The 72089-nt window shown below is 39.7% G+C and overlaps 2 protein-coding genes and 2 long non-coding RNA genes across 9 annotated transcripts; 1 reads left to right on the forward strand and 3 right to left on the reverse strand.

Annotated features, from left to right (window-relative positions):
- Positions 1 to 2575: 2575 nt before the first annotated feature.
- On the reverse strand, positions 2576 to 10851 carry LOC121890504. Of its 3 annotated transcripts, XR_006093819.1 has the most exons (4): positions 10316 to 10851; positions 9960 to 9984; positions 8603 to 8693; positions 7139 to 8143 (listed from the first exon to the last, which is right to left on the reverse strand). It is a non-coding gene; the product is annotated as an uncharacterized LOC121890504 (long non-coding RNA). The 3 variants fall into 3 exon arrangements; XR_006093820.1 differs by lacking the exons at positions 7139 to 8143; positions 8603 to 8693 and adding an exon at positions 2576 to 3209; XR_006093818.1 differs by having other exon boundaries at positions 7139 to 8693.
- Positions 10852 to 15424: 4573 nt separating this feature from the next.
- LOC121891065 (homeodomain-interacting protein kinase 1-like) lies at positions 15425 to 17067 on the forward strand. 2 transcript variants are annotated; one of them, XM_042403796.1, is made up of 4 exons: positions 15425 to 15669; positions 15957 to 16033; positions 16244 to 16422; positions 16610 to 17067. In XM_042403796.1, the coding sequence occupies exons 2-4, from the start codon at positions 15998 to 16000 to the stop codon at positions 16962 to 16964; spliced, it is 570 nt and encodes a 189-aa protein (XP_042259730.1). In that variant the 5' UTR covers positions 15425 to 15669; positions 15957 to 15997; the 3' UTR covers positions 16965 to 17067. The 2 variants fall into 2 exon arrangements, with proteins under 2 accessions (XP_042259730.1, XP_042259729.1); XM_042403795.1 differs by having other exon boundaries at positions 15425 to 16033.
- A 9177-nt stretch (positions 17068 to 26244) lies between these two features.
- LOC121891062 lies at positions 26245 to 30182 on the reverse strand. 2 transcript variants are annotated; one of them, XR_006094024.1, is made up of 6 exons: positions 30083 to 30182; positions 29434 to 29573; positions 29305 to 29348; positions 27906 to 29028; positions 27110 to 27172; positions 26245 to 26902 (listed from the first exon to the last, which is right to left on the reverse strand). It is a non-coding gene; the product is annotated as an uncharacterized LOC121891062 (long non-coding RNA). The 2 variants fall into 2 exon arrangements; XR_006094023.1 differs by having other exon boundaries at positions 27110 to 29028.
- A 1126-nt stretch (positions 30183 to 31308) lies between these two features.
- Positions 31309 to 38906, reverse strand: LOC121891061 (homeodomain-interacting protein kinase 1-like). 2 transcript variants are annotated; one of them, XR_006094022.1, is made up of 10 exons: positions 37410 to 38906; positions 37046 to 37228; positions 36656 to 36834; positions 36345 to 36468; positions 36036 to 36143; positions 35837 to 35905; positions 35575 to 35721; positions 31912 to 32141; positions 31672 to 31755; positions 31309 to 31354 (listed from the first exon to the last, which is right to left on the reverse strand). XR_006094022.1 is itself a non-coding variant. In XM_042403794.1 (8 exons), the coding sequence occupies exons 1-8, from the start codon at positions 37632 to 37634 to the stop codon at positions 35154 to 35156; spliced, it is 1350 nt and encodes a 449-aa protein (XP_042259728.1). In that variant the 5' UTR covers positions 37635 to 38906; the 3' UTR covers positions 32281 to 35153. The 2 variants fall into 2 exon arrangements, 1 of the variants encoding a protein (XP_042259728.1); XM_042403794.1 differs by lacking the exons at positions 31309 to 31354; positions 31672 to 31755; positions 31912 to 32141 and adding an exon at positions 32281 to 35466 and having other exon boundaries at positions 35573 to 35721.
- Positions 38907 to 72089: the final 33183 nt, after the last annotated feature.

A 72089-nucleotide genomic window follows, 5' to 3' on the forward strand; every position in this document is an offset into this window, starting at 1 on the left:
ATTCTATTCTCCATTGTACCTGGACTCTCAAGAATGAGGTTCAGTAGTGGACGCAAAGGAATCCTTTGGAATGTGTCCTGCACTGCCACCTTTTACAATCCCTGTCTGTGAGTCCCTTTGCTGGTTGTATGAGACAGCAGGGAGAGGCTGCTTCAGGAGTCTTACTTTGCCTAATACTTTGTAAGAATAACGTGGTCTTACTTTGAAGACCACCGAGTATGTCAAAGACCAGACTAGATGTTTGCTGCACTACAAAGTTGATCATAGATAAGGTCATAGATGATTTTGCCATTAGCTTTGCTGAAAATAATGCTAACTGCTAGCATTAACTTTCTCCTCATGGTGCTGACTGTCAGAAGTCTACGGTCAGTCAATGTCCCTGACAATTATGTTGGCTGGATGGATTTTTCTGGATCAGCCTCTACATGGTGCTGGAGTAGGTGGCACTTAAATCATCTGCTGTTATAAAATGTCAAGTGAGATCCAGCTTGGCCACACTGAAATAAACTAGAGGAACTATTAACATTATGCATTCTCCTGAGATGAGAAAACAAAGAGCAAGCATCTGTCCCAACAATTTTTTTGCACTTAAAGCAGATGTATGTCATCTTAAAAATAAATCTTGTTCACTCACAACAAGGAGCTGTTTCAAGTGCTTTTTCACCTTCAGTGTTGTTTGCAGCTGTAATTTTGCCAGACGAGTATCTTCAAGTATATTTATACTGTGTCTGTTAGAGTTAGTCAGCCCTAAAAGCGTTTGGTTGGCTCTGTTTAACCTGCATGAGTTTCTGAAGGCTCGTGTAATGTGTTTTTATAAATTAATGACGAGTGAAAACAAGTTCAAAGTGGCCTCTGATGTCTGTACTTTAGAAATAGATTGCAGGCTGATCTGTCAAGCAGTCAAGAATTACTCCTGTCATAGACGATGAGGAGCTCAAAACCACAAAAAGACTGTAAAAATCATCTCATTTCAATGCTTCCAACATCCTGACAGGAGAGAGTATGAGGACTGTGACTGATAGACAAGCTAAAATACATGTCAAACTATTTACGTTCTGCTTTAATGATGTTATTTCACTTTCAAGATAGAAAATGCTTCAAGGATGAGGACTTTATTCTTCTTGGATAAACAGTATCTTAGGGGAACTTTCCCAACAGGTCTAGTGTGAAAGTGTGTTGTATCTTCAAATAGTCTTTCTCAGAAAACAAGTGTTGGATATTCAGGATCGTCTTACACTCAGGCAAATAACGGTCATGTAAATTCAGAGTGATGAGAAAAACCCAACCCCTTTCACGGTGTAATAAAATCATATGGTCAACAATGAATACTAGCATTGAACCTTAGTGAACTGTTATCAGCCAGTCATTTTCTGATCAGTTTAATTGCGGGTGTGTTAACTGGTGCAATGCCCCACTGCGCACCATTAATGCAGTTTTTCCATGAGACCGGTTGAGCCAGTTTTAATCATGGCGTGCTGCGCCAAGCCTTGAACACATGTTTACACTGGACAGGTTTTATAGAGCCTCTTATCATCACAATAATACTTACATTCCAGATATCTCAAAAATACTTCTGTTTAATTCAAAGTAATAGCAGGCTAATATTACAACAATAAATTAACGTTGCGCCTAGTGGTTCCCATAGTACTCAGCTGTACAGAGGGTGAGCAGCAGTGGCATAAACAAAGAACTTGAGTAATACCGCAACTACACACACATCATGTTATATTCATTCATCATCCTATCAGTTCAGTATCTTGCTTAAATTTACAGGGCGTAAAGCCAAGCCTGGTAGAGAAGATGGCTGTGATGTCCACAAAACTAAAGCAGATGGAACAATGGCAGAAGGAGTAAGGTGAGAGATGAATGATAATGTGACAATGAGCTAGATACACTGAACAGCATATGTGAGGAGCTCTCTGTCCTCAAAAGTGCTGCTCTGAGCAGGCGAGTGGTCTATGGCTCGAGACACACTCATTCTTGGCACAAAGATTGCAGTGCGCTGCTGGATTGACACTGCCTCACCTTCAACGATGCCTCTCCTCCCACTGTGGCACGCAGCGAGTCACCAAGATACCAAACCTGTGCAGTTCAGGAAATAACCTCAGGAGAATACCAGTTCACCAGCAATCCTGCACTTTGTGCCCTATACCAGCATGAAATTAGGGCCCACTGTATCTTTGGAAAGTATTAAAAGATATTTCATTTGATTTCACAGATTTTTGTGTTTTGAGTAGGGTTTAGGCAGACGAGTATCTGGTACGGATAGTGTACTTTTTACATGTGAAAGTATCATCCGAGTAAAATGTGTCAATATCTGTTCTCATGATAGGCCAGGCAGCCACACACTGAGCTCCTCCCCTACACAGAGCCTACACAAAGTTCACTGCTGCTGCGCCACACAACACAATCTTGTTCAAAGAGATTAACAGCTTGCGACTCTCACTGCTTCTACATCGGTTACTCATGCATTTGACTTCATATTTCTGTAGCGACCAGCCGTCAGAATTTCATCACCGCCCACCTGTCGAGAGTTCATTCATTTTTCTCACAGTTAATACCCACAATCTTCCAATAATCCCATCACAACCCCCTAAAAAAACCTGCACAGTGTGAAACCAACCTCTGGGGAAATCTATTAGTGTGTTTCAGAGCTGCCAGTATTTCTGGTTATTGGAGGAGAGATACGCCAGCTTTACCGTTGGCATCAGATCGTGTTGTAAAATCTGCATCATCGTAGCCAACTTGTGGTAAAACATAAGCCTTGTCTCTGGAGTCTGTGTCAGGAGGAGATATAATCCAGTGGATTCAACTCATATCCATTTCAGGCTTAAAATACCAACTTCTGGTTAGACTCCGCCCCCTTTTGGTTTAAGTCCCGCCCATTCTGATTACAGAAATGGATACAGGTAATTTAGTTGGTTGAACAGATACAGATAATAGTGCACTCATTCATACCTAGTTTTGACTTTGTCAGTATGGATTGTGTATAGAAATTTCCAAAAGAGTTAATTCAATCAGTTTTAAATAAAATGTATAACGCATCATAGTGTGTTAAATGTGAAGGAGTGCGAATACCTTTTGAAGCCACTGTGATTGCGGGGGATGGTTCAGTTGTGGTACTGAGCTTTGTGGGTGTGAAGCGGGTGGGGGACCTGTGCAGGACTCTGATATCACATTCCCAAGGAACTCAGAGGTTCCTAGAACAGCTGGAGAAAATAGTAAAAGGATATTTTTTGCTCAAAACTTTTACACCTCTGATTCTAGCCATGCTCGATTCACAAATATTGAAATTTAGTACTTACTCAGTGGTTTTATCATGAATAAACTTACATAGAATTCCAGTGGGAGAGATTAGTGTGAGTGTGTATGTGTTTGATTTCTCCTATAAATGAGGTGTGTGTTCCTCTGTGTGGGGTGTTACTATATGAATCATGGGCTCACTCTCTATCTCACACACACACACACACACACACACACACACACACACACACACACACACACACACACACTCACAGTCATTCTCAGTCATGCTAAGAAATATTACTTCACTGACTGTCATTTAGCAATGTGTAAAACACATTTACTCTAGAAATGAAAAATAATTTTCCTCCCCCGAGAGCTGTAAGTGGAGAGCTATTATCATTTTTCCCCTGCAAGAGAAACCCATTACCATTATAAAATAGAACCTCAGCCTGGGTGCTGGAATTGCCATGCAATGAGATCATAGGCTGTGTCTGGTTTACTCAACCTCAATTCAGGAAGTTAATTCCCCACTCTGTAGCCTTTAATAATAATCTGCTGTATTGTGCATTTGAAGGAAAAACGCTCCAAAATAAGCTGACACTGACTTTGTAAAGTTGAAGCAGAGAAGCAAATGTAATGTGAAGATGTTAAACAGCCATTCGTTTCTAAAGGATATCTGGTAATACATATTAGCATGGGATCTGTTATAATTCCACTACAAATACACACACTGAATGGACAATGTATGGCCACTAAATAATCTGAAAAGGCTTTACATCAGATGTTGGAACCTGACTGCAAGGATTTGCTCCCATTCAGACACAAGAGCAGTAAGGTCCAGTCACACTACTGGCATTTAAAATGGTAAAATTTTGCTGCAGAATCAATTTATTCCACTGGAATTTTTCCATTGTACACATAACAATACACATATTGTGTGTGTAAATAACCTTTTCTCTTCAAGACTAGCAAGACTAGCTTGTATGTGTCTCCTTGGAGTGGAAAGGTCAGTTAAGCCAAATTCAGTGGTCCCTCCTCTAACTATGATGAACCAGACAAGACTCTGAGGTGTACTTAGTTCATTTAAAGTTCCGGCTCATTGTCATCGGAGGTGTGGGACTCTGATGGAGACAGGTCCTCCACTTTTTATGATCTTATGATCTGGTGCATTACGTGGCAAATTCAATTAATTCTAATGGAATTGTCACAATAAGTTTCGAGTTGAACTTGACCCACAAATTTGCATCATTAAGTAATAGCCATCTTGACAGTGCTGACCTTTGAAGAGCTACAGTACATTAGCTGTGTGTCACCATCCACTTTTATCTAACCTCATCTACCGGAGTAAAAACTGTTCCACAGAAGAGCAATGGTTTGTAGACAGTTATTAGACAGGAGTCCATGGTGCATATACATCTTTTGAAAAAAACATCTTAAGATATTGTTCCGTTAGCAACTGAGCTGAGCTTAGCTCAGATAGCTTTATTTACCCTCAATAAGTTTTTATTGAGAGAAATGGTGTGCTAAACTAAACAAAATCAGGCAGAACAGAAGACAGAAAATAGATAGAAGCTGGGGGAGCTATTGTCACTCACTAGTCAAACTGGCCCATGTAGCAAGTTAGCGGTAGCTTGTCAGCTACAGCAGTTCACCAGCTGGCCTTGTGAATAGCCACTATGTCACCAAGTTTCCAGATATTTTGCTTAGACAACTGGTCACTCTGTGGTGTGACCTCTGCTTTGTAGTGTATGCAAAATGTTGCTAAATTTTGTCTCTAAGGTTTTCCTAAGGTGTTGCATGCTTATCATTTGCTTCCCTTGATGCTCTTTGTCTTTTCTTGGTGCTTTTACTCTTCAACTTTTGCTGTTAAATCCTTGATACAAGATGCAGAATTGCATCACTGTTATTGTGACACAGGGGCCAGACAACCCAATGTGTGGTCTGCCTACTGTTTTTGCAGTGGATGCATTTGTAGTCACCAACCAAAATGAAAACATGTTAGCAAAGCCTCTAGAGAAGCAGCAAATGCAAAGATTAAAGCATGTTGACATCCCAATAAATGTTAATTCTGTAAACCATATTCCCATCAACCAGTAGGTGCAAGTAGTTGTTCCCACCATGAGACTTGTGCCATGTTTGTGCATATGGTTGAGTGCGTGTGTGTGTGTGTTAAGCCCAGCTGTTTCCTCTGAGGATGTGAACTTTTCTCCCAAGTGGGAATCCTTTCTTTGTTATGTGTCTCAAAGCAGTGTGTGTAAATCCTGCAGTGAAGGAGAGAAAGTGACACATTCTGCTGCTGCTAAAAGATTTACATTCACAACACGTAATCTCCTCACAGCCGTGACTTCAGCATTGCATGGGCACATTTCCCGCTACTTCTCAACTTCTCTTTGATGTACAGGATAGGCAAAAGTCACTGTGTATATGTGCGTGCGTGTGTGTGTGCTTGTGATAAGCAGCCAGGGTCAGAGAGGCTGTGTTTTCTCGCCCCTGGTCTTGTACCTAAATGACTGTCTCATTCTGCCCATTCTGAGTTTCTATTAAACAACTTTACTGCACTATTTTAATGTTTACTGGACACAATAACTGACTCCTTTAAATTTGACTTTTCTATGATGAACTGCAGGAAGCAAAGTTGCATTAAAAAGCAACAGTAAATAACAAAGAGCATGCATACATACATACAACAGAAATTCACAATAATAGAAAATAGAGGAAGAAAACATCCTAATATGCATAAAACAGGAGTTAAATGTTTTACTCTGTGGTGAAAGTTTCTAAATATACTCTAAAAATATGAGCAAAATATGATTAAACTCAACCATATCTGCAGGCTCAATTTAGGTTCAATACGATTTTGAGCTTGTGAAATGGTGTTCTAAAATAATCTCAAAGCCTGTTAATCTGTGAAAAACTCTGAAGAGAAAAGCAGAAAAGATTTATAGATGTGGGGAAAATGACTGAACAAAATGTGCAACAAATCAACAATAAGTCAAAATATCTGCTTTTGTGATTATAGAAAACTGAAGCCAGAAAACTGTATGAGAAACTTCCCACACTGTAACCTATGTCCCTACACATATGCATAGACACACATATGCCCACATGTAAGTTGAAAGTACACATTTTGACTCTGTTTTTACAGCTGAAAGCAGGGTCAAATAAATAAATGCTTATTTTAAGTTATAGTAAACCTAAAAATAAAATACATCCTTAATACAGCAAATGTTAGGTGGTAGTTCAAAATGGTCTGAATTCAGCAATATCAATTATCTTTGGAATAATGTCAGAAATGCAATACATTTGTGTTAAAGCAGGAAAGCAGCACCAGGGAGGACCCTGGAAAGAGCAGTAATCGGTGATAAATTAATTTGGGAATCTCTCCACCTCAGCAAATAACACAAAAAGACCTCTCATACAAAAATAATATGTAGAAGGATATAACTAAAACATATGGTAGAGATTGGCTGGACCCCAATGCCATCGACAGCATGTAGACTTTATTTCTGAATATATTCTAGACAGTTTAAGTGTTGTCCATTGAACCTACTAGTGTATATGGTTTTAAAGCCTCCCATACAGTGGACAGGGACAGCAGACAGAAACTGATTTGTGTGCTGTCCTGGATAGATATAATATAGTTAGGCATGGTAGCAGGGGAGGCCCCACTCATTTCCTTAAACTAAATTCAATCAAATGAGCAAATGTACTAAACTTACCTGACATTACTTTGTTATTTAAAGTATATTCAAATTAGTGTGACCTATTGTTTCCAAAAAATTTTGCAAATGGTAAATCTGGTAAACCTTTTCCTGTTATCATTGTAAACTGAGATGGCCTGCCCTGGGACAGACAGCTTGGCAGGCATGTGTAGCACAGTAACTAACTTTAAGCTTAACAACGGGACACTTACAGTATACATAAGCAAACTACTTTAATATCCCCAAATTGACTTAACCAACCAAAACTGTCATATCCATCTGGGGTGGCTGGTCTTGGTTTTGAACTAGCTCTGCAGTAGGATGTGCTGTCTGTGACGATGATGGCTGGATGTGGCAGAGGACCTGCTTGTCAGAGAATATAAGCAGTGAGATGGGTCATCTAGACCCCGAGGTGCTATTTTCACCTGCTCACTGTTAAAAGGGGGTGACACTCATTCTCCTGGGCGGTGCACCACAGAGATGACAGTCTGCTAAAGCAGGCTAATATGAGTCAGCTCACTGATGTCTGACTGCTGAATCAGCCTCACAGAGAATGGAACTGAGGGTTTTCTAGGGAAAATAATTTGTCAAGTTCTTGAGGATTACATTTGAACTCTGTAGAGGACAAATGAAGAGACAAAAGTGCCACAGATTTGTAAGAATTGGATGACATACAGATTAGTGGGACTGATTACTTAGCTGTGTGACAGTGCACATGACAGACATGAAAATGAAATACTTGAATCATTGTACAATAGAAGATATTCCCCAATGAGCGATACTGAGAATAGAGAGAGCTTTCATTGAACTTCAGAGAAGCCAGTTTTGACAAAGGACAGCATGAGAGGAAGAAGTCTTTGTTAATTCTCTTTAGTCAGAGATATGATGCCTGTACAAAAGAGTTAGCCACACAAACCAGATTAAAGCTCATTAGTTCATGACAGTCTTACTTGCTCCTGTAATCTTGAAGCCCTGTTTTATGCCAGGGTCAGACTACATATTTTTGTTTTTCACAGTGGTCACAATGTCAGATTAGGCAATCGTAGTGCCATAAATTCTTGCCATGTCTTGGTCAGGAGACTGGCAACACTACAAGTATGACCCCGACCAATCATCGTTCATGATCTTGCGCAAGTTCATAGGTCTTTCGGGAGTAGCTACAGAAGCACTTTGTGTGATTCTGGCGGTCTTGTGTACTGAAAAGAAAGAGAAAAGAAAGAAAAAATTATTGTATACCCGTTCCAGGGTGTCACAAAGAGGACAGTACGGGCTGTCTATCCTTCAAAGGAATGTGTTAACATGTCAAGAACATTACATAAATGTAGCTAGCTACCAGGTTCGCTGTATGTAAACAGAAGGTCTCGTGGTGGAAAAAATGATTGGATTTTGGGATTTGTATACTCTGGTAAATGAAAATACAAAGATATGTTTTAATATCAGGTGGTTTCACAATCACTATAACTGAAGTGCTCTCTGGTGCACATTTATAAATACCAACACAAACAGTAAAAGCTGTCTGAGAACAGCAGCACATCTCTGCCTCCTCCACAGGCGCCCGATGTTCACAATCGGGCGTGATGCTGGAAATTTTTCGGCAATGACAAAATTGTGTCAAAATTGGGCTGATGCGCTGATGATGATGCGCTGTTGCTCACTTCACCCCCCTCTTCCACGAGGTGTGCTGACGCAAGTACAGCTTCACACTACCATGGCGACCATTGAGCGTGAACCCTGGGAGAAACATGTCTGCCAGAGAAAACATAGTGGTGCAATGTAGAGGAGAACTGCTTGATCACTCAATAAACATACAAAGAGAGCATTGTCAGGTTATGAAATAATGTAACCAAATAATACAATCAGAAGTACAATGCATCATATTTCTGAGAGATAGAGAACACATACCACCTAGCGAAGTTGACCCACAGCTAGTTCTTAAATACCCCTGTACAGAATCTGAAATATCTATAGCTAACCTTACAGGTTAGTGAACAACCCTCAGATAGAACAAGGGTCAAGAGTTCAACTAGTCTGGGAATAGTATTTCCTCACAACCATATATGCCAGAATGAAAGCACATAGGTGTGGACCAAATCATGCTAAATTAAAGAACAAGCAACACTATCCTCTAAAGGCTCATCAAATCAACACATTAAAGAGACATAGAAATCTACTGACTCAGACAACAAAGAAAAACAATCAACTGTCTCATTTTACACAGCAAGGAACTAAGTTTAAAATAGAAACAGGTATTTGTTTCTATTAAGAACTCCATTTGTAACATGTATAACATATACAAGAAATACATCAAATGATAACCACTATATAAATCTCTCACACAACAACCATATATGTTTGAACCAGAGTCAGCCCCTGTGCAAGAAGAGGCTCCCAAACAGGATTAAGGACACAACAGGATGTTTCTGAATGGGTATTAACTTTATGTCACTTAGACATTAGTTTTTGTATGTGGGTATGTTGGCTAAAGTCTGGCTGGCTGTGGTGGCTGTTTGTGCCATGGACAACCCACTGCTAGTGACTTATTTTATAATGTGTGTGTATGCACTGGTTCTAGGTATAAAACAACAGCATGCAGGGCCTCATTTTCATTTTTTCACAGTCCTCTAAACATGCTGTCAATAATTAATGTTTGTTTATCAAAAGCTAGGTTTCTGGCATGTAAATAAATTCAAGTAGGGTAAATGCCATTAAATTATTCCCATTACACCAGTAAAGCTCAAGCTCAAACATTGTAGGTAAGAGCCAGCAATGTTTTCTCAACAACAGTACCTGCCAATTGGCTAAGAGGGTGTAGGATTGTCTGCCAACTCCTCATAACTTGTAGTAATGTATGTTTACCAGTTATTACAGCCTTTAAATACTATATACTTATGAACATTAACAATGTCCTCTTTAGTAACAAAACATTCAAATAAACTACTCCTGCAACGTTGTCACTTTTTTAATCTTTTTCCTGGCACAAGTGTATTTGTGGGAATTGTGCAGAATGCCTACCTGAGAAGCAGCCCAAGAACGTCTGCTGCAGGGAGATATCATAGGTAGTATGAATGCTTGATGAATGAAATTGTAATAATGCAGTCATTATCTTTTCTATATTGCATGTCACTTACCCTTTCATATTTACTAGGTTACATGAAGACTGTGACACAGACTCATACACTATAGTTCTTCAATAAATACTTCCAGCATTTAAACATTAAACTGTGCATATCATTTTTACAGAAATCTAATGGCCTTCTTCCATATGGTAGAATTACCCATGCTGAATAGTGAACTGCTGCAATTATATCAGAGTCTTCAAAATGTTTTTTGTGCATTCGTACTTGTCTGTAAAGAGTAGAAAAGCCCACCTCATTCCACTTCGCATCACAAGTCCGCTGGGCTAAAAGGCTTTGGATGTTTGCAGGTTAGGAGCTAGGTGATTTTACTTTGATCCTCCACTGCTTCTTCGTGTTCTTCAGCAAATTGAATAAAAATATTTTACCATTACTCTAAGTGAAATGCCAAGTTATGAACAAAACACATGTTTTTAAGACTGTCAAACATAGAAGTAAGCTTTTGTAGAATAGACTACACCTAACAAGATTTTAATTACCTTGTAGCAAACTTTTAAAGACATGTTATTAGCAATATTAGGGAATCATAGGGAAAATGCAAATAAAAGGAATGTAAAGGAAATAGCATGTGCTGTAAAAATGTTGATGAGCAATGAACAGACTCCAGCGATGTCATTGTTTCCTCCTAATCGTCAACATTTTGTAAAATATGTCTGCAAAAGCATATATATTGGTTCATTGATCTATGGTTCACTTGAGACCACGTGGATAAGCCAGAAGGTGATTGGAACAATGTTGTGTGGATAGATGAGACCAAGATCGAACTTTTTGGCTTGAATGAGAAGCGTTCTGTTTGGCGACGAGCAAACACTGCATTCCAGCATAAGAACCTTAACCAATCTGTGAAACATGGTGGTGGTAGTATCATGGTTGCCTCTGAACCAGGACAGTTTGCAATCATTGATGGATCTATGAGTTCTGAGTCGTACCAGCACATTCTACAGGAAAATGTCAAGGTATCTGTTTGTGAACTGAAGCTCAACAGAAAATAGGTCATGCAGTAAGACAACGACACTAAACACACAAGTCGTTCTATCAAAGAATGGTTAAAGCAGAAGAAAGTTAATGATTTGGAAAGCCCTGACCTTAATCCTAAAGAAATGCTGTGGAAGGACCTGAAGCATGTAGTTCATGCAAAGAAGCCCACCAACATCTCTGAGTTGAGACTGTTCTGTGAGGAGGAATGGGCTAAAGTTCCTCCAAGCTGATAAACAGTTACCGTAAACGTTTGGTTGAAGTTATTGCTGCAAAGAGGGGGTCACACCAGTTATTGAAAGCAAGGGTTCACATACTTTTGCCTCTCACAAATATGTGCAATTGGATAATTTTCCTAAATAAATAAATGAAAAAAAAAGAAAGAAATGAAACATTTTTTGTCTCATTTCTTTAATTTGGTTCACTTTATCTAGTTTTATGACATGTAAATATCTGATTATGTTTTAGGTTATATTTATGCAGAAATACAGAAAATTCTAAAGGGTTCACAAACTTTGAAGCAGCACTGTAAATCCTGACTACACTGTGGAAAATTATCACAATCTGAATCTGGAATGTCGTATAGTTACATGGAGCTGAACTGACACAGAGTTAAGTGTGGCTGTGTTTGATTTAGTGACCAGGGCATTCAAAACCTTACTTGGGCATAGCTGTGAGTGTGTTTCATGGAGAGGACAGGGTGTAGTTGTTGAGACAGAATTAGGAAAATGCAAGATTTTTAAGGGAAAAATGTAATTAACTACTTTAACTACATGACCCAAAGTAGTTAACTACCGAAAATTTACTAAATTTGAATTAAGTTAAACTACCCTCCAACTATTGCAAAGTTTTGTTAAACTTGTAATTGAACTACATGTGGTTAATTACTTCCCAACATGAGTAGACCAGTTCTTCTAGCATGGCGTTTTTTATGTTTTTTAGTTGAATGATACTGAGATTGGGGTTCTCGCTTTAGGGCAGACAGCATTGAAGTAAGAATGAGATGCAGCCACTCATCTCAGCTCAACCCAACCTATTTTCTTTAGTCAATGCGTCCTTGAGACTGAACAGCAGCACATACCTCTATTGGTGGGAGGATAGGAAATGCAGACTGGCTTCCCTTTTCCTGTTGTCTGACAATTTTCAACATCTGTTAAATTTGTTGTGGATTAAGTGTTCTCTACAATCCCTTGTCGTAGGTGCAAAAAGGCAAAGAGAATGTGGTCAAAGGAGGAGGTGAATGCAGTGGAAGAGTCTCTCATGAGATTCATCTCAAAACCTGGAAAACAAGACTGTGAGAGGTGCATCGCTGCTTCCCCTCAAGCCCTAGCTGAGAAGGACTGGAGAGCTGCAAATTCTATGTTCACAATAGAATAATTCCAGATTGGAGGCTGTAGATATGGATCAAGTTTACAAAAGGTATTTGCAATCCAGTTGTTTTCAGTGAGACCTAGTGGCATTTAGCCCCCCTTCCTTCACTGTTCAAATGTTTGGACTACTGACACAGATGACCTCAGTAGACAACAGTAGATTTGCTTTAATACATTTTTCCTTTCATCAGTATTTGAACTGAAAGTGGACATTTCCTGGACAGAGGCTATATTCTAAAGTCAAGCTCTTTTTGCTTTGTATTCCTCAGAGGCAGAAATCTAATTGATGCTTATGAACATTTGGTTTACAAATGCCTTGAATACATGATATTAAATGTGGTGTCATGTATGGTCGTTTTTTGCTGCTCTTTTTGTGCTCTTTGTTCAAAGCATATTAAGCAATAAATGTTTCATTCATTTGTTTGAATGTTCACTTGCCTAAAAGTCATGGTGGTTTGATTATACACCTCAAAAGAATTAAGGGTCAAAAGATTTATAATTTCACTAATTTGATATGATTCTCATGAGTCTATTAAAGTATTAAAGACATTTCCCCCCAAAAAAGGTTTCATCTATCCTCTTTGGATCTCATTTTAATCTAATTCATTTTTAATCTTAACCTCAAATTCAACACGCCATTTTTTGTAGGTGTGATTTGCTCCAAATTAATTACTTCCTGCCCTGCTTGAATGACCCATGCTAAAAAATATAATTTATTTATTTCTTTTTTTAAAAACTCACTGGCAGTAGATTAACTCGGCAGTGTTCCTCATACGCTGATTCGTGCTGACTATCTTTTTAATGGAGTGGATAGGTGTTTTGGGTCCAGTAAATGTCCCTCTTGTCCGAGTGCTTCCTTTTTAGGTGTAACCTTAAGTTGCATCTGTTAAGTGTAAGTCCATAATGATACACTTAACACATGCAGTGCTGGCTGGGATGTTTGTGTGGCAGCAGCCCTGAGGGGAGCATGAGGTGGAGGTGAAGGCACAGCAACGTCTTGAGCATGACGCAAAGAAGCAGCCACGGCAGGAGCACAAGGTGGAGGTGCACCCACAGCAGAAACAAGAGGCATGGGCGCAGCCACAGCAGAAGCATGAGGTGGAAGTGGAGGTGCAGCCACAGAGGGACCAGATATCCCTTTGCATGACTTCAGGTGACCCATGAATTGCAGTTTGTGGAGTGAAAATGTGACACCTCTCTGCACTGATGACTGCATTTGCAGATGAGATAACCTGTGAGACAGTATTTTCACAATCAGAGCTACTGACAACCTCACACACAATCCACAAACAGAAGCACATACTTGATGGGGAGGAGAAAAGGGAGACAATGTAAGTTTTATCTCAGTAATATAATGTTATCTACAGTATGTTCAGACCATATCTTGATGGCGAACTGCCACCTTTAAATGGTTCTGCAGCATAGTTTCCGTTATCCGGTAATTACCGTACTTTGACCAGGAAAATCTGTTAAAGTGCGACAAATTTACATCTCTGTGGTCATAACACTGTGTCGGAGCTCCTGAGAGAGGCGGCTGACTGCCTAGATAAACTGGAAAGATGTAAGTGTGAGACATAATCGGAAAGTACACCGTAGTTTAGATTATTGTTTGTCATCTGCCCAAACTAACTTAAAGCCTTATAACATTCAATTTACAGCATCTTCAACTTCAGAACAACAAGGTTTGACATTGGGGCAAAGGAGCATGTGTAAATGAACTTAGTTCTATTTGAGCTATACATTTTTGAAATTTTGTTTTCTAACCGCTGTAAGTGTTTGCACATGTACAGCTTAATTTAAACATGACTTAAAACCGACTATGCCGGTGTTGTGCCGAGTTCAACCTAATTTATTTCAACCTGTCATCCAAGAATTGCATGTGTGACATATAGGATATTTATGTGTATCTGCCCACTCAATTGTGACATTATTTTATGCATATGTTATTGATTTTGTATCTTTACAGATACCATACAGATCAGTGGAGGCTGGTCCATAGAGGCAGAGGAGGTTGCTCCTCCTCTATTTTTTGAGAGGCAAGAGGAAGATCAAAATATAAAAAAGAATATTTGGTTGAGATAAACCATTACCAAATCCCTGTATTATATATAAAATATTTTTTCTCTCTTCTTTGGAAAAAATCCATTATTGACATTCTGGTTAAAATGCTTCAACAGCGACACCTGCAGGGCAGGAGGAGAAAGAGCAGTGTGTGTGAAGTGGTGGTGGGGGGTAGTGGGGGAGAGTGGGGGACAGAGGAGGACGGGTGTCTGCTGTCCTCCTCAGGGCGAGATCTCTTGTATCAATGTAATGTACGTCATTTTTTTTATGCTAATCTATGATTGGCCAAGACGCATAAAATGACGCTCCAAGGGAGGCTGTCCTCCCTAACCAATCAACAACCAGAATGCGATATTGACATCGCGTTGGTCCAATGATAGTTTCAATCACCTGTTGATGTTGTGTGATTAGTGAATGAGTGTGCAGGAGGTCTGGCTGCTTGTTGTGACAATTTCTTCAGTTTTTGAATCTATATTGAGTAATAAGCTTAAAGTAAGTAGAATAACAAGTGTTAACATGTCAGCTTTGTAGACTATATTTTATATGTGGTGCATATAGATAAGAGTAAGTCATGTATTTGATACATGCATTAATACTTTTTGTGAACCTACACTTTTAGATCTGTGAATGGTTTTAGTGTTCAGTCTTTCTAGTATTCAACACTGATCTGTACCTGTATCAGATTATAAGCTTTGTGCTACTTTATATATTTCTGTATACTAATACTATAAATCTAAATTTCACTTTGTTGGTAAAATGACACATTGTGAACCACTCCACAACAAGTTTTTTGTTTGGAAACAATATGTATATGCTAAATGTATTTAAAGAAGCAGCCTTTTCACCACTCAGGGATTTTTTGTTTTGAAAGCAAATTGTTTAATTGGCATATAAAATTGCCCCCCACCCCTCCAAATTCATCAGGTGGGGGACAGTGATATAGTATGATGCGATTTGTTGTAAGATTCCATGTTGGTTTTCTGTTCTTTTACTTTCCCCCCATATCAATTTCAGCTTTTTGCCATAGAGACATCAAGTTCATCTAATTACAGTGAAACCCACTTCAAGAAATACAAGATATAAATACAAGAGGGCAGCTTTGGACATGTATTCAAATGCGTCCACACGGAAACTGAACAGATTGTTGCCATTAAAGAAAAGTGTTGGGCTTTGGACAATGAGGTAGGACTCTAGTTGATTTTGATTTTTACAGATTTTGCCAGAGAAGATATTTAGTCTTAGTAAAACTCTGGTAACAGCATTCTTAATGAAATGCAGTTATTTAATTGCTTCAATATCAATGTATCATTTACATTTTTGTATGAGTTGGACTAACAATGCCAAACTTGTTTTGTATCTCCAGGCATGTATCCTAAAAAAATTGATGGAAAAAAAGCTTGACAAATGTAATATTGTCAAGTTCTATGATGGATTGTTGGGGAACCAATGTCTTGTCTTTGAGAACTTAGATATCACCCTGGGGGGGTTCCTCTCAGAAATAAAGACTGCCATGCGTCTCCAAGATGTCAGAACAATCATCCAACAGGTACGCCATTAGCTGGACAACAAAAGTCAACACTCAGTCTGTGGTCAATCCTCCATTGTAGTTATGTTGTTTTTTATTGGCTTTGTCTCCATTTTTAGTATTGAAAGCACTTCATAATTAAATAATAAATAAATCATTTTGGGTTCAGAATTTTATGTTGCAAAACCTTTTGAAATAATAGGCTCACATCTTGTCATTTATTATTTGCAGATGGCCGTAGCATTTGATGCCCTGAAGAGCATCGGAGTGATCCACACTGATGTTCGCACCAATAACATCATGCTGGTGGATCGTGTCAGACCATTCCGGGTGAAGCTGATTGGTTTTGACATGGCTATTCCCAGCCACAAAGCCGAGAAGAGCAGGGTTGATCATGGCAGTTTCTACAGGTGAGGTCTAGCTCTGTATGTGCATGTGTGTGTGTTACCTGTCCATACCTGTATGAGCTGTTGGGTGATTATCTGCTGTGATAACTTTGTACTAATGCTGTTATTACGTTATGTGCTACATTGTGCTTTAATCATTAAAATATGACAATGTTCCTCATTTTTTTCAATGCTTTTACTCCACATTCAGAGCTCCAGAAATTATGTTGGGATTACCATTTTCTGAGGCCATTAACATGTGGTCGCTGGGCTGTGTGATGGCAGAAACACCCAGCAAGAACCAGGAAGCTGAACCTGAAAGCAACGAGGTAGCCGAACCCAACTTGAACCAGGAAGCTGAACCTGGAACCAATGAGGTAGACGAACCCAGCATGGAGGGAGATGAAAATGGATTCTGGGGTAATGTACGCCGCACAGTGCCAACAGGTGTCATCATGGTTCAGCCTCTACCTCCTGCATTCAGTCTTCCACTGGTGGAGCTGGTATCCTGTTTGCGAGAGGCACAGGCTGAACCTGGAACCAACGAGGCAGAGGAGGGATACTAGAGTGCTATATGCCGCATAGCGCCATCAGGCGTCCTTATGGTTCAGCCATGTTGTGCTCGTGCTCCTGTTCTTACTCCAGCTCTGGCTCCAGCTATGGGTCCTGCTCCTGCTCTGGCTCCGGCTCCGGCTCCCGCCCCCGCCCACGCACTGGCTCCCGCCCCCGCTCCAGCTCCCGCCCCCGCCCCCGCTCCCGCTCTGGCACACTCCCGCTTTCGCTCCCGCCCCCGCTCCTGCTCTGGCTCCTGCTCCGGCTCTAGCACTCACTCCCACTCCCGTCCCCACCCCTGCTCCTGCTCCGGCTCCTGCCACTGTTCTGGATACCAATCTGGATAGAACAGATGACAGTGAGCCCAAGAAGAAGAAGAACGCTTCAAGCGTTTCTGCTCCTGGTGGAAGAGGACATTTTGCTCATGCTGCTGTGTGAGTGCCGGTGAGGACTGAAGCTCTCTGTGAAGGCTTTATAGCAAAAACAACTAAGAACTTGTTTTTGCTAGAAAGCTTTTGTAGTTCTTTATATGGGCAGCATGGTGGTTCAGTGGCTAGCACTGTGGCCTCACAGCACAAGATCACAGTGGTCTTTTCTGTGTGGAGTTTGTATGTTCTCCCCATGTCTGCGTGGGTTTTCCACAGGGTGCTTTGGTTTCCTCCCACAGTCCAAAGACATGCATTCTAGGTTCATTGGAGACTCGAAATTCTCACTAGATCTGACATCATCTGAAATCTGGATTCAATCAAGGTTACAATTTTTGCCACAGAATATAAAATACTAAATACTGTCAAAAGTTAAACATTGTTTGAAAATACAAGAGTCCAGGAAAAATAGTCAAAAAATTTCTTCACACATTTAGCATATTAAATAATCTCACATCTTAGCATCTGATATCTTCCTTTTTCTGGGCAAAATACAAGAAAAAATAAATCTACAATAATAATTTGTCCAACTTCTTATGTGTTTCTATAGGAATCTGAACTGCATTATGTTTGAAATAAATCAAATTCGGATATCAATTTTTATTTTGTTTTTTTTCTTGGAGCTGCCTTATAGTGTTGCAATATATATATCACTAACTTCCTGGAAACCTCACTGTAGAGTAAATATGAGTAAACAAGTGTCACAGATCACAAATGAAGTATTTCATGGGCCATGATCTACCAAAACTATTTTAGAGTCAACTTAGCTTGGTTTATGCCAAATTATTTAGTGAGGGTTAATTGAACACAGTAGCTTGCAACGACTAACCATAATTTACAATGAAGTTGCCAGTTATCAAACCTATGAAACCCTTTATGTGCTTTACCAATTATTGATGCTTTCAAAACATCCCTGACTCCACCAAGTAAAATAGGGTCGGAGAAGCTGATGGAGGAAATGAAAGAAAGAAAAGTTAGGAGAGGAGCAGAGACGGGACACCTGTTTTTTTTTCCAAACTTTGACAGTGTGGGATCGGCCATCTGTTGACAGCTCAAGTCACCATAGTGGAAGCTAAGGTTACAAGGGTGTGAGGAGGAAGAGGGCCAAACGGCTGGTGTGGGAAGTCAGTGGCTAAAGTGCATGTGTGTGAATGAGTGTAGGTATGGTATGTATCTTACAGTAGCCGACCATGGGGTCTTGCACTGGGCCTTCAGTGGTCTCACACACACACACACACACACACACACACACACACACACACACACCTCTTTTATACAGAGAACCCGCATAAAAACCATTACCGAATCTCTGTATTATATATAAAATATTTTTTCTCTCTTCTTTGGGAAAAATCCATTATTGACATTCTGGTTAAAATGCTTCAACAGCGACACCTGCAGGGCAGGAGGAGAAAGAGCAGTGTGTGTGAAGTGGTGGTGGGGAGCAGTGGGGAGGAGTGGGGGACAGAGGAGGACGGAAACAACCAGGAGAGTTAGCTTGTTTGTCATTGTTGCTAATGATATCAGACGAGTTAACCAGCAGCCATAAAGTTCTGTTAACTAACAAACAAGATGACCAACAGCCATAATTGGACGTTATGACATGAATACTTCATCTCCATGATAGAAAGAAGAAGACGTCAGATAACGTGAGTCAGATACAGCTTCTCTCTCTCTGTCTCTTTGGTCTTTGGTTAAATGTCTCTGTGGCCGTTTTGTGAATTTATCTCCTTAACAAGAATGCAGCAGAGATCATATAATGTGCCGTAGGTAGTTTGCTTGTTGAAGTTACAGTGAGCTGTCTGGACTCACTCATTCATTTAAAATTGATCCAGTTTTTAATTGAGTGGTTGTTCAGTCACCTGTTGATGTTGTGTGATTAGTGAATGAGTGTGCAGGAGGTCTGGCTGCATGTTGTGACAATTTCTTCAGTTTTTTTTAAGCTGAATCTATATTGAGTAATAAGCTTAAAGTAAGTAGAATAACAAGTGTTAACATGTCAGCTTTGTAGACTATATTTTATATGTGGTGCATATAGATAAAAGTAATTCATGTATTTGATACATGCATTAATACTTTTTGTGAACCTACACTTTTAGATCTGTGAATGATTTTAGTGTTCAGTCTTTCTAGTATTCAACACTGATCTGTACCTGTATCAGATTATAAGCTTTGTGCTACTTTATATATTTCTGTATACTAAGAAAATATATAGGAAACACGTGTAACTCATGTGATATGCAGTCTGTTTTTGATGAGAACATAAATCTGTTGTCACAATAGAACAATACTATAAATCTAAATTTCACTTTGTTGGTAAAATGACACATTGTGAACCACTCCACAACAAAACTTTTTTGTTTGGAAACAATATGTATATGCTAAATGTATTTAAAGAAGCAGCCTTTTCACCACTCAGGGATTTTTTGTTTTTGAAAGCAAATTGTTTTATTGGCATATAAAATTGCCCCCCACCCCTCCAAATTCATCGGGTGGGGGACAGTGATATAGTATGATGCGATTTGTTGTAAGATTCCATGTTGGTTTTCCTCCTGTCCTCCCCAGTTTTTTGAGTCACCAGCCGCCACTGGTATAGAACAATTGTCAGGACTAGGGACTGTGCACTGTGGCACTCTCCAAGGTGCTGATCCTGCTGCTTGGAGCAGCTCCACAGTGCTCTTTCTCTCCCACCCACAGTAGTGGGAAGATCTAAGCTATATAAATAAACAGACAAATTGTTCCTCCAAAAGGTGTTCTTTATTGTTGAATAGCGGCAAAACAAGTAAGCCTTCATTAAAGATATGAACTCTCTCTCTCTCTCTCTCTCTCTCTCACAGACACACACACACACACACACACAATGCATCCTTTACATCTTAACAGTGAATTTTAACAAAATACTAGCCTACAGTGTGTAGGTCTGTCCACAGTACTAGAACTTAACCTATTTTGACATGCTTCAATCACATGACCAGCTGAGCTGAACGCATGCTCACTGAATGTGTTTGTTGCTGGAATGCACAGCACTGCTCTAGGCAGCATGGAGAGGAGAGGGTATGTGTAACAGGGATCCCTCCAAAAGACAAGGACGCCCCCCTGGCACTTGTCAACAGAGAAATGAGCCTGCAGATAATGCAGTACTTCATCTGGCTCGATTACGTCCGGGGTGTCATCCCACTCCATGAACAATCTTTGTCTTTGAATGAGTGGCCATCATCACAAAGTCACTTTATTTGTTGCCTTTTGTGTCATTATAAACAATATGTAATAAGTTCAGGATGTGTGCCTTCCAGAGCCTCGTCCCTGGGGATGCTTGATGTGCTTGTCTCCCCCATTACTGCTACAAAAGGTAACCCAAAATTAATTAACATCTAGTATGTGCATAATTATTATATTTCAATTAGACCAACATCTGCCCTTTCAGTCCTGTTGGTGCCACAACAGGACTGTGTTGCTTGTTGTGTAGTGGTCACCCTCCATATCCTCTGATACATCTTTAAAGGGGGACAAGAACTCTCCAACTATGTTGAGGACCTCCACCTGGATGTTCTCCATGCACTGTTCTTGCCCCTTGTCCCGAAGCAGCTCCAGGATCTCCCTCTGTTGCTTGGCAATTGAGCTCAGCATCACTGCCTTGCTGTTCCATCTTCCATCAGTCTCGCTTTCTTGTAGAACAGCATGCAGAAGGCTGAGCATGCTACCCAACTTCTTCAAGTACATGACCAGGCTTTTGCACTTAACTAATTGGTCCCTTTTCTCAACTCTATGCTTCAGGACTTTATTGATTACATACACTACACATGGTATCCACGAATAGTTCTTAAGTGCAGCTTTGATATTGGGACCCTGACCACTTACAAACACAGCTTTTGACAGGTCTTCAGCTGATATGCCAACTTCTAAAAGGTCCTTGCTGATTTGTTCATGTATGTTTGTGGCAGTTTTCTTTATTGATGCGTCAAAGTGTAAAGTTGAAATCACTCAACTCAACTCAGTTTCCAGTCTTCTATGACGAAGTGACATGTCAGCACTGTATATGATCTGATATTGAAGCTGTCTGTCCACACATCGGTTGAGATGCCAATTCTGTATTCCAGTGCTTTGTTGATAGACTGAAAGAGACTAGCTTTTCCTTTTTTTGCCTGCTCTTTTGCTCTATCGCAGACGGTCTGCCTGTGAGAGATGACAGAGTGCATATCCCCTGCCCCATAACGTGCACTGATATTTATTAGCCCTTGTGCCACACAAGTAAACCCCTTACCAGACACGACATCCTATCTGGATAAGGAAATACACATATTTATGAGAGGTGTACTGTACATGCACTCTTGAGTTCAGGTCAAGGTGGTCAGGCTCGCACTGTGATCGGATTTCAGCAGATGTAAATGCATTCCATACAGCGTTAACAAATTCTTATAAAAAAAAAAAGTGCCAAAAATCATTGCCTCTCTTGACCTCCTGCCAGCCACTCCTACCTATTTTGCATATTGATATATGATCACAATATGGGTAGAATCATGATAACAAGAGTGCTAATTAATACCAGGTGTAAATGCAAATGCTCATGGATCAGATGTCATTATCCAGATAATTTATTCAGATACAGATAACATGTTAATACCAGATGGAAATGGGGCTGATATAATAGACTGTATATAAAGACAGACATTGCAGGGTGTGATGTCTCCCATTGCGTTCATTAGAAGCGCAGAGTTGCAGTCTATGGTCACCACCTTCTTTCCTGTATGGAGCCAGGACCTTCCTAATGAATGCAGGGTTTTGCCCTTCACGCTCTGGAAACATGCCCTGCTACCTTGGACCCAAGCTAACGCTAGCTTACTGGGAACACTGAGCGCCGCACACTTTGGCTGATGTTTTTTTTTTAGCTGAATTGTGCTAACAGGGCAGGTACTGTTATCAAGTAACAACTTATCGAAATATTGCAACAATAGTCCAACTCAGTGTGAGTTCTGCAGCCGAGGAGAGCAGCAGGTGAGCCAACTGTCAATCACAGCTGTCAATCAACACTCACATGCCAGACATCAAAGCTACTATGAGTATTCAAATCTTATTAATGGAGCAATAATTTCCAAAATGACCACCAGCACACTTATTAGAGGGCCTGAATTTAGATTTAGATTGAGACCATAATGACTTGTTGAAAAAAATGATTAACTTAGTATTTCTAGAGAGAAGTTGAGGCTTTTTGAATGGGACTCAGTTGGAGCATCTAGCAGCCGTTGGTGGCACTTAACCTTTTTATTTAGATACATATGTGCTCACCAGTCACTGTGTTACATACATGGTCACAAACCAATGTATACACTGTGTGTATACATTGGTTCATACAGTGTTTTAAATATTGTTATTTTACACAACAGGATAGGAATAACCTGTTTGTGTGTGTTGAATTTAAATAGAGACCCGTCCATCTGGCACAAATATACACTGCAAGTAGAGTTTTGGAGTGCTTAATTTTACCAGAAGTATCATCATGTTTAGTGGGTTAAGGTTAGTCTAAACAGCAAATCAGAGCAAAAAAATTCTTTTCACAGGAGGCATGTGGATAGCCAAAAACAATAATGCACATGCTGGCTCATTGGAACACCTGAATGATGCTGAATGCTCAATGTTATTGATTTCCCCAGTTTTATTTTTTCTGTTATGTAATGAAAAAAATCAAAAGCATCATCTCCACCTGGTGGAAGGATCTATGGAATTATTTTTGGCCAAATTCAAACCAAACAACAGTAACAGCGACCGAGAACTCGTATCACTACAAAATATGACAGAGCTAAAATGTGGAAAGAATGTGAACTAATTTAAGTTTACATTACTGAGTTTTGGTTTGCATTCCTGAGTAGGGGACAGTTAATTTAACAAATAAAATAGCAGTAAAACCACACCACACAGAATTCCCAATGTAGACTGAAACTCAAAAACACAAACCAAACCTAAGAACTGCAGACCAAACCTCAGACAAACAAATGCTAAATAATAAACACAAACCAAAAGTCTAAAACACAAACAGAAGGCAAGCAATGTGAAACTGTGGATGCAAATCACGTTTCTTTTGTTCTACAGCTGAGCTTTTTGACCTGTCTTGCTATGATATTAGTTTTGGGTTGTTGGATAGTTTGTGATCTTTTTTCTTCTTTGAGTTTTTACTTTTATCCCTGTACTGTAGAGCAGAATACAGCAGATATAACTGCAGACTCATTAAAAGCAGAGGAAAAGAGACATGGCTGACTTTGAGATAGTGATGGTAGAAGTCCCAGTAGGCTCCAGTGTGCTAACCAGGCATGACTGACAGTACAGATCCTTCTCACAGTCACTGTAACTGATGTACTTATCTAATCTGGACAAGTTCCAGAGCCTCCCTTTGCTGAGTTCCTATATACACTACTGTAAGCAGGCTAGAGGTTTCTACAGTGGAGGGCAACAGACAAGAAAATAATGCACAACCAAAGAAGTTGGACATTGATGATTTAGAGTTTCCCCGGGCCTTCAGTCTACTTTCACACACAAATAATACCACAGATGTGAGTGCACACACACACACACACACACATTTTCAAGCTGGTCAAGCTGCACTAACGCATAAGTGGTCTTCAGTATTTATGACTTCAGGGGGTGGAGTGATGGGTTATTTCTGAGAAGTAAACAGCTCTAAACATCTGTTCACCAAACTTCTCAGTTAGACAGCATCAGCAGAGGAGGACTTGAAGGTATTGTGCAGAATAATGTTATAATCTGAACTCACCATACTGTTCTTTCTGGACCATCTCATCACTCTTCTCTCGTATAAAAGTGTAAGAGGTAAACATATTCCTACATCATTTCATTGTGTAATGACCTTAATACGATGAGGTTGAAGGATCAGCTCATCAAAATGACTAAAAACAAGACTAGGTCTAAACTTAGTATATGGCTATATGGCTGGACCGTGTATAAAATGCAAGAGGGTTTTTAATTTGTACGTCGCCTGGTTACTATCAGACATGGACATCGCCTGCATTTTTAAGATGTTTGTTTTATGTAAGTTTGTGTTTATTTATTTGTATAACACTTTTCAAATAGCAGTTGTAGCTCAAGGTGCTGTACACATAAGAAAAACATTATAAATACTTAAAATACATTGCACACGATTTGGGGAGTAGACTATATGGTGCTGTTGTAAGAAGGATTGAGTTAAGGTTTAGGGCATTTTTTATGTTTTATATATTATTTTACTTACCCACAACCCAAAAAATATGAAGGACTGAAACTGCCAAAATCAAAAATAAATAATTGGCTCAATAAATATATGAATGAAATAATAAAGAAAGAAATGTAGAAATAAAAGGCTCAATTATCAAATAAATGTGCAGGTTAATTTGAAAATGAATATGCACAGAAATATAAAAATAAATATATCAAATTACTTCTTTTCTGTATTCATTTATTTTCATATTTAATTATTTCCTCATTTATTCTTTTATGTTTACATTTATTTCTGTTCATTTATTTCCCTATTTATTCATTTCCCTGTTTATTTATTTCTGTATTTATTTATTCTTGTATTTCTTCACCCATATGATAATGAAGGGAGTGTCACTTAACAGCCATTGGTTAATCAATTGTACTTGTCCCGCTCCTCACCGCAGCCTTCCAGAAATGACAAGGAGGAGCTATATGCGACTAAAAATGGATATACACTGGCTAACAATTGCAAGAGGTCTAAGAATTTTGGGCGACATGGCTGAAAATGTTTGTCCGGACTCCATGCAATTTTGAGTGGAGATACATTTGGAAAATTTGACAGACTTGTCTGAAACTACAGACACAGAGATTGACCCTATAGTTTTCAGAAACTTGAATGAAGTGGCTCAACGATTGAGTCTTGAACTAGCGCAAAGTTCCCATAGCAGTGGAGCAATTGGGCACCCATCCCATGAAGTACCCATGGAAGGTGTGGAGAATTATTTGTTAGCAGGTTTGACTGTCTACAACATAGCTCATCTGCTTGGTGCTGGTGAAAGAACGGTCTACCGTTGAATAACGGAGCCTGGCGTTAGGTTAGTTTGCATCTGGGGCAATCTAAAGCGCCTATGCCGGCTTCAGACTACAGGAGTTTTAAAATCCCAAGGCTCCCTTGTCTTATAGTTTGTTTGGAAATGCTTAAAAGTTATTATGGGTTCATAAAGACCGTTTTGTGTACACATCTAGTAATTGCTTTAAGTTAAATAGTGTAACACTAACTCTGCTAGCTTTGCCATTTTTCTATGGGATTTCCATCATCATGGTAAGTGCCATGTTCAGTTTGTGACATTAAGTGTCATGTTGTGAAAGAACTTTATTAAAGTAGAAGTCCTGCATTCAAAATGTTTGTAACAGTAAACATTTTATTGGTTAAAAATAATTTAAATATCATAGATTAAGTCTTGAACTGTTTTCTACTGTTGGAGGAAAACCTCTGTTAATATATTGTTAAATTTAACAGAGCCAAGCTTGCTGAAGCAATAAGCCCTAAGCAGGGCTGGACTGAGAAAATCATTCAGGCCGGGAAATATAGTGTCAAATATATAGCTCCAGTCAGACCACTTTTTAAATGGAGGGTCTGGGGGTCCCCCGCTAGGAAAATTTTTGAAAATTTGAATAACAAACTAATGAGCCAACAACTGCTTAGTACAACGTACTGTTACGAACCTCAAATAGAACCAAAGTTATCATCAAGGAGGGACACAACACTACGGCCCTGTTTACACCTGGTATTAACATGTGTCTTGGGTGATCCGATCACAAGTGGACAGCTTTAAGTATGTCTGTTTACACCTGGCATTAACATGCGTCTCCATATGTGTCCTGAGTGACCACTTGTGATCCAATCTCAATTCCCCGCTCTATATGCAAATAAACACGGACATCATTTCCGTTTTCAAAGACCAAATTTGTTCGTTATTAACCAGACCGGGGGTCCGAATCCGTTATGCAGCGATCTCCCCGTAGCTCTCCATTCAGACACTGTGCGCCTTTACACACAAGACACAACAGCATTACTTCATTGATTATTTAAATCTCTGACATACCAACAGCACGGGTCAGGATCTAATGTTAATTGTTCTAAGTGTTCTTCTACACATCCAAAGCAGCTGTCCTGATAAATCCCGAGCTCCATTATGTCGAGCAGTGCAGCAACTTGACAGGACAGAGGAGACTATCCAGCAACATTTAGCTTCTGACATATTTTTTTAGACAGACGAGCGAAAAATTAATGGTTTAATATCTATTCTTATTGTCGATTTGAAGAGGGAAACTGGTTAGGGAAACAGGAAAAACAGCAAAAAATGGGACGTGGGTTATGTTTTTAATTCACATGAAATATTTATCCTGTTATCAAACAAGTTGAACAGCTTTGGACGGAGGATCCTGTGTCTAGTCTGCCAGAAAATAGAGGATGTCAGTTGAGTAGGCAGTCCTTCAATGTCGCCCAGGACACATTGCGTTTATACTACTAAATGAATGTGGCCACATGCAGCTCTCTCCACCTTGAAAAAGAAAAAAAGCAAGAGCACGCCATATTTTTAATGTACCAATATAATACAGTTAACCACTCTATTCAAAAAACAGAGCAAGAGCACAATACCCTATTCAGTTTACTGCTATACACCCACCAGAAGTTTGAGTACACCTGTTTAAAGCTATTTTTTCATTAAAATACCCTGAACTGTATACATTTGATTTTTGTCTTGTACCTGCAGGTTGCTCTGAAGTAGTGTGCTTCTGTGCTACTGTGGCACCGATGCTACTCTCTCCACCTTCAAAAAGAAACAAGCAACAGCACAGCACACCATATCTTTTAATGTACCAATATAATACAGTTAACAACTGTCTCCACCTAGTCAAAGAACAGAGCAAGAGCACAATACCCTCCTCAGTTTACTGATATACACTAACAGTTATCCATCAAAGGTTAAAATAGCCCTTTAACCAACACAAACATTAGGCTAAATAACATAAATCTGTAAGTTTCAATAAATTACAATAGCCTGAATAGTGTGACAGAAGACGTTGTGTTGTCTCAATAATTTTAAATTATGAGCTCAAAGTATGAACTCACTGATTTTTACCAAAATGAATGAATTTTCAAATAATATTGACCACATTAATTAGACTAGATATGCTAATTATGCCATCAATGTTTTTGAGGAAATCAGAAAGGGAACTACCACTTTTACCATTGATTGTCCAGTTTCTTGGCTGCTTTAACATTGACAGGGAACAATGATGATGCATCAGTAACATTATTTACGTTAGCTAGGTAGCAAACGTTAGCTAGCTAGCAAACGTTAGCTAGCTAGCATGTTTATCTACCCTTCTTTCTCTCTCGCTTCCCCTCTCTGCTCCACCTTTCCTCTTTTTTCTAGCACCCATCTTGCTGCTAAGTAATTTAGCACTAAATGCACTTGCTGCCAAACTAAACGTGTAACTGCCAACTACTCTCTCTCCCTCTCTCTTGGTGTGTCTCAAATCGCATACCTCTGTACTTACCCAGATAGCAAAAATGATATGGCCCAGATCCGGCCCAGAGCCTCCATAAGTTGTGGGCCAGATCTGTAAAACGGACCCGGGCCGGTGTCCTTTGGCACAACAGGCCAATAACGGTGCAGATCCGTTTTTTCACTTCTGGGCCGGCACCGGGCCAGCTCCAGAACAGATGAGATTATTTTGTAGTCATTTGTCCGAAGGTGGGCCAGATCCGGTTCAGTTCTGTACTGGATACGGCCCAGAGCTTCCATAAATTCTGGGCCAGATCTGTAAAATGGACCCGGGCCGGCGTCCTTTCTTATCTGGGCCGGCACTCGGCCAGCTCCAAATCGGATCACTTTCTAGCCATTTTGTTCAAATATTTGCTGTATCTGAATTAGTTCTGGGCTAACCTTTATCTTTTCCATAACTAAATTCAAACTAATAAAAGTATCTCTGGATATAAATTTCTAGAACTGTGGTTGCATCATCATAACTGGTTGTTTAAAAAAAAAACAAAAAACAGAAATCATAAGTTATGACAGGAGATGCTGCTTTGTTGGTCGTTCACTGTACACTCATCAGTCAAAATCTGTAATGAAGTGTACTCTACTCACGGTGGATTAACTCCAGAAAAAAGTGAATGAAGCGCGACATGACATCACTTGGGTTTACCTGTGCATGTTGAGTGTAAACTGAGTAAATATAAAATAGTGTAATTATGTCATATGACAATAGCATATGGCATATGAAGAAGAGACGAAGTCCTTTTAAACCCGTAATTTAGAGTGTAACAGAAGCATAACTAATGTAATTGTCAGGGACCAAGCAGTAAGGCTCAAGAACACCAGGTGTGTAGCATAAAACATTGTTATTTATTTACAAATTAATATAATCTTAAAATTCAAATTCAAAATACAAAGATCACAACAGAAAAGTAAAACAGCATAATGAACAATTAACAGGAATAAACAATTAACTAACAACCTTAACCTTAATAGCAACAATACCAACATTATTCACAACCAAACTGTGACCCCCCCCCCCCCCCCAAAAAAAAAACAAACAAAAAAACAAACAAAACTTCAAATAATTAAGTTTGACCTCTCCCACTGCCTGCTGTCCCTTCCACTTCCTCGTGCCACTTCTTTTGTTGGATCCATGAAAAACAAAAAGTTAGAACATAATTTAAAGCAAGCAAGAAATGACAGAATGTTAACTAAAATGCGTGCATACAAATTAGCAAACTGTCAAAACATAAAGTGTGTGCTGTAGGAAAAACAAAAGGCTATGTGTACTGTCACTACTTAAAATGTTTGTATGTTAACGGTGCTAAAAAGAAAACCACTGACACTCAGTATCGGTGTTTAGTGCGGCTGCCACAGTAATCAAGAATGCAAAATATATGTAAAATATACAGTACCTTTATGAAGTCAGCCGCTGCTGCTAAGTGGAATGTTGTGATGCCTATAAACAACCAATTGTGAAATTAAAAACACAAAACGTAAGTGCTGCTGCAAAAGACTAGCACAATGCTTTATCTGAAATTTACCGTGGTTAATGCTTCTTTAGTCTTGGCACGGTCTTTGCGGCCACCTCCCCGGTCAGATGCCAAGTTAAACCACCTGATGGTACGTGAGTCTATCTCACTATCTGGAGCGCTGCTCGCAGATTGGTTCTTCCTTACAGCCCCTGTTGAGAGAGAATGTCCATCACATTGTAAGACAGATAAGCTGTTAGCGACCGAAATTCTCCATTTTCCACTTAGCCATTCTAATGACCCACTGTTTTGATAGCTGCTTTAGAGGGGTGAAAAAAGTGGCCAATGGGTCAATTAAGTGATAAACAGATTATGCAACATCTACGGATGTTAGCAGTTAGCCTCAAGGTTAGCCGTTAGCCTATATGCTACTGGCTATATGAGCAGCTAACGTAACGTTAACAGACAGTAAGATGCGGATGAAAAGCAAGTTGTGGGCGACATTGGTTGTAACATCACTAATAACAAACACAGAGTTGTTTATTCATTATTAATTCTAACTAACTTAGCTAGTTAAGTAAGCTAGCCCGGCTAAAAAGCTAGCCGTTGCCGATATAAAATTATTAGCAAGCTTAAATGGGAAGTCAAAACCTTCTGAAATTATGTTAAGAGGTATAAAACCATTTTAAATACTGTTTTGTCACAACATTGTTCGCCTTACCGTAATAAAAAATTTTCCAACGCTGGAAGAAAAGCCGCCAACGGTCTCCTGCTTTTCCTTGGTCTGTTCTGATACAACTGAACAAAAGGAAAAAGAAAAAAAAACGGATCTGGCCCGTAACTACTTTGACTCTGCTGACTGATTGCGAGTCTAACTGACACACCCACTCGTCAGCCTGTACGCGGTCCGTATCTGGCACGGGGATGTAAAACCGGTGAGACTGTAACACGGATCTGCCGGTTTGGAGGCGGATTCGGTCCAGAGTCAGTTGCTATCTGGGTACATTTAACATTTTGAGTGCATAAGTGCGTTCACACTGAGAAGTATGGCAAAATGCAGTGCACTATGAGTACCCGGATGGTGTACTCAACACGGTGAAGAAGTTGAGTGTGGAACTATGGACACTTCTCATCCTCAACGGTCACCATCTTGGCTATGTGGTGGAAGGGGAGGGGCCACTTTTCAAAGTGGAAATGGTGGCCAAGGACTGTTTGACCGTGAACGTCGCTGCATTGTACAAATGTTAAGTTACACGTGTTTTTTTGCACTAAGCACCACTATACTGTTGTCGGATATAAGCAATCGGTTCAATTTGTTAATTTAGCAGTCTGTAATGATTTGGTACCGCGAACGATAACGCGAATGCTAATGCTGTTTGCTAAATAGCTAACAGCTGCACATTTTGACGTTGTGGTGTATATGTGTGATAAATTGTCGTCTTCACTGTAGAGGATTCTAGTATTAGATGTGTGGTCAGAGGCTTAGCTCACTAGATAGCCAGTGAATAGAGCCAGTATCAGCTACGGACACGGCGTATCGGCAGTATATTTCAAGGTTTGTGCTTCTGTTTTATCTGATGTCTATAACATTATATAATCTGGTCTTACAAGGGACGGACGAGGACATGAGATCCTTGATCTTGTGGAGATATTATTTAGCTATTCTTATACACTGTATGAAACCTTTCCTACATTGTGAAATTGTGTTTCAGAGTGTTCATTGCAGAAAAAGGCCTGGAGGGGAAGGTGACCCCAGCCTTCATGAAAAAAAAGTGGAAAAACCGGTCATCTTGCGGGGGCTGCGGGGGGTATACTTTACGGCCCAGTCTGCCATTTCTGCTGATTATAAGAGGCTGATTTGTTGCCATCTCTTCCGCCACCTGACTGTGCTTCCCTCCACAGACTGTTTCACCCTGACAGTCCCGGTGCTTCCTCCGCAGGCTCCACTTCACTCAAGCTGCCCGTCAGACCCGCTGCTTCTTCCCACTTTAACCTGAATAACAGACCGGGGCTCAGTGCTCTGGTTGGATCCACATGCAGAACCAGGGATAACGTTAGCTAGGAGGCTAGCAGAGGCTAGCTGGCTGTGCTTCCCTCAGGCCATGCTGCGGGTAACACTCCACTAGCCTCTCAGCTAACGTTAGCCCCAGCTCTATTAATTATGTTAATATGTACTTTTTTGATTCTGGTCTAATTAAAAATAAATTAAAATTATTATCATTACCAGTTTGATGTTAAAAAAGGGTTTTTTTTGGTTGTTTTTTTACACTGAATGCAATACCTTGAACAGGCTTCACTGTGACCTTTTACCTGTGAAAAGGGAAATTCCTCCCCACAGTGAAGACATGGCATCAGGTGTCCAACCTCAGCCCTACTGGTACTTGGAGTCGGTTGCTATAAATGAAGACAATTACATTTACTCTACACAATAACTGATCACAGGTTATCCCCACAAAAATATGATTATCATAGCATTCATTTGATGGATACAGAAAATGCAAGCAAAATAGCAAATTAACAGCATGAAAATTAAAATAAATGTCCTCTTACATTATGCACCCTCAAACTCTGCAGGGGCCAGATGTATAGTGTGGCATAGTGTACCATGTTCCCTGGGTCCTTTAAATGCCTGACTGTGTATCCCTCACTGGGACAGGGAATAAGTGTGAGATGATGGCTCCTCGTAGTCCCCGAGATCCACAACAGCTAAAACCCATTCCTCAGTTTTGGAAATGCAGCCAGGATGAAATTGATAAATTCGCTAGGGCTTTCTTGGTTACCTAGCACAAAAAGAAAAATACTTGGCATAAATATTCATACTCTGTTTCAAAACAAGTACTGAGCACAAGGATTTGAAAATTATCTTTTAGCTAGAGAGCACTTCTTTTTGTCTTTTACATTACAATTCAAAGACTTGCCTTAATGAGCATAGTGTGCTTTTACCCACTTTCCATTTTATAGGCATATACACAGTATGTTGACATATAGGAACCAATGCTTGGTTCAAGCACCGTGTGTTTTGATATGGGGATTTACGGAGGATAAGAGCAGTTTGGAGTGACAACATATAATGACCGCCATTCTGATTTTTTTTCTTGCATTTCAACAAAATGTAAGTACATTTTCACATAAAAATATTGCAGATTGTAGGTTTAAAAGCTTCAATGTAAGTAAGTCAGTAAAGTTTATTTAATATAGCACAGAGCAAGGTCACAAGAGTAAAATTATTAATGAAATGAGACCACAAAATAGTATAATGTAAGATATAGTAAAAGAAACAAACAATAAAACACAAGCAACAACAGACCAAAATACAAACACTAGACACTATGAGGCGAGACAAAGGCCAGTTTGAATTAATGAGTCTTCAGCTGCTTTTTAAAGGTGTTAACAGAGATGCTGATCTTATGTCTATAGGAACAGTGTTCCACAATGATGGTGCCACAACTTCAAAGACATGATCACCTTGTGTTTTTAGACAAGTGCAAGTGGGACAACCAGTAAGCTCTGCTCAGAAGAGTTACGTGACCTACTGGTAATATAAGGATGGAGCAGGTCAGAGATGTACACAACAGCTGTCTGACCATGTAGAGCTCTATATGTGAAAACAAGAACCTTAAAACAATCATTTCTGCCAGTATGGTGTGTGACCACAAATCTTTCAACACAACCTAGTGAGATACATGCTTACCTCAAAAGGTGAGGCATTTTTCTCCCAACCCTATACCTTGAAGTCGTTCCTTTTCAGCCCTCTGTGGGACTGTTGTACTGTGTTTATGAATCAGACAGCAGAATGTCTGTGTGTATGTTGGTGGAAGTGTTGGCGTCCTGTTTCTTCTGCGTGTCCCAGTTGGAATACTTCGCAAATAAGGTGCAAAAAGTCTGTAAACTTCAGCAAGACAAAAGACGACAACATTGAACATGTTAAATTAATATTCCGGAGCAGGAGCTGGAGCTGGGGCGGGGGCGGGGGCAGGAGCTGGAGAGGGGGTGGGAGCGAGAGCGAGTGCTAGAGCTGGAGCAAGAGCCGCGCGCACGTGTGTGTGAGACCACTGAAGGCCCCATGGTCGGCTACTGTAAGATACATACCATACCTACACTCATTCACACACATGCACTTTAGCCACAGCTGTCAACAGATGGCCGATCCCACACTGTGTGTTAACTATGTGGCGTTATTGGTGTCATCCAGAACAGTGGCAGGAGCCGGAGCATGAGCGGGAGCGGGAGTGGGAGTGAGTGCTAGCCGGAGCGGGGGCGGGAGTGTGCTAGAGTCGGAGCAGGAGCCGGAGCCGGAGCCAGGGCGGGGGCGGGAGTGGGAGTGAGTGCTAGAGCCAGAGCTGGAGCAGGAGCTGGAGCGGGAGCGGGAGGGGGAGTGGGAGTGAGTGCTAGAGCCGGAGCTGGAGCCAGAGTGAGTGCCGGAGCTGAGGTGAGGGCGGGGGAGGGTGCCGGAGCCGGAGCCGGAGCCAGGACGGGCACAGGAGCATGAGTGAGTGCTAAAGCCGGAGTGAGGGCGGGAGCCAGAGCGGGAACTGGAGCGGGAGTGGGAGTGAGTGCTAGCCGGAGCGGGGGCAGGAACTGGAGCTGGAGCTGGAGCAGGAGCCATAGCTGGAGCCAAGTTTGGAAAATAAACCAGGTGTCCCCTCTGCTCCTCTCCTCACCTTTTCTTTCTTTCATTTCCTCCATCAGCTTCTCCGACCCTATTTTACTTGGGTGGAGTCAGGGATGTTTTGAAAGCATCAATAATGGGTAAAGCACATAAAGGGTTTCATAGGTTTGATAACTGGCAACTTCATTGGAAATTATGGTTAGTTGTTGCAAGCTACTGTGTTCAATTAACCGTCAAGTAAGGAAGTTAGTAATATATATATTGCAACACTATAAGGCAGCTCCAGGAAAAAAAACTAAATAAAAATTGATATCCGAATTTGATTTATTTCAAACATAATGCAGTTCAGATTCCTATAGAAACACATAAGAAGTTGGACAAATTATTATTGTAGATTTATTTTTTCTTGTATTTTGCCCAGAAAAAGGAAGATATCAGATGCTAAGATGTGAGATTATTTAATATGTTAAATGTGTGAAGAAATTTTTTGACTATTTTTCCTGGACTCTTGTATTTTCAAACAATGTTTAACTTTTGACAGTATTTAGTATTTTATATTCTGTGGCAAGATTGTAACCTTGATTGAATCCAGATTTCAGATGATGTCAGATTTAGTGAGAATTTCGAGTCTCCAATGAACCTAGAATGCATGTCTTTGGACTGTGGGAGGAAACCAGAGCACCCTGTGGAAAACCCACGCAGACATGGGGAGAACATACAAACTCCACACAGAAAAGACCACGGCCATCTTGTGCTGTGAGGCCACAGTGCTAGCCACTAAACCACCATGCTGCCCATATAAAGAACTACAAAAGCTTTATATTGTTTTTGCTATAAAGCCTTCACAGAGAGCTTCAGTCCTCCACGACATTCACGCAGCAGCATGAACAAAATGTCCTCTTCCACCGGGAGCAGAAACGTTTGAAGCCGTTACTCTTCTTCTTCTTCGGCTCACTGTCATCTGTTCTATCCAGGTTATTGGTGTCATCCAGAACAGTGCCAGGAGCCGGAGCATGAGCGGGGGCGGGAGCGGGGGTGGGGTCGGGAGCGGGAACCGGAGCACAAGCACAACATGGCTGAACCATAAGGACGCCTGATGGCGCTATGCGGCATATAGCACTCCAGTATCCCTCCTCTTCCTCGTTGGTTCCAGGTTCAGCCTGTGCCTCTCGCAAACAGGATATCAGCTCCACCGGTGGAAGACTGAATGCAGGAGGTAGAGGCTGAACCATGATGACACCTGTTGGCACTGTGCGGCGTACATTACCCCAGAATCCATCTCATCATCTCCCTCCATGCTGGGTTCGTCTACCTCATTGGTTCCGGGTTCAGCTTCCTGGTTCATGCTGGGTTCGTCTACCTCATTGGTTCCAGGTTCAGCTTCCTGGTTCAAGTTGGGTTCGGCTACCTCGTTGCTTTCAGGTTCAGCTTCCTGGTTCTTGCTGGGTGTGTCTGTTGGGCCGGGTTCATTTGATGCAGTCTCCAGAGTTTTTTTGCTACAAGAGAAACTTACACTGTTATGTTTATGGACAACAAACAGAAATCCCATGTGTATGCAAATATGTAAATCAACACAAACACATAACACACATATATACACACACATGCCCATATTTGTTACGGTAGCTCCTGGTAATAAACGGATGGGTGAGTTCTTTGTTGGGGGTAATCCTCTCCCTCCCATCCCACGGGAACATGGCCTTTAACAGGTTGATGCACTCCCTTGATCTTCTAACTTTCTTCAGACACATCTAGTTTAGGAAATAATTGAAAAATTTAACCTAATATTTGAGTCATCTTCCTAAATTATGAAAAGGCAATCAATGACGTCACTTTTCAGCAGCTAGTGCCTATTTAATGACCTACCTTTATTATTTCATCCAGGGACCGGAATGAGTAGGACCTGTCATCAGTCTTACACCATACCGAGAATTCCTAAAAGAAAGTTCTAGATACATGTATTTCTCAATAAATTCAACTGATGAACTGAGGGAAAATATTGGAAGGTATTATTTTTATATGTTAAGGATAAAATATTTGAAAAGTCAAAGAAGGGGTTTTGTACCGTGAGCCTCCATTGTTGGGAATCCGACTGGAAGTATTCCCTTGATTTCCTTCCTTCCTTAATAATGTGGTCTGGTCGCGGACCCAGGATGTCAATGATATACCGTAGCTGGAAACAAAACACAATATCACATAAAGATATTCAACTTTCTTTTTTTTGAGACTCTGGTACAGTTGAAATAATAATGATAAACTAGCTGGTTTATAAGGATGCAAACTGACGATGGCTCTTTAAGAAAGATTACAGCACTACTTCATCTGTTAGCAATGAAAAGCAAAAAGTCCAGTACAGTTATAGTAAATTAGTTACCGTCTCATGGTCACTCCTCCCCGGGAACAGTGTTGAGCCCACAACCATTTCTGCCATCACACAGCCCAGCGACCACATGTCAATGGCCTCAGAAAATGGTAATCCCAACATAATTTCTGGAGCTCTGAATGTGGAGTAAAAGCATTGAAAAAAATGAGGAACATTGTCATATTTTAATGATTAAAGCACAATGTAGCACATAATGTAATAATAGCAGTAGTACAAAGTCATCACAGCAGATAATCACTCAACAGCTCATACAGGTATGGACAGGTAACACACACACATGCACATACAGAGCTAGACCTCACCTGTAGAAACTGCCATGATCAACCATGCTCTTCTTGGCTTTGTGGCTGGGAATAGCCATGTCAAAACCAATCAGCTTCACCCGGAATGGTCTGACACGATCCACCAGCATGATGTTATTGGTGCGAACATCGGTGTGGATCACTCCGATGCTCTTCAGGGCATCAAATGCTACGGCCATCTGCAAATAATAAATGACAAGATGTGAGCCTATTATTTCAAAAGGTTTTGCAACATAAAATTCTGAACCCAAAATGATTTATTTATTATTTAATTATGAAGTGCTTTCAATACTAAAAATGGAGGCAAATCCAATAAAAAAACAACATAACTACAATGGAGGATTGACCACAGACTGAGTGTTGACTTTTGTTGTCCAGCTAATGGCGTACCTGTTGGATGATTGTTCTGACATCTTGGAGACGCATGGCGGTCTTTATTTCTGAGAGGAACCCCTCCAGGGTGATATCTAAGTTCTCAAAGACAAGACATCGGTTCCCCAAAAATCCATCACAGAACTTGACAATATTACATTTGTCAAGCTTTTTTTCCATCATTTTTTTTAGGATACATGCCTGGAGATACAAAACAAGTTTGGCATTGTTAGTCCAACTCATACAAAAATGTAAATGACACATTGATCTTGAAGCAATTAAATAACTGCAGCTCATTAAGAATGCTGTTACCAGAGTTTTACTAAGACTAAATATCTTCTCTGGCAAAATCTGTAAAAATCAAAATCAACTAGAGTCCTACCTCATTGTCCAAAGCCCAACACTTTTCTTTAATGGCAACAATCTGTTCAGTTTCTGTGTGGACGCATTTGAATACATGTCCAAAGCTGCCCTCTCCGACTCTTTTCAAGATCTTGTATTTCTTGAAGTGGGTTTCCCTATAATTAGATGACGAAACCAATGCGATGTCAATATCGCATTCTGGTTGTTGATTGGTTAGGGAGGACAGCCTCCTTTGGAACATCATTTTACGTGTCTTGGCCAATCATAGATTAGCATAAAAACAATGACGTACATTACATTGATGTAAGAGATCTCGCCCTGAGGAGGACAGCAGACACCCGTCCTCCTCTGTCCCCCACTCTCCCCCACTGCCCCCCACGACCACTTCACACACACCGTTTACCGGCGGGAGGAGTTTATTTTTTTAACTTTTAAACTGATTTATCTTCAGTCTTGCATCTCAACCTAACTGGAGCTAACACCAGAGTCACACACACCCCCCCCCCGGCTGCTATCATCAATAACAACCTACTAAATGCCGGTGACTTTACATAATTTTAAATTTAAACTAGTAGATATCTATGTGTTTAAACGTGTCGCTGCTGTATTTATGCCTTTAGATGACATTACTTTGTGTGGATGGAGCAGCTACAATATTGACAAAGCATAACTGATCGATCGGAACTCCATTCAGAAAATAAGCATTTTGAAAGTTGTTTGCTTGTCGTCTTGTGGACAGACCTGACAAAGGATAAATTTAGACTTTGTACAAATCGGCATCATGTTGTAGTAATTGCGGCATCCTTTTGATTTGTTTATTGCAATTATTTTTTTATTTATTTATTTTGGGTTCATACCACTTTAAGGTCTGTAGTTGTCGTCTGGGAAGTGAAGTAAATAAACTGATTTGTGGGGGGAGTTTTGTGGGTTAATGCAGTTTATCACAGCAAAATGAACAGAGATGAAGTATCGGTATGAATGTTGTTAGCAGGAGGACTGAGGTGGCAGGCAGGCTGAGCTTCAGTAACATCACTGGCTGTTTGGGGAGAATAAGCACAAATGATTCCGCAGCCAAACTTGCGCAAATTACGCGAATAAAAACATATGTTTCTGCTTTCAATCTTGCATGAGTAACGCAAGGCGAAAATTTGCTTCGCGTTTGGTGTGAACACAACATAAGAGGATAGTGTGATCCACAGTGTCAAATGCAGCGCTCAGGTCAAGGAGAAGTAGGAGAGAAGCGGACCTTGCATCAGCTGCCAAGAAAATATAAATTAATAAATGAAACTAAATAAAAAAAATAATAAGGACAAAGATTGGGCTGGTCAGACAAAGAAACTAAACAACCAACAATGAAAAGAAAGAACATCAGCAACCAACATTGGACCAGATCCCTCCTACAGGTCTGGGGTGGTCCACTGCATCAACTCCCTCAAAACGCCTAAGGAATAACAAAATCCTAATATGATTACACTTCCAGGATGGATACTGCCAATTACAACCCCACAAGACTCAAATTGCCTGCATCTTCCATTTTCATTATTATTATTATTATTATTATTATTATTATTATTATTATCATTGTTATTATTATTATTACAATTATTTATTATTCTCCCTACCTTGTTTTTTTCTCTTTTCTTTGTTGCTACTCTCTAGTCTTCCTCTTATAAAACATACTGAGAGGCCCTTGTCACTTTACACCCATCACTCCACAGACTTGTGAGAATTTCTGCAACACCTATCAAATTTCACAGCAACTTGTTCCGCTAGATTTTTCCTGCTCTGTGGAGGAGCTGGCTGCTAATTTTTTGCAACGTTGTGCTACTACACTAGACACTGTAGCACCTGTTAAATTGTCCAAAGCCCATCCTGTTTCAACAAAACCATCTCCATGGTTTAATGACTGTGTTCGGAGCATTAGAAGGGCATGTAGACGTGCTGAGTGGAAATGGAAAGCTTCCAATTTAAGATGTGATTTTAATGCCATGAGAGAGCTTTAAAAGAGTTTAATAACACTGTAAAGGAAGAGTATAAAGAGTATAAAATTCGTCTCTCATCTTATTGCTGCAAATCCTTACAACCTCAAGTTACTTTTTAGGACCATTAACTCTCTTATCCACCGCCCTCCTAATTCCACAGGAGTCTCTTCAATTGAGAGGTGTGAGACTTTTCGTGCCTTTTTTGTCAATAAAGTTTCCAACATTAGAGCCCAGATTATGCCATCTCTGCTTATTTTACCACACTGTGAGGCATATCAGTTTTTAAATTCCTTTTATCTGGTATCCCAGTCAGATTTACTGAGGATGATTAATGGCATGAAATCTTCCACCTCTCCCTGTGATGTCTTACCTACTAGATTTTTAAAGGAGGTTTCTGCCTTTTTATCCTCAGATATTTTGGCAATTTTTAACAAATTTCTATCATCAGGGATTGTACCTCCAATTTTTAAATCAGCCATTGTTCATCCCCTTCAAAAGAAACAAATCTTGACACCACTAATCTTAATCATTTTAGACCCATTTCCAAATTACCCTTTCTTGCCAAAGTGCTGGAGAAAGTAATTTATTCTCAGCTTATTTCATTTATCTTCGAAAAGTTTCAATCCAGTTTTCACACTCATCATGCACTTTTAAAAGTTTTAAACAACATTAGAATGAACTCTGGTGCTGGCTGCTGTACTGTTCTGGTACTTTTAGGCCTCTCTGCAGCATCTGATACAGTTGATCATGGAATATTAGTTATTCGACTAGAAAACTGCATAGGCATGACTGGGACTGCTCTAGACTGGTTTAAGTCTTACCTGAGCAACAGAACTTTCTCTGTTTCAATTGGAAATGTCTGCTCCAGATACTCAGATATCACCTGCGTTGTTCCTCAAGGGTCTATTCTTGGTCTTTTACTGTTTTCCATTAACATGTTACCACTGGTGCAAGTTATCCGCAACTCCACTATTTCCTTCCGTTTTTATGCAGACGATACACAAATATATCTATCTATAAGTCCATCAGACCTCACCTCAGTTACCTCACTTACAACCTGTCTTGCAGACATTAGATCCTGGATGTCCAATAATTTTTAAATGGTCAAGAATAATAAACCTGAAGTGGTGGTGGGCCCAAAGCGCACACACACGTAAGCAAGACCTTAGTATCCCAGGGTTTGCAGTGCATTCATGAGCCAGAAATCTGGGTGTAATCTTTGATTCAGACCTGAATTTTTCTAAACATGTCACCAAAATCACCAAATCAGCTATTGCTCAAATCAGGAACATTGCAAAGATTAGATCTTTCCTCTCATTCAGTGATGCTCAAATACTCATTCATGCTTTTGTCTCTAGCCATTTCGATTACTGCAACTCCTTATTTGTCAGACTGCTCCTAAAATCAATCAACCGCCTACAACTTGTACAGAATACCACAGCTAGGGTTCTTTGAAGGACTAGAAAATATGATCACATTTCCCCTATTCTCACCTCATTGAACTGGTTACCTGTGGTTTTTAGAATTGATTTTAAATCACTGAACGGCCTTGCCCCATCTTACATCACCAACCTTCTCATCACAGACATCAGCTCATTCTCTTAGATCTGTGGACCAGCTGTTGCTCTCAGTCCCCAGGGCAGGGCTTGAGACAGAGGGTAGAAAGGTATAAAGGACTCTGCAATTGTGGAATTAACCTTCCTCTGGAAATCAGACAAGCTACCTCAGTGTCCTCTTTTAAAAAGTCGTTTTTATATAATGGCATTTAATTAGAGGTTGGTTTTTTAATGCTTTTGCTCATTTATTTTCTCTCAAGATTTTTTTCATGGTCTGTTACCTTTGTTTCCATTTATTATTGCCTTGTAACTTTTCGATATGTAATTGCATTGTGTATTTTGTTTTTATGTCTGTGAAGCACTTTGTAAACCTGTTTTTGAAAAGTGCTATATAAATAAGTTTATTACTATTATGGCCATTATTATTATTATTTATCACTTTACCCAGCCCTACATGTCACGTCACAAACACTACCTGAACTTGTCAAAATCAGCCACCCAATTCAATATTGATTGTTTTGCTGTTTTGTCTTAATGTCTTTATGTTCTGAAACTGTTCAGCTGCCTTGTCTTATGTTCCTATGTCTTTTTGTTCTGTTATATCACACAGCTAAAAACAAAACAAAAAACATCCTACATCCGATGGAAAAATCTTCTCAGTTGGTTGCAAGGACCACATGTCGTCAAACCATACATGTGAAGGTTTATTGAACAGGTGTGTACCTGTGTCTGGTCCCAGGTCACACTATTCCAGTGATTGACAGTTGGTGGCGGTAATTCTCCATGAACATAGCACAGTGGTAACAAAAGGCAGGGAAGAAGACTGCTAGCCGAACATGCAGGTAAACAATGCAGCTTTCAAAACATACAGGACATTTTTAAATGTTTTATGAGGAACAAAATACATTCAACGTTATCATTACGCCTCAAGGACACACACAATGCGTTTTGGTCAGGATTGGTGAATTGACACTTAACTTTCTTTGTTTACAAGAAAACTCCAATTGGCACCTTTAAAATAAAGTAAGAGTGCCCTGAGTCAATCAGGATCAATCAAAGCATTTTGAATAACAGGTGTCTAGGCACAGTGATATGAGTAGCACAGCCACAAAATATATACAGCAATCAGTAGTTTCAGTTTCAGAGTAATTATATGAGCAGCAGTCGGCGAGCAGCAGCGAGCGATGTGAGCAGGGTGTTGTTTTGCATCTAGTTCAATGATATTTTGCAGGTGTCTGCTGCTGTTGGTTAAAAAATGAAAGTCTCATACCAATAATACTTGCACTTCAGCATAGAAATGACTGCTTAATGTGGAGAAGTCAAAGACACTGCTGCTCAGATGATCAGTAACCAAATGTTAGTGTCATACAGGAATATGAATATCCTGGTTTCTAATGTCCCATATCCTGAATATAATTAATATGAATATAATTAATATAAGAATATGATGTGACAGGGAATAAATAAAAGGTTTAAATTTTTTTTGAACTATTACAGAAGATCAGACCCCTCAGGGACTAGGGCACCAAAATGTCCATGCAAAGCAATTAGCAACAGGCAGTTACAATATCATGCATGCCATGCAACCTATATTATCTGTAAAGGAAGTCCTTGACTTGCACTTACTTGAAACACAGCACAGTCATTCCTAGTTTTAAAATTAGCCACAACAGTTTGAAATGTGACTTACACTATATTCTCTGACTCGACTTTTCCCTCTCCTCCTCCATCCACCCTAACCTCTTTATCTGCTTCTCTCGCCCTCCCTCCCTCTCTTTAACTGCGTGACTGTTTGTGCTCTTTTATAACTTTTACCAGTTGTCACATCTGCTTCATTTTTATGCACAACAACATCCAGATGCAAGAATGTACAATTATGTATTCACACGCACCTTTTATATCACTCGCATTACAGCGACGGCTTATATAATTTGTCTTGTCCTGAGGCTGTGGTGACTGTTGAACAGTGGAGATGAAATGTAATTTCAGGCCTGCTGGGTGGCCCAATAAGAGAAGGATATTAGCCTCCTGATTGACCTCACACAGCTGCAGGGCAAAGGAAGAGGATGAAGCAGATCAGTGCCACTTGTTATAAAGCTTAATGGTTTAAGCTGGTGCAGGTAGATCAGTCTTGAATCCTGTCTGGAGGACAGGATTTAGCATACCATAACCAGTTCAATTCAAATAATCTGCACTCTACATTACTGCTGACTGTTTCTCAAAATGTCTGTTTTTAGATTGATTATCTGCCTTCCCTTGACATTAGTTATTTTCTCTTATTACATGAAATGGAAGTTGCAGAGACCTGACAGACTTATTGACAGAATTATTTATGCTAAAATGGAGGTTTTCCACACTTGTGTTGATGTTGTACACGTTCAAGATCCCCAGATAGTGAATCCAGCTGATCATGGTGATCTTCTGACTTCACCTCTAGCATCACCAGCAGGTTAATATGTTTTTCTTCTAATGAAATTTCTCGACAATTGAATTATCATGAATAATCCATGACTTTTCATTTAGTGCCTTCAAAAGGTCAAAATTGTAATGTGTTTAGCACTAAAGTTTATGACGAAATACCAGTAACACTAGTCACATTCCCATCAGCTGTAGAGTGTTTTGTACTAATTAGCAAATATTTGCATGCTAATACACTAAACTAAGATGGTAAACATGGTAAACTTTATACCTGCTTAACAGCAGCATGTTGGCATTGTAAGCATGCTAGTGTCCTGACCTTAACTTAGAAAAAAATGCTGCTAGCATAGCTGTGGACTACGTGTGTGGACTTTAAGTAAAACTTGTTATTTTAGGTTCTGTAATTTCCATCACTATTTAGTAGTAGTCTTTTTGTCCCATACTCGAATAATATGCTAGATGAAACTTCACTCTTCATGACAATGTATTAATTGCAGTCAACTAGCTTAAGTAGACAGAGTGAAACCAAAAAAGTGATACATTCAGTTAAAAAGTGTAAGTTAGGGTTGACTTTACACTCAAACTTACAATCTTGTCTTAAAGGTGCTCCAACTACAACTCATTACAATAGCATCAGACATATTAGAAAACTGTCATAGTGTCTGGGGCAGCTCATTATGTATAAATTTAAGGGTTTTGTCTCAGATTTAAACATTTGTCTGGCACACTAGGCTTTAAATATAATGAAAATTTAATGACGTCTTGTTTCTCCTACAGGCTCATTTTTAAGTATAGGTGATTTGTAGTTAAAGCTAAAATATGCTTATTATCAAGATATTGGTTCTATCTGTGTGCTGCACAGTAGCTAACTGCAGCTTCACTGGGTTTAGGTTCTGACTTGCAGCTATTGGCTAGACTGCCTCCTTAAGATCTAAGAGGCTTACTGGATTCATATTTTTCAAGTGTATCAAATGTATTTGGCCATAAGCCATTAAGTGATTAATTATTACTAGCGCATTATTCTATAACTGCCAGGCTGCAGCTTTAAGAAGAGTGATGTGCTCTGTTGCTCTAGTTCTTAGGACTCTAACATTCATGTACAGTATGAAAGTGCTCCAATAGATAAATACTATTTTCTGAGACTGTCCTCAGTAGAAAAATAATAGGATTAGTGGTTTGTTCAAATGTGTAATGCCAGGTTCAGACAATATCATCCCAATTATATCCTGACCCGACAGACATAGGGCACCAGGACCGAAAATAGGGATCTGGCACGACCATCGATCATTTTGTCCTGTGTAGTATATCATGGTGGACGAAAACTGATGTGGCATCTGGGACGCCTCACGACGTCCCAACAAAAAGACTAACATGTCTTTTTTTATAACCTTCTCTCACCTTGTATGACAACTTCCACAGTGTGTTCCGTGACGTTGACCAATAGGTTTACATAGTGCTTTTCCATGAAGAACGATAAACATACTGAAGTGAAGGAGAAATTATGTTGTTAGTGCTGCTCATGCTGCAAGGTGGAACTGTGAAACAGATGAAAGGTTTGTGGTGCTATGGCAACCAGAGAGCCAGTATCATACACTCTGCATCGGACACCTTTGTTTGTTTACATTCATGTTCCTGGAAATCGGACCCTGGCACCTTCCTCCAGTGACATCACGAAGGTCAGGAAAGATGGGAAGCTATGATTGGTATGGTACCAACATGTAGTCTGTATTCTCAGTCTCAGTAAATCACAGTAAGAATTTATGACTATAATCGCCTCATTTGACACAGAGACATCTTGCCAGACAAAAATATTGTGTCGTCAGAACCTGGCATAATACAAACTATCTTAACATTTGCTTAACAAAGACCTCTTGTAGTGGTGGCAGAGCAAATTTTGTCAACGAACATTTGTACCTCCAGGACCGAAGGCACTAGTAGCACAACATTCTAACAGCACCAGGAAACCTTGGGCTGGACCAACAGGTCAAAAAAGTGTGTGACTTTGACAATGGGCTGTTTGTATCGATATATCTATATCGATACCTGTCAACAGTCAACATTGGTTTCTTTCAACCATGACGATGATATGTCCCTTATCCTAACCAAGTAGTTTCTGTAGCCTACTTAAATCTTACCAAACCTTAACCATAGCAGTGCCAGGTCTGAAAACAGTCAAATAAGTCATTTTAGTAATGGTCACATGTGACGAACAATGTCGTCCTGACAATAGGGGTGACAGAACAAAAAAAACAAGGGACCTGTTTTGTCTTTTAGTTTGGAGGACAGATTTACAGAGAGATTTACAGAATTAGTTTTTCCACTAAATCTTGCATGTAATATTGTGGAGGTCAGATTGAGGCTAAATTGGTTGCCCCCAACTTATTTTAGAATTGTGCTAAATTTCTGCCAGATCAGTTGTCGTTTGATGTGCAGTTTGAGGTCAAGATGCCCAATTCATGTCTAAAACATCAACAATCTGGCTGATTTCTGGCATGTCAGAAATTTTGGTCAGCTCGGCTGTCTGCTGTTTGAACAGTTCCTTTTGTCCGATCTCCAGTCAAAAGCTATGTTTTAAGTTATAGTGAGCTTGATATTATTGGAGTAACTGCTAGTACATGTTGTGGCTGAAACTGTAGACTCTACTGTGACTGCTGTGATATAATACTGAAAGTCACAGCAGACCAGACACATCATACTGTCTGCATCTTCCAACCATCTACATTTCCATATTTTTCTTGATACTTTCTGCTCATAGTACAACTGTACACAGTAATGCTGCCTTTCTCTCTTTTTATCACCATTGCTGAGGATGCAGTCATCTTAATTGGATAAACTTTATTGAAATTGTCACTTGATAGAACTGACAGGGGGTCGCATGCTTATGTTCAGTGTGAGCTCCACGTTGTGGCCACTCAATTTGTTCCATAGAGTGTGAGCATTAAAGTCAAATGTTCTGGCTGTGCAGAAAAGAAGATTAAAACATGTGTGCATGCTGAATAAGTGTCTGGTAAGCATCAGTAACTTTGTCGCTTTGGTTCAAAACACTGTGAGGACGTGTTGGTCTTGTTACACCCACATTTGTTTGACAGGATCCATATGTTCCCAGTGTTTTTGTCAGCAGTGTGAAATGATGTTGGCAGTTCAGCAGCTTGAGCCAACTGCTCGAAGGTTTGCCCTATGCTTTTTGGATGCTAAAAGGGATGAGTCACAAATGTGGAAATGGAAGTGAGGCTAGCCCCACTGTGAACTCTTAATGTGCCGTGAAAATAAGATAGATGCTTTTTCATTTATAGCTGTGAATGGTGAGGACATGCAAAGTGCAAGGACAAAATTTCAGTGTAAATCCTTTCCAGCTCCGACCACAACACACACACACACACATCCATACACCCAACTTATAACTGAAACCCATCTCCTCTTATTTTTCAAAAGCACAAATGTGGCAGAAAACAGCAGAAAAAATGTAGCACTGTGGCTGCTCACTAACCCTGCTTCATATTCTTTATCAAGAGACGGTCTGCGGTTTCCACGGCGACACAGCCATACAGCCAACTGCAACTTCAGCTCCTCATGGTAAAGAGATTAGTCTGATCTCTGTCTCTGTCTTTTCTTTGCACAGGCCCATTACTGCGAAAACACATGTTTCTGCCACACATAACCATTCATTAAATGACGCCATCTAATCAGTCACACACATACATACACACACAACCATGCACACACACATTAAAGTAACTGCCTAGTCAACACCCAGGTTAACTGGGCCTGTGCAGCCAAGAGTGTGTGTGAGCAAATTATGTTTGTGTGTGAGCTGTATGTGCATGTGTGGACTGGAATGTCTGCAATAGAATAAGAACTGTAGTCACAGTTTCATCAAAATGCAATTTTACTGGCAAATCAGAATAAGTTCTTCATGTAACGACCTCAACCAAAACAAACTGATCCTAGAAAAAAATCATGTGGATTAAGTAGCTTAATATATTATGTAACTGATGAAAAGTTTTGTCATGTGAGCACTACTTTTGATCAGTTTTTAAGGCTTGGTATACTGTTAATGCAACCTTCTCCACTTCCTGTTCTTCTGAGAAGATACACAACTCAATCTGCTTTTGGGGGACAATTACGATTGTGACAGAGTCAGACACAATTTTGGATGCACTTTTAGCAAAGCTAAATAATTAAGACGGTCTATCGGTCGATCAGTCGGTCAGTCAGTCCACCTGTTTGGTCCAGAAATATCTCAACTATTGGATGAATTTTCATCAAATGTGGTTCAGACATATATTTTCCCCAGTTACCCAACAATATATGTCAACATGTGCATGTCAGGATGGAACAAACCTTGCAGATTATGTATCCCATTGACTTTGATGATCCCCTGACTTTTCTTCTAACACCCACTTGCAAAGTGGCATTTCAGGTATGGAGTGAAATTTCTCAACAAGTATTGGATGGATTGCCATGGAATTTTGTAGATTTGTACTTTCATTTGTGGTCCCCACAAGATGAATTGTAATAACTTTTGTGACTTTCAAAGCACCATCACCAGGTGAAAATTCCATCTTGTTCTGTACTTTGCTTTATGACCAAATACTAACTAAACTAATGACATTCCAAAAGGCATTCCCATCACACACAGCTGCACCTTGTGCATACATGCTAAATATTACTGGGACAGGGACACAGCAGTCTTAGATTTTGGGCCCTGCATTAATGGCACAAGCACAATGACAGACATGTTAAGTCTTGGGCGTATGGACTGTGTGGATCTCCAAGCACAGGTGCTATTTACGGTCATGTACTGGAAGACACATCTAAGTGCACTGCAAAAGGGTTGAAAAAAATATTAATGGGATGTTAATGTTAATGAATGGCGTTCACAAACTTCATAAACTGCAGTGTCAAGCAAAATATCCCCTGACAAGTACCATTCATTGGGAGACACAGCTCCAGGATCAGTTTACTCCAGAAGGTGAAGAAAATATTGATACAAGAGGCGTAGGGCTGACATAAGCAAATATTTTGAGCAGCCAACAAACTTCCTTGAGTTGATGAAGTGAAGAGAAGCAGTGACTGTGTTCTCTTGGTCCTCTGAAAACTACCTCACAATGCTAAATACAGGTCTGTGAAATAAGGAGTAGAGGGAAGCAGAAGCTGCCCTCAAAACCAAGGGATGGAGAAGGGTGCCTTAAGCAGCCAGCGTCCTTTGCCATTGGAGGATCTGATGACCTCAACAATATCAGCTGAATGTGTAGAAGGTTTTGGTGGTATCCATTTGGGCATTCCTGTTAAGTGTTAAACACAATTCAAGTTTTCATCCAGAAAAATCATCAGAAATGAAAAACGTTTCACTAAATAGTGTAGCCCTTAAATCATCATATAATGTGCAAATAAAACATAAAATGAACTTTGTTGTCAGTCTCACCTAAATCACACAAACAGTCTTTTCTCTTCAGGGAGTGCAGTAAACGTGCTGTTTCTATAGCTGATGGTAATGTACCTTAACATAATTTTGCACACAGAGATCTATGACTTTTGGATAAATTGTGTTTCACATAAGGTTCCACACTGTAGTTACTTTTCATCAGACAATAAGTTCCTAATTTAGGTTTGTATCCAACATTAACAGGAACAGTTTGTACATCAGAAACAGTTTGCACTGGGCATCATGAATATTGGGTTCATGGTTGTACTCTTAACATCCTGTGACAGTGCTCAAGGGATGTTGGAATGACCCAGTGGCAAAGAAGGCCAAGTTAGCTGTTACTTTCACAGCAACATGAAGAAACGTGCACCTGGATGATCGCCATCTAGAGACAACCCCAAAACTCTGCAAAGGTATACAACAGTGTGTTGGGGAGAGTGTGACAGTTGGAGAGTTGCTTGCATTAGTCACAAAATTAAAGCCATCTGTCTCTATTTATTTTTCCTTTTTGGATATCAGACAATGATTTTTTGTGCGCCCCCCCCTCCCATCCCCACCTAGTGTGAAAACTTGGCTTGTAGCTCTACTAACAATTAAATGTTGCCTTGATTAGTGTGCATTGATTTTAAATTAATCTAAATTCTCTTTGCTGTTTGAGACACACACACACAAACACACACACACACACTCTGAGTTAATTGCCTCATGCTCTGAAAAAGTCTTATCAGGCGACAGTGGGTCCAGATCATTGAGGTAGAAAAAACCTTTCTGTTGTGGCTAATAAACTGGGATGTAATTCAGTGTATACAGAGTGAATATTGAACGCAATGCTGGAATTCTCTTAGCACTACAAAGCTACCACAAGTCTCAATGTCAGGCATTTAATTGTTCCCAACTCATGAAAAGAAAAATACTGAGCACCACATTCCCACAGTTGGTCTTGTCTATGAGATCAGTAGCTGCTCTTGTCAAAAGAGGGAAACAAGACTGAAGTTGTGTTTATTCAGGGGGAGAGGATGTCCATGCTGACTCAAGACAGCCACAGCAAGGAAACTGCATGAGACCCTGGGTGATGAGCTGTCATTCTTAGCAAACATGGCAACAGTAGCCTGCTCTTGCAGATTCCTTCTGTACAACATCAGCAGGATTTGTTTCTCCATCATTAGGGAGGTAGATTGCTAAACCAGGAGCTTGTCATCTCCTGCCTTTACTACTGCAACTCCTTCCTTGCTGGAATATCTGCCACCAGATCTCTGCAGCTTGTCCATACTGCTGCTGCCTGTGTGGCGTTCAACCTCCCCAAATTTTCCCAACACAACTTCTCTTCTCCGTTCAATACACTGGCTCCCCATTGCAGCTCACATCCAGTTCAAGCCTCTGATGCTAGCCTACAGAACGGTGAACTGCTCCCTTTTACCTCCAAGCCATGGTCAAACCCCGCACTCCTCCCTTGCCTCTGGACAATTGGCTGCCATCTCTTTACTGAACTCACAACAGCAGAGTCACTGTCAATTTTCTGCCACAGGCTGAAAACCACCGGCTGTTAGTCACCTTTATGGATGACACATTGACAGCCCATGCTACAGTAGCACTTACTAACATTATAAAGTCCCCCTCCACTCAAAAGTATGTTTTTCTTCCTGTTCCTACAAATGGATGTTTGAGCTGCACTGTGCAGAATTATGCATGTGCAGAGTTCAGAGTTTGACACTAGAGGGCTGTTTTTACATTCATCTGCTGAAAGTGGAAAGTTTCTCTGTGCTCATTGAAAATCAGATTTAACGGGTGGGCCTATGAGCATGATTTGTGACCTCAAATCTAATTTGGAGCCAGTCCTGGTCCAATATTCAACTTACACAAATGTGATGTGTAAACTTGAAGCCTCCAGTGCACATACACTGAGAATGGACTTCACAGTGAAGTAGGAGACATCTTGTGTCCAGAAGTTAAACTTCTGAAATGAAATATATTTGCATATTCACTAATTCTGGAATTTTTAATGAGCGAGAAGGGGAAGATGCCATTTCAAGGATTTTAAAGTGATGATTATGCTTTTTTTGTTGAAAAAACCCATCCGATACACATTATTGTTCGAAGCAGAATATTTTTATATATCTTCATATGTCTAGAGGGGATCTTTAAAAAATCTAAGCACTTTGCTAACATTATGGCATTTTTCCATCGTTTTGGGGGTAGTCACACTGAGGGTAGGGTTTGCATCAGCGATAACTTGATATGACTCTGATACAGCTGACCCTCAGCAGGCTTCTGGAAAGCTGACCAATCAGAACAGAGTGGGCTCATTGGGTGGGGGGTCTTAAAGACACAGGAGCTTAAATGGACTGTTAAGAGACAGAGACTGTACTGAGGGGCTGCATAAAGGGCCGGTATAAGATAACTAAGGAGTTTTTTGAATTGTGAATCATGCAAAGCTGCTCCAGTGGAGTCCAAAACTTTTTTGCGATATTTCAACTTTTTTCAATTTTATGCATTTCCATTCATGTTTTTTAATGTGCAAATTGAAAATGCGAATGAAAACAGGAGGATGGAAACACAATTACTGTGAGTCACTTTGAATATAATGCAAGATCACATAAAAATATACATTGAGTGATTAGAGTTTAGGACTCATTAGCCTAGCATTTTTCCCCACCAAGTATTCTTACTGATAAAAACAAGGTTTTATCTGACCTGATTTGGACCTAAATTTCTTGCAACTACCCCTTCTAAAATATGCATGTTTAATAGATTGGTTGTTTTAACTTGGGAAGAGAAAGTAGAGCAGAAACTAGCTGCTGGTAAGTGCTGGTTAGAGCAGCCAGTAGCTGAGCTAAACAAGGCTCTCACCATTCAGAAGACTGTCAAAGCACAAACAGAAACAGAAAAAAACAGCCCTGAGTTTGTCTCTCTCTGGGAAGGTGAGAAAAATGGTAAAACTTTCCTAAAATGGAACAATTGCTTTAAACTCTGAAATAGCTCCCATCCCTCCACTCTCTTCTTGAAATTTTGCTTCAGCACCTTCCTGCTCTCTCTCTGTGTTCTTAATAGTCTTATTTCTCTTTGTGACTACTTTCCTATGTCTTTCTCTCTCAGCTCCCCTTGCTGTCTCTGATAGTTGGAAATCCCATTATTCCAAGCAGACTAAAGTGGACCTCTTCTTTGAGTTGTGAGACAGAGACACAACAGGAGTCTTTTTAGCTGAAGAAATGTCGGTCTTCTTTTGTATCCTTCCTCTTTTATGAAGAAGAAATTGTAACTGGATAACAGCTTGACACTATTCTGCACATTGATTTCATTTCAGAAACTCCACGGTGGAACAACAAAACCATTAATTGTCTCAGCAGATTCCTTGAATCTCAATTCTTTTCTTTTCTTTCTCAGCCACATTCTCTTCTGCATTTTTATTCACCTTCTTTCTCTTCACACAGCATTAACCCATTACCACAATCTCAAATGTAGGAATGATGGAAGCCACATATGAACAAATCCAGATAACCATTCAAGATAAGGAAAAATTAAATGTATTGCAGGCCTAGGTAATGTGATACATTTACTCATGACCACCTGAATGTAGTACAACATGGTCACTCGTCTCCCAAGTTAAAGGAATAATTTGACATTTGGAGGAATGAACTTATTTGCTGTCTTTCAGTGAGATGAGAGGATCAGTCCCATGTCTGTGTGTTGGTATGGAGCCAAAGTAAGGATGTGGTGAACCCAGCTTAGTATTAAAAGAGTAATCCACCAATTTAGCATTGTACTGAGGTTTCATTTATCTCCAGCTCTTGACACAGGTTCAGGAAAGCCCCTTGAGCCTGTCCCTGTAGTATCCATGATTTCACCCATTTAGTGCAGTTTCTCCTTATTTTTCCTCTCGGCCTCTTCCTTTCTTCTTCCACAAGCAAAATACCAAGGGCTAACAATGCCAGTGCCATTTGCAACTTATCAGACATTTTCTTGTTTAGAAGTAGCTATACGAAACCATCTGTGGTGAGCGAGAGTGGTGTGAAAACGCTAGGCAAACGCTGCTTTTTTTATCTGCATTCCTAGGTCTTCCGGTTTCCCTTTTTGAATGATGAATACAGATTACTGGCACCTGCTGGTATGGAAAGTTATTTCCTCTCATGCAGGCACAGAACATACGTGCTAGTTGGCCGTCGTCTGTAGTCTTTGTGGTGTGTTCAAGTGCAACTTTTTGTCCCAGACACAGGCGACGTGAGGTGACGCAACAATTGGCTTTCGTCGCCGCTAGTTCTTTGATGTCGGTTTGGTGTGTCACAGCCTTAAAGCTCACTAACTGACACATTGCATCTTGTTGGTTTAATCTGTACACAAATACAAATGTAAAAATAGGGGACCATTATGCAACTATTTTCTAATTGTAAGTAGCATCATATTTTGTACTGCTCTGTGCAAATCGAACTGCACTGGTCTAAATTATTGATGTGATAGAAATCAAAACTAAATATCAAGGTGTGTTCTGTTGTATTGAGTTGAGCTCCCTGCCAATGACCCTGACCCTGCTCCCTGCACACCTGTCCCTCATTCCTTCATTGACTCATGCCTGTCCCTTGTTCCCTCATTTAGCCCAAGCATATACCAGGTGCTTTCCAGTCTACTAATTATGCTTTCTCCCATCCCTGCTCCTCCATTATCAAGTATGTTCCAATCCTTAGGTATATGTGTTGCGGAGTAGAACCATGGGTGTATCCTATGTGGAAGGTTTTGACTGGACAGCAATACCCCTTCAATCGGAATGTCAGTATTGATTGGTCAACTGATCTGACAGGACAGTAAAATCAACAGTCCTGCAGCTTTACAGTAATATTTATAATATAGCATGATTTTAATACTGTTGATTAGTCAAACTACTAATGAAAACAGCAATCACAGCCCCAATGGTGCCTCTAACGTTACTCATATTTATTCATACAATTGATTGAATGTCGTGCATGTGTAGAATGTGTATAGAATCATGAATGAATCATGAAAACATTCTTGTAATTTTATTTTTCCTTCATAAGCCAAAAGGCGATTCTTTTCTTATTTTCCATCCCAAGTACAACTTTAGCTCATTCAGGAAAAGTATAAAATGCCCAAAAATGATGTCAGACTCACTGTACCTGTAACTAATTAGGCTAAAGATTTTATTTACTACATTTATTGTTCCCTCACAACTATTCTGTTCTTTCAGTAATAAACATTTTAATTTTCAATGTGTGTTATGTCTATCAGTCACATTCCGTGATGCCCTGACACCAGAATAGAGTCATAATCAGTATTGGAGTTATCAGTTATCAGATGTCAGGTGTTTTTCTTGTAAACTATTGGTGTTGCTGAATTATTTCTTGAAGTTTGACAGTTGAGATGCTGTGTCATGAATAACTGCCGTCTCTTCAAAATGATGCTTGAGTGAGCAAAGATTTGGTGAATTAAATTCCTCTGTCCTTGTGTTTCTTCCTTGCAACTCTCTCTCGCATCCCTGCTAAAAGGAGCTAATATTTGAGGAAGAGACACGAGTGAGGAAAGCGAGGAGCCACATTAGCCAAATGGAAAGCACCATGGATAGATAAAATATAGTCAACATTAGGTAGGCTATAAATCAACAAATATGCCTAGGGACTACTGCAAATCAGCCAGATCTGGAGCTAATGCACAATCAAACCCAATCATGCCAACAGGGAGAGAAAGAGAGAGAGAGAGAGAGCTTGGTGTCAGTGCACTGATAAGTAGAAAGAAACTTACTGTAAAATGTGCAGAAGCACTAGGATGAAGGAAAAAAAATAAGAAATCTTGGTGTGAGCACACAGTAACCTAACATCAGACGGAACAAACATAAAGCCAAGTGTTATATATATATATATATATATATATATATATATATATATATATATATATATACTTTTTTTTTTTTTTTTTTTTGTAGACAAAGTCCATGCACCTATCCCTCTGGCCTAAGATGTCAATGACTTTGTTGTAAAAGTCCTACTTGTTAGGTTTATTCCTCAGTTTCATAAGTTTCTTCATAAGACAATGTTGAAAATCTTTTTAAGTAAGAAATATCCTGACTGCCGCTGTTAAGCTATCCTCTCAAAGTGCTAGCAGCTAGTGGGGGAAGCGAGCTATGCGCAATCACTGTGGCATCAGCGCCTCAGATATTCTGTCAAACTGTTGTTTCGTCTTTCGTCTTAAACTGTTGATATCCACAATATGTCCTTTTAATAGACGTTACTGGTCTTTAAAACTGAATAGCCATCATTACATTTAACAAGCTAACTGGTTAGCTCACACATAACGCCCCAGCAGATGGTGATAAACACACTCACGTCTGTGACAGGTACACTAGCCAGGGAAGGGTGTGGAGCCTCAATGTTGCTCATTCAACATAGTGTGAGAACTACGCATGCGCAAATCTACAGAAATGTTGGCCTTAGTGCAGGCAGAGGCACAGATAGAAGCACAGATTGCCTCTGCCTCAGCATTCAGGAACAGTAGATTTTAGGAGCAAGCTGAGGCAAAAGGAGCATACTATACTTCTAAACAACTATTCTGACTAGTTTAAGTGGAGTTTGTGTAATCCTGAGAATTGATTAATGAAGATCTTAAATAAAATAAGTCAATAAAATTCATAGAATTATTAATAATGAATATAAAAAAATGATCAATAGATACAACTATCATGTAATCTCAACATTTCTTTTTAGCTTTGGTGAGGTACTGCCTACTCTGACTGCACATCACTGATAGAAACCGCTTTCACTCTCTCTTCTGCCAAACTCTCAATGTTGCTTCACTGCCACTGTGTTCCAGCCATTCCTGCCTGCAGTGTATCCTGTTCTGCCTAAGTTTCTAACACATTAGCCAGTCAGCAACATGGTAGTGCTAGTCAAACTCCAACCTAGCTGGCCAGAAGACTTGTTTGTATGAATATTTAGCTAATACAGTTAATACACTTGGATAGCCTCTCCTGTTTTGAACTCCCTGGCACTCTGTTCCCAAAGGCTAGCACTGTCAAGACGGTTTGCTGTTGGTCAACAGTGCAAATTTGCATTTCAAATTCCTCCAAAGTTAAACAGAGTGGTGCTGGATTGAATTCGACTCATTTGACCTTTGATTCTCCCAGAGTGCCTGTGATCTAACCTGCTCTGCATGTACTTGGGTCCTCTTTCCCTGTTGCCTACCTAAACTGTTACACATTATTGCAGTCCATGTCAACATAGTCATCATTTCATCATAGTTGCCTCTCTTATTTAGGGCTCCATCACCCTAAAGGAGTTGTCAAGAGTGAGGAGAGGCAGAGGCAAGATGCAGCATACAGGAGAGTCACCTGCTGTGTTTGCCTGAGTACATCAATGTATTAACACTGATGAAACCCTGCCAGAGCAAATCAAGACATGAATCAGCATGAGACAGAACACGAAGGTTAAGTCTGAGGGCTCTGCTGTCAAATTTACTTGCAATCAAAGAGAAAATTGTCATTTACAAACTCCTTCAAATACTAGTTGTTGGACCACAAAATATATGCATGGTGAACAACTGAAAGGGAGAGAGCAAAACACAGCACTGCCAGCACTGTCTGGTTTCTGAGTGTAGTCTTGATCCCGGAGGATTTACTGGATCGTATAATGCGGAGAACTCATTCGGGGGTCAGAGGTATAGATTTTCAGTGGCGGCGTCAGAAAGAATTGTGTGAAATATGGATTTGTGTGTTGACAGTGCAGGCTGGCTACACAAGGGAGATGTTATAAATTAGAGGGCGGGTGTGAAATCATTGGGTGTGCTCTAAATATTTTACCCTGCTTTTATCTCGACTTTCCCTGCAGAGAGGGAGATGCTTTCATGTTTGTAGCTTCCTCTGCCTAAGTATATACTGTATTAAATAGCTCACAGCACTTACCATTATTTTATCAACAGGCTGTGCTTACACCAGGGTCTATGTCATTAATCTGCCAGTTGTCGATATACTGGATTAGTTAGAGGTGAGAAATGTAGAATTTGTGCCCTAAGGACGGCACAGTTGTTCAGTCTGTTAATTTGTCAGTTTGTCTCCACACTTTGGTCAAGAGACAAATATATTGTCAAGTTGACTAGCTTGATTGCCATGAAAATTGGTATCGATGTTCAGCGTCCTCAGAGGAGCATCCCCTACTAATGGTCAACACTTTGGACATGTGGCCAGGACACCTTGTTACCATTTAATTGGTACTCCAGTGATTTAGTGTTGCGCTTCCATAAAGTTGGGGGACTTGCCAGAGACATATTTAAAATAGAACACAATGTACTGACTTTTTGTCTATATCATGGGTCAAGCTCCAAAACCAATAGATTACTACACTATATTAGTTTGTAGTAGTTCTAACAATGAGAGAAATAGATTAATCAAACATGAAAGGATTAGTCCAAGCACTGTTACATTTTTTTTTTAAACTACTAAAAATAACAAATAGCTAAACAACTAATTGTAAAAGCACCCAAATGGTTGGAATATACGATGATCCAGATTATAAGCCCCCCTTTTCCAACACCTGTTTTTGGAAAAAATACTTTTTGAAGACACAACCCACTTAAACACAGTAGTACTGTTTGAAAAGTTTCCCTGTGACAATATTAATCCATGGAGAAGAGACCTCTTTGCTTATAAAGCATTTCTCTCTTGTAAGTGAAATAATACCATTAAAGCAGAACATCAATCCCACATTTGTTTAGCTTGTCCATCAGTCATATACTCACACAATCTGATGACATCATCAGAGTTATTTTTCCAAATTTTAATGTCTTCTGCAGCTCTGGAGGAGTAAACTAGACTTCATAGGTAGAAATTATTGAGTTCTCCTTTAATATTTTCTTCTTCGTTTTTAAGTTACTGTAGTGATGTCACTCGAGTTAGCGTCGGTTGGGGCTGAAAACCACAAGTCTGAGAAGTAAAAAATATTGGGGTGTGGAGTTAGAAAGAAGTGAGGTTACCAGACCTCTGTAGCTCCTCATCTCTGCAGGAGGCTAGCAGCTGCAGGCTACAGTCCCTGCTAAACACCCATGCCTTTCAAAATCCACACACGCAGTTTGTAAAATCTGAAAGAATAACATGGGGGGTACAGTTTTTTTTAACAGAAAGCTTGAATTAAAAAGCTCCTCTAGAGTCACAGAGGATATTATACAACAGCTTTCACATGCTGAGTAGAGTAATGGTGAGAAAACTAATCTTAATGTGTAAAATCAGTGGAGTGCCCCTTTAATTTTGCTGTTGATATTCATGGTCACCCAAGGATGACCACTAACAAGCCAAAATGTCTACTTGTAGAAAGGAAATACCCATATAAAATAAGCAGATTATCATGAAATGTTCTAAGCACAATCACACTCCCCAGAGGATAAACCCTTTACATTTAGACTCTCTATGAGCTTTCCAGTAACAGCATCCTTAGGTCAAAATGTCAACATTGCACACAATGCTAGCTGGTTTTCCATGAAACTTTGCAGCAGGTATTCATGGTTCCCAGAAGATGAATCCTACTGTTTCTGATGACCTTCTCACCTTTTCTCTAGTACCACCATCAAGCCAAAAGTTTCCACACATGCACAAGAAATATCAATATAAAAATTGACACTTAGCATACTCTCCTCTAGCTCCATCCTTGTCTGTTTCACATAAAATATACTTCATAGCAGTAGTAGTCCTGGCTGTTTGGTGCCCTAGATAAACTTTCATTCACTCATCGATACTCATTATCTGTCCTGTACTTTATCGATACTCCTATCAGTCCAGGACACATTGGAATTTATTGCAAATATATCAAAATATTCTTTATGGAGCAGTTTCCAACAGCAAAGTCACTATATAAGCTCAATAATATCTCTCAGGAAACATATTTAAAATCTAAATAAATGAAATAATATTATTGACATCAAAGCACGGTGTGAAATTTGAAAGGAACATAGAAATCTGTCTCTACCACTCATTCATCCCATCCTCCCTCTCACTGTTGATTCACTATCTGGCAGGTACCACTGGTAGAGGGAGGAGGGGCTGGTTTGGGAATGAGGGATGGGGGATATGTGGCTAAACAGTTCACATACAATCAGCTTTCATTTTAGCTTGTTCATAACAAGCCTAACAAGTGCACTGTGGCTATAAGAAAGTGGCAGTGGATGTTAGACTATGATGAAATATATTTACTGGGCGCATGAGTGCCATTTTCAGCCTTCTTCGTGCACCCCTGACACTTTGGCATCCTAGGTAATTGCCAATGTCGCCTATACCACAGACTGCCACTGCTTCCTCGTCTAATAAGCAGATTTAAATTTTCTCTTCAAAGGGATCATCCCTTTTGATTTTAAAGACGAAATAACCTTTTGTCCAGCACCACCCTCATGACTTTCTATTCCTCTAGAGCTGAAGCTCAAATTATACAAATTTGTAAGTAGTTTTTTTTATTCTGTCCAACACGCAGCTCTGCACTTTACATGTCTTTTTTCACATAACAGTATGCATGAGCTCAAAATGTTGCAAAAATGGATCGCTGTGTCATAATCATAGAAATTGAAGAAAAAATACAGTGAGAAATAAGCTGTTACAACACACAAATTTTTCATGTTTCATCAGCTCCAAGAAATGTGTGCCTGTGTGTGGCGGTATGTGTCATCAGGCAGCCGCAGGGATGACGAGCATGTGGATTAGCTTGGAATATGTCTTTTGGGGGCATAAGGGCACAGACTGTTTCAGACACAGCATGAGTGAAGGGTGGGTTAACATCAAATATGATTATACCACGCATGTTAATGGCATTAACCACACAGTGTAGACTTCTCATTAGCCAAGAGAATGTAAAATCAATGTTATATGCTTTCATAAAATCCCTAACTCACTCAGATTTCTATTTATTTTATATTTAAGAGGCCATATTTTATTCCCAAATCCTTGTTGACACACTACACTACCCACAATCCTAAAAACACTGTTACCCTGGAGACATTAACCTCCATAAAGTTGCACCACATGATGTATGGTGTCACATTGATTTTAAAGACATGAATGAATGATGATATACTATATTTTTTTTTATTGTTGTCAGCAAATCTCATGCAGACCAAACCAACAATGAAGTGATCAACAAGTATTGTATCTACACCAACTTGTGGCCTGACTACATATCATGGATACTTTACATTACTGCTGTCTGCCAACCCTGTTTTCAAAACATAGCATAGAGTTTCAGTTTTTAATGCAGTTTTCTCAGCTTCCAGAGAGCCATTGGTTTCCATTAACATCTATGAAAACACAAATCAATATGCAAGGGCTTAAAACTTGAAGTATAATAATGTGGTATTAGTATAAACTGCACAAAGGTGAATTCATTCATTTTGTAAAAATACTGTTTTTAAGATGATCTTAAGACCTTATATCAATTTAATTATTATATTATTAAGTATATCTTATTACATGTTAGTAACTTTAGTGCATTTATGAGGGTGTTTATTCATAACATGAACCTCAGTGATTTGACTCTGTTTGACTCGTGGAATTATATACATATCATTTCCATAAATACATAACAAAATGTCTTTAACTAGTAAACTTGATTCTTAATAACACTAATCAGTACACTTATATATTCTCTAAGGGGGTTGTAGCATACAGTAATTACTTCTCTGACTTGAGAAGCAGGCAATCCCTTTCTGTTCTACATCAGCTACTGTTAAACTTCACAGCAGGAAGTTCTATAATTGCCTCTTTAAAACCAGCAAATAGTGATGAGGTTGTGTGTGTGTGTGTGTCTGTGTGTGAATTTATGTGCATATTTGTGAGTGAGACACAAACAGATCTATTAACATTGAAAGGAAGGTTAATTATAAAATTTGCTTATTGTAATCATTCATTTGTGTTCTTCCTGTAATCAACTCCCTGGGATAATATTGGCTTGATTGGTTTTGTTATACACATTTGACTTGATAGCCCTTGTTTCTCATAATAATAAGAAATAACAATAATGATGATAATTCAAAAAGTATGTCATCAGGTTTTGAACATGACACATTTGGAGTGTTTATCAATTCAGTAAAAGATAATTGGACTGTACTTGTATAGCGCCTTTCTAGTCTTCCGACCACTCAAACACTACGAATCACATTCACCCATTCACCCACATTCATACACTGAATGGGTACAGGGGCTACCATGCAAGGTCCCAACCATGCCCGTGTACAGGAAGTGGACTTTGTGTTGACATTGTTTCATCAGCTGCTGTTTCCAAGATCAAGGATAAACTGTCAATCTCAACTTTTAAGCCACATTGTCAAAAGTTTGAACCTCTACAGTTCTTTGGCAACTGAGCAAACTCGTTCTGTTGATGAGGATCATGTGATACAGTTGAAAGCTCCAGGGCATCCATGAATTGAACCATGAATTGTGAGATTGTTTTGTTTTTTGGAATCAGAAATTAATGAATTTCTTATGATTTGCAAATAAATGTAAATGAAAGACTAAAGTTCCACTTCATACCTCAGCCCAATTACACTGCTATTTAAAAGTACAAGAAGCAAACAATGCATCTGACCAAACTACAACTACAACCGGTCTCCTAATATGTTAGAATCATAAATGGCTTAAGGAAGGCAATGTCACTTGGTCAGTCTGTCCACTTTTTTTGCCAGACTGAAATATTCGATTGAATTTGATGCATCAGTTTTGTCAGTCAAATCACTGTATACAATAATGCAGCCAAAAAAAAAGGAGAAGAAAAAATAAAGGCAGAGTAATGCAGGGTGACAGCATGACAAGGCTGCAAACTTTGACTGAGTCTTGTTTCAAAATTACATGAATACACAACTGTGATGGAAACACAGAGGGAAGATGTACATTTGAAACAGAGGACAGTGTGATACAGAGCACAGATTCTGTTTCTTGCTCTGACACTTTCAGCTCTGGTGTTGCAGTGTGATTGACTCGTCAGCTGACAGAGCTGTAATTCAGGCTTTCCATTCAAATTTCTCATGCTAAAATTGATTTCATAATGGTGACATCATCAAGGTTATTTCCTATCAGAGGGGCAATACAGGTATGATCTGGTCAACCTGAAGTGAACAAATCAAGCACACACAACAAATGAATGATGACAGCTTCATCCTGTTGCTGCCTGCTATGGCTCAACTCACTGCAACACGCAGAGTGTCAGGTGACATTTTCCAGTGCAACAACACATCGAATCAAGTATATAAGTACTGGATCCATATTAACTGACTGTCGCTGCTTTGGTCTTTATCACTTCAACTTTTCATGGTTTTATTTCTAACAGTGTGGGAGAAAGCTCAGTTGCATGCTTATAGTTTATCATTTATTTCTATGTCAATCTTTTATTATTATCTGTCTATATATTCATTTTATTAGATGTACTTTCAAAATATGCTTGGTCACTGTTAATGAAAACTTGGAAAACTTGGCAGTCTATCTATTTTAACAATTTTTTAAGAAATGCACTTATTTTTAAGTTAAAAACATCAACAATTCACTCTGATTTTAACAATGTCTACTTCACACATCTATAATTTTGCAACTTTAAAAATAGAGAAAGATGTCAAACACCAGTTTGAGTTGAGATTCTGGTGCAGTGTTGCTATTCTAACCTAATATAATGTAATACATAAAATATAAAGTATATGATGTGTTTCTGAGCTAAGGTGTACCTCAGAGACACACTGAGATGCAAGTTATCTCTCTCCTCATATTTTCTTCTTCCTCTCTGTTCACTTGAGAGGCAGCTGTGACTTTGGCCAGAGAGATTTGAAGGATCTGGATCAGTGTCATGTGCAGAGCTGCAGAGCTTTGTTTATTCACATTGATACTTTAACCCCAGAGATGATGCAGGTCAGTGAGGATGACAATGCGCACACACACACACACACACACACACACACTAACAATAAGAAAACAAAATTAAATGCTACCTGTTGACCTGATCCTAGACTCCTATGCTGCTCTACATAGATGTCGATGAAATTACTTTCTGATTTATAACTATGCAGTATATGTTTTCCTGAATGTGTACTCCACCCAGCACTTATCTTCAATTTTTTGTTTTCGCTGGTTGCCTGGCAACCTCATCATTCTTTATGCTAAACTAAACTAACCATATCTTGACTCCAGCTCCTTACTTAACACACAAACATCAGATTGTGAGATATTTTCATCTCACTCTCAGCTGGAATGTAAATAGGTGTATTTCCCATAATTATCATAATTAATTCCCATAATAAGTCATTAAATTGTTGCAGGTCAGTTTAAAAAGTGATACGTGACAAAATAATCTCACCACAAAGTCTATTTAGTAGTTGTTCATGAGCATTAACTCATATCACATAAACTTCCTCAGTATATGGAGTTTGCTCAGTTGTCATGAATTGTAGATATTGAGATGGAATTTTCCTTCTACTTTAACTTCTCATCCATGTCGGCTTGAAAACTGAGGCTCAAAGTAACACAACTAAGTCCACAGCCATGCTAGCTGCTCTGTGAGGCTGTACTTCAGTCCCAGTGACAACACTGTGCTGATGTTTAGCACATATGATGTTTATCATGTTCACAATCTTAGCTTAGTGTTAGCATGCTAACATTTGCTAATGACAGCTAAGACTGATGGGAATGCAATTCATTTGGCAGGTATTTAGTCATAAACCAAAGTCACTTGACAGTAATGCTACGTGAAAAGTCAGGGGATCACAAAGTTATTTTCCATCCTTCATCCTGTGGGGAATATCTGTACCAAATTCCATGGCAATTCATCCAATAGAGATATTTCAATCTGGACAAAATCCTGCATATTGTGGCTGCACATCCAAATGTGAAAAACATCATAGTGCACAAAGGGACCAATGATATTGTGAAACAACAGACTGAAGTGCTGAAACGAGACTTTATTGATCTGTTGAACACAGTCAGCTCTCTAAATGTTGAATGCTGAGGTGTTTATCAGTGGCCATCTACTGCCAGTCAGAAGAGGAGTTGAGAGATTCAGCAGATTGTTGGCATTGAACACACGGCTCTCAACGGCATGTATTGTCCATTCACTGCACTTTATTGACAATTTAAACTTTTTCTGGGACTGCAGACATCTTTTTAGGCAGATGGACTTTATCTTAACAAGTCAGGAGTAAAATTGTCCATCTCTAACTTATTTTAATTCCTGTATCACCCATCTGTTCCCTCTGCCAAGGACAAGAGACGAGAGGAATCAAAACAAGAAGAGGACAACAAAACATGGCAGAAGCCTTGAAAAAGAGCCACCTCAGACTCAGTCTGAGTCTCCACCCCACTCACCAACTTCCACCTTTGAGGATTCAACCCCTTCAACCCCCCAAACTCCATCTAGGTCACTCTCTTCTCCAGTCATCCTTTCCCCCTCTTTCCCCCTCTTGGAGTTCATTGACCAAATGAAAGAGCTGGTCACTGTTCAGACCAAACTTACCCCCTGCCCTACTCCCATTTTCTCTCCCCTAAACCCCCCTCGGCGTCCACCTCCACCAGTGGCTTTAAGTCCTCGACCAGACTCGACACATTCGTCACAGTTACAGCCTTGATTTTCTGATTTTAACTGAAACTTGGTAGACCAAGATAACAGTGCAGCTGTTCATATCGAGTCAACCCCTCCCATCTTCAGTTTTATGAGTGAAGCTAGAGTGCATAAGACAGGAAGTGGAGTTGTCATTTTGTTTAATGATTCTCTCCAGTGCAAACAGATGTCTTATGGAAATTTTGATTCATTGAATATGTGGCTCTTCAGTTGAATTCCTCTTCTCAAGCTATATTTCTAAATATCTACAGGCCACCTAAATACTGTGCAACCTTTTTTGATGGCTTTGCTGAACTGCTGTCTGTTATCTGTATTGATTTTGACAATGACTAGTTATTGTTGATGATTTTAACGTCCATGTCGACAACCTCCAGGACTGATCATTCCTGTGTTTTCTTTGAGAGCACTATCTCCGTGCACACAAATGTTCAAACAGAGGAAATCACAAAACAGTATATCACTGAAAACACCAGTGAAATATTTATTCAGGTCCTCTCTTCCACACCTGCCCTCTCTTGGGTCAATGAGATTGTAGATAATTTCAATTCTAACATTACAAATGTCCATGGAGAAATGCCACGCCGGTCAGAATAGAAAAAAAGAGTGTTAAAAAGCTGAACGCAGGTGGAGAAAAACAAATCTCCACGTTCATTATAACATCTATAAAGAGAGATTTTGCATTTACAATTTGGAACTGAGAAATGCAAGGCGGTCCTTCTTCACTGACATCATCTCCAAAAATAATAGTAATGCATGTGCCTTGTTTGCTACTGTTGTCAGGCTAACAAACCCTGTGTCAGTAGCCTCTGAATTTCTATCCATCAAGGCCTTCTTCACTGACAAAATTCAGAAAATTAGACAAGCAGTCAGTGCCTCTATATCAGGTGCAGGATAAGTGTTGTCCCTTTGTCTGCTTAAAATCAATTCCAGTAGTATGACACAATTTTATCCAATCAACCATAAAAACCTGGAGGACGTTATACGACATCTGAAATCCTCCTCATGCTGCCTTGATATTCTGCCTACAGGCTTTTTCAAAAATGTTTCAAATTGCATGGCCTCAGATCTTCTACAGATTGTCAACACATGGAGAAAACTTGCCGTCATCAGTAAGCCAATCTTAAAAAAGGACAATCTAGACACTTTACTAACCAGCAACTATAGGCCCATATCAAACCTCCTGTTTTTAAGTAAAAACACTGAAAAAGCTGAACAACTCTGTGGCATTAAACTTCCACCACACCACAGCAGTAAGACTGCTCTTGTTAAGATCCTCAGTGGCATACAATTAAACAGTGACAGTGGCAGAATTTCAGCATTAGTATTACTGGATCTCAGTGCCACATTTGACCAGGTTGAACACACCATAATACTAGACAGACTGGAAAACTGAGTGGGACTTTCTGGCACAGTACTGAACTGGTTTGAATCAGACTCAAAGTTGTTGGGCCTCATTCTCCATGTGCATGAGACAAAGGCAGGCCTGCATGCAGTCACATTGCCTGATAACAAGGAAGGGCACCAAGTCAAACAAAGGGAGGTCAGAATGGACTCCATCTCCCAACATGCTTTGCACAGTTTGCACCTTAGTGTGAAATTGTCTCTCACTGACAGAGGCGCACCAACACCACCAGGAGTCATGACAATGCAGCCGTGACATCATCGTCCCTTTAAGTATCAGCTGAACGAACTGAATATCGCCATTTCATTGTGACTGCGCAGGAGGAAGCTCTGCTTTCTCTGTGAGCAAGCGTACTAAAGGAGGTAATCCTGTGCACGTCTCCCCCTCACCGACTGGAAGATTCTCCCCTGACTGGACGAGATGAGACTTTGCCCGTGTTCACCAGAACACAACCACTGGATCCAAGAGACAGACCACTGCATGTCCATGCATTTATGCAGTAGATTTGATTACTGTAATGGTGTCTTTACAGGTAAAAAAAAAATCGATCAGACAGCTGCAGCTGATTCAGAACGCTGCTGCTCGAGTCCTCACTAAGACCAAGAAAGTGGATCAAATCACTCCACTTCTCACATCTTTACACTGGCTTCCTGTCTGTCAAAGAATTGATTTTAAAACACTGCTGTTGGGTTATAAAGCACTGAATGGTTTAGGGTCAAAATACATTTCTGATCTGCTGCTATGTTATGAACCATCCAGACCTCTCAGGTCATCTGGGACAGGTCTGCTTTCTATCCCCAGAGTAAAATCTAAACATGGAGAAGCAGTGTTCAGTTTTTATGCTCCACATATCTGGAACAAACTCCAAGAAAACCGCAGGTCTGCTGCAACACTACACTGTAACTTATTCTCCTGTTTTATCTGTCTTATTCTATTTTAGCTTCTTTTTTATTCCCAAATTTAACACCCTCTAATTGTATTTAAATATCTTTTTACATTGCCTTATGTTGATTTTATATTCTGTCTTGATGCCTTTAATGCTCTATATAAAGCACTTTGAATTGCCTTGTAGTTGAAATGTGCTATACAAATAAACTTGCCTTGCCTTGCCAATGATGGTTCTAAAAATGAAAATAGGGGATCATTAAAATAATCACGACTTATGCTCTGGGGAACAGGAGTGTCTCTACAAAATGTTAGAGAAATCCATCCAATTGCTGTTGATTTAGATGCTTTGTAGCCACTATAAGAAGGTCAGTGGTTTAAGTCGATGGCCAAACTCAAGAGGACTATTTTAATGCCTTAAGGCTGTTCAGTTTTTTTATTTAGGATTCATGTACAGTAACAAACCTCAGTTCTTTTGATCGGAGGACATGAACAAGTTATTCAACATCCTTGGCCTCTAAATCCCTCTCCACCCACCCATCCATGCATCTCTACAATTCAAACCATGCAGCAGCTCAATAGACTATATTACTCATTTGGAAAGACAGAGCTAATCCATTAACCACTGGTTTAATCTGCAAACTAATCATTCCAATTTACAGAAAACTTGCAGCTATCTCAAAAAAACACCTGCTCTCCCGATTTGCAGTTTCTCCAGAGCTCATCTCTTATAATGCCTAACCCAGTAAATGCAATTTCCTGACACTGATGCCAGCAGATGCTACTACAACACAGTTGTATTTTACAGCTTTGTTGTTACAGATTGTGTTGTAAAATAATCATAAAAAAATGAACCAATTCATGGAATATTCCTGATGAATTAAAGAGCTGGCAACAATGTTCCTCACAAAGCATGTTCTTGCATGGTTTATAATTATCTAAAAAGCATTTGTAAATAGACCATTAATAAAGCCAACAGTCACAACTTTAAACTTATTAAAAAGCTGGTACCCACAGTTTTTATTTAATTGGCTGAAACATGCAAAACTCTCAGAATTATCCTTTAATGTTCAGTGCAAATATATTCACAATCCCTTCAATCCAAGGCTCCGAAATGTCCAAACAGGGTCTTTCTCTCCTTTTCTGAACTGTGTCAGCAGTAGCTGAGAATTTCTGTCACCTGACAAGATGTCTTTATACCATTTATACATTCCTGCATATTTATTGTATTAAGGATTCATGTCATTCACATTATGTGCTCTCCACCTGTCCTGTCTCTGTGCAGCTGAAGTCCCCAGTGTACCGTAGTGACACATTTCCAACAGCACAGGTATGACAACACCTCCATACCTCCCCCAGGGCCTGGCATCGCCGCACAACCTGCATGACGGCTGCTGCAGCTATGATTTTATCTGTTAAAAGAAAAAATATTCCTTTATATGCTCTCATATCCTTCCCTCTCTTCTCCTGGGAGACGGTGACTTTCAAAGCTCCTTCACTCCTCCTCACAGATGGCTTAGTTTCTCTCCTCCCATTTCCTCGCCTTTTTGTCTTTTCCTTGATTTATAAAGTCATTTTCATTCAGTCCGGCTCAGTGCGATGTTGCAGCTGACTCTGTGTGAGTGTGTGTATGTGTTTGTGTGTGCGCGCACGTGCGTGTGTGTGTGTCATATCACTGACAAATGCAGCTCTAAAATTAGCTCTCTGACCTGCTGCTAAGAGAGCAGGGCCTGGGAATTTAGGTTGTCCAAAAATGACAGTTCCTCTTCCTGGATGCAGACACACACACACACACACACACACACACACACACACACACACACACACACAGCCTATGGTCATCTCACTCCACCAGCTGAGTGACGCATCATAGAAAGACAGATACCACAACACGTTCTCATCTCAGGTCGTCAAATACCTATGCTTCGTCACACCCCTCTGGTGTCTCATGCAGACGGCACCCTTTGGTGTCCGTATACACCAAAGGGTGGTCTGGTTAGGTTTAGGGAAAGATCATGGTTTGGGTTAAAATGATCACTTGAAACATTGTCATGGAAACAGTAAACACCATGACGTCATCAGTCTCATTACAGCTCATAATGACGTGGATGGGTTTACATTGGAGTTAGTTGAAAGCGTGGTGTGTCTCATACAGATGCTGAAGGGTGCCTTGTGTATCGGTATCAGACACCGAGGGATGTGACAAAGCACTGAGAGAGGATTGTTTACAGCATCTACAGATGTTTCTGGATGAAGAACGCCATCTATGTTTCTAAGGCACTTTTTATTACAGTAATTACCAGGATAAGGTCAATAATACGAACAGTAATGTGTACTACTGATTGATGTCGAGAGTACAATTAAAACAGAATAAATACACACACAAAAAAAAAAATTAACAAGAAAACAACCAACATCAACAGAAAACAGTTAAAACAGCAACATTCAAGAGCGGAGCAGTTTATAATCATGGTTTAGAATTGATCCATAGGTACAACTGTAATAAGTTTTAGGGCCCTATCTTACGCCCGGCGCAAAGCGGCACCAAAGCACGACACAAGTATCTTTGTTATTTTAAGACCGACGCAGTTGTCATTTTCCCATCCAGCGCCCATATTGTTTAAATAGCAAAGGCACTTGCGCCCATCAGAGCACCCATGGGCATGTTGGTCTTAAAATGAGGTGTGGTCAGGCGCGTTGTTGGCACACTGCTATCTTGAAGCAGCAGAGAGTGATAGCGCTTTGACCAACAAAAACCTGGTCTGAAGTTAATGGTGCAGTGTTTCACTGTTATTTTAAGGGCGCATGATCAAGATAGTGATATTTGCCTACATAGGTGGGTTCACGATGCATGTACACTCACACACAGGACGCACAGCAGCGCACAAACATGCAAAAGATTACAAATAAAAGGATTACAAAGTGAAAGATTATTATTGTGTACATCATCAAATTTTAAAAATACATGTCATAATGTTTAGTCATAATATTTATCAGAATTAATGAATCGCAGTAATGACGGATGAAATTATTTAATTATTTGACCAAATCGTGGCAACACATGTAGGTATTTAAACAGACAGACAGCTGATCAGACACAGATCGACTTTCCTGCAGCATCAATACATGATAACATGAGGAACACATGAGGAAATAAATGAGGTGAAAACAATGATTAAACTAAAGAAGGAAATAAATCTGCACAGCTTCTAGCTGCTGCCAGCAGCAGGATCAGAACCTTGGAGAGTTGATCAAGTCCTGACAACTGTGTTGACGATTCTTTACATGATTCAAATTAATGATTTAATTTTTGAATAATATTTAACAAATATTCTTTAACATTTTTGAGATTACAGTATAATTAATATTAATATTAAACCTTGTTTAACCCCCTTTGACAGTGGTAAAAATACAGAATGATCATTTCCCAAAAATCACACATTGCTTTCTATAAGACAGGACTTATAATAACCAATATCACATAGCCTCTGTAGGAGCATAGCATGATCAACAGTGTCAAATGCTTTTGTTGAATCGACAAAGAGGACAGCACAACAGCAAATACAATATCATTTATGTAAGCTGCAAGCAGCAATTATCGGGCCTCACACCTTTGTTCTTGTTGTGTTGCACTGCAGTCTAAGGGTTTATTGCGGGTATGTAGATGTGTTCAGGCCTAGACTCTTATTGGATATTGCACAAAGGAGATAAATATCATTTCCTGTGTGGCACTAGAAAACACACACTAATTATACAACATGTTCATTACAACATTCACTATTATTATTATTATTATTATTCATTTTATCTCACCCATGCCCACGACCCATAGAATATTAAATTTTTCACCACTTCTGAGCATGTGCAAAGTTTTTGAGCATGTTTAGCCCTTCAAAAATGTGATTCTTTCAGACAAAAAATAATAATTCCTTCAAATACAATAGGGCCTTTGCACCATTCGGTTTTCAGGCCCTAATAACCAAAGTAGCAATGACAGTATTTCAGTATGTTTAGCTCTGCAACCAGATTAATGTGGACTTAACACAGAATTTCTTGAGAGAAATCACTTGACCTGATTATTAACTAATAATTCCAGGATTTTAGCAAGACAAGACAGTTATGGAATTGGCCGATAGTTATTAAGATCATTTTTTATCACCACCCTTATGCAGTGGGACTACATGTGCAGATTTCCAGACCTGAGGGATAACCCAGTAGAGATAGAAAGATTAAAGAGATATGTAATTTGTTCAGAAATAAATGGGGCACAGAACTTAAAAAATAAGGGTCTAGTTCATCTTCTCCAGTTGCTTTCCTGCAGTCGATAGCTTGAAGTGCCTCCTTAACAACAGAGGGAGTGAAAGCCTTTAGGGTGAACTGAGAGGTATGCTTTAAGGAGGGCACATGAGCCAAAGGCTTACTATTAAGAGCCGATCCTGAGTACACCATATCAAACAGTTTCCCAGCAGCAGCAAAATGTGTGTTGAAAGCATGGCAAATCTCTGATGTCTTATTTATTAAGCAGTCATTAAACATAAGAGGGAATAGATATAGAGGATTTTTTTTATTTACATTTACTGCTCTCCACAATTTTGACAGGTTTGTAAAAGAGTTAGAGAATAATTCTATGTAACAATTGGTTTTTGCTTTTCTCAAGGAGGATGTGCATTTATTTCTGAGTTGTCCTTAAGTCAGCCAGTGGGCCGCTTCACCAGTATGCTTCGCTGGAGCCCAGGCTTTGTCCCTTGCTTTGAACATCATTGATAATTCTGTGGAGAACCAGGGGCTTGATCTATCTTCAACCCTAAGCTTTTTGAAAGGTGCATGCTTATCAATGATAGCAAGTAATGAATTTGTAAAATATTCTAATTCCAATTCTACATCTGTCATTTCATAGGTGTGATGTATATTACTGTCAGCAAGGTCACTAAGAAAAGCCTGTTTATTAAAAGTTTTTAAATTTCTTCTGATAACAATCCTACTGTAGAGCTTGACCTTTCCAGTCTGGCACTTCTGACACAGGACAGTGGTCACTAAGGCTAAGCACAAAAACTCCAGAAGCCCAGTCATTTTGTCCTCCCTATTAGACAGAATCAAATCTATCAATGACAACAAATTTCATTTAAAGTCACCTAGAACTCTAGCATCTCTGAGTTACTGTACTGAGCAAGTAAGTCTGCTAATTTATCAACTGCACTAGAGACAGCTGAGGGCGGTCCGTATACACCCACTACATTGATTGAATTATTTCTAGATAAGTTAACTTTCAGAGCAATACATTCAAAAGAATGAGGTATAGGGACAGCATTTAAAAACAGAACAGATAAACATGACTTCACATTCACAGCCACACCACCCCCTCTTCCAACTCTGTCTATTCTGTACAAGTTATAGTTATGTAAGGAAACCTCAGGATCATGTATATTCTGTTTAAGCCAGTTTTCTGCCAGAACCAGAATATCAGGGTCAGT

Source organism: Thunnus maccoyii, chromosome 23 (genome assembly GCF_910596095.1).
Source record: "Thunnus maccoyii chromosome 23, fThuMac1.1, whole genome shotgun sequence".
In the NCBI taxonomy this organism is placed as follows: domain Eukaryota; kingdom Metazoa; phylum Chordata; class Actinopteri; order Scombriformes; family Scombridae; genus Thunnus; species Thunnus maccoyii.

Bases quoted from the DNA above. Each gene is read 5' to 3' on its own strand.
- LOC121891065 (XM_042403795.1), top strand. From the start codon at position 15,755: ATGAAATGCAGTTATTTAATTGCTTCAATATCAATGTATCATTTACAT. The intron at 16,034-16,243 runs GTACGCCATTAG...TATTATTTGCAG, and splicing joins TCAGAACAATCATCCAACAG to ATGGCCGTAGCATTTGATGC. The intron at 16,423-16,609 runs GTGAGGTCTAGC...CTCCACATTCAG, and splicing joins GATCATGGCAGTTTCTACAG to AGCTCCAGAAATTATGTTGG.
- LOC121891061 (XM_042403794.1), bottom strand. From the start codon at position 37,634: ATGATGTTCCAAAGGAGGCTGTCCTCCCTAACCAATCAACAACCAGAA. The intron at 37,229-37,409 runs GTAGGACTCTAG...TTGTATCTCCAG, and splicing joins GTTGGGCTTTGGACAATGAG to GCATGTATCCTAAAAAAAAT. The intron at 35,906-36,035 runs GTACAAAACCCC...ACTTTCTTTTAG, and splicing joins CCCAACAATGGAGGCTCACG to GAATTCTCGGTATGGTGTAA.